Source organism: Emys orbicularis, chromosome 1, assembly GCF_028017835.1.
Source record: "Emys orbicularis isolate rEmyOrb1 chromosome 1, rEmyOrb1.hap1, whole genome shotgun sequence".
In the NCBI taxonomy this organism is placed as follows: domain Eukaryota; kingdom Metazoa; phylum Chordata; order Testudines; family Emydidae; genus Emys; species Emys orbicularis.
Genome location: NC_088683.1, coordinates 321,868,950 through 321,927,661, shown reverse-complemented (window position 1 = coordinate 321,927,661; position 58,712 = coordinate 321,868,950). Strand labels below are relative to the sequence as shown.

At 45.0% G+C, this 58,712-nt stretch overlaps 1 protein-coding gene across 1 annotated transcript; it reads left to right on the top strand.

The window, feature by feature from the left end:
* The first annotated feature begins 22,591 nt into the window (after window positions 1–22,591).
* On the top strand, window positions 22,592–44,979 carry MEDAG (mesenteric estrogen dependent adipogenesis). The gene is made up of 5 exons (XM_065423723.1): window positions 22,592–22,920; window positions 35,306–35,415; window positions 38,761–38,879; window positions 42,239–42,524; window positions 44,906–44,979. Exons 1-5 carry the CDS (start codon window positions 22,667–22,669, stop codon window positions 44,977–44,979), a joined length of 843 nt encoding a protein of 280 aa, XP_065279795.1. The 5' UTR covers window positions 22,592–22,666.
* Window positions 44,980–58,712: the final 13,733 nt, after the last annotated feature.

Sequence of the window (58,712 nt, the reverse complement as noted above, 5' to 3'; positions counted from 1 at the left end):
GTTCTGGGGAACCAGACATTTGAGTGGGGTGAGGCAAATGATGTCTTCCCCCATCCCAGGAACAGCTATGGTTGATGGCGATAAGTTTGTGAGGCAGTATGGGAGGGCACCAGTGATACATGCATACTTTGGTTACCAGCAGTATGTACTAGTATCACTGACAGTGAGAATTAGTTACATTATGTTAGTTTCGGGGTCCCACTGTGATTTATAGATTATAATTGCTTCTTCTTATAGTGCTTTTCATCCTAGATTTCCAAGCACTTTACAAAGGAGGATGAGTATCATTTCCATTTTCCAGATGCAGAAACTGAGGCACAGAGAGGTGAAGTGACTTGCCCAAGGTCACACTGCAAGCCAGTGCAGAACTGGCAAGAAAAATCTGGTTATCTGACTCTCCGTGCAGTGCCCTATCCAGTAAATCACGTTACTGCCCATACAAACTTGTGGGCTTTTTTAAATTGCAAGTTAAATGTTCTTGATCTGACTTCAAATTCTACAGCATTTGCACTAAAATTCTACGTGCTACAAATCAAGGGAAATGGAGTGATAAGTTGCGGAAAGAACGGAATTATTAACCTACTGCTTACTGATTAAAAATACTGTTATAAACCTGCCCTGCTTTTTAGGGCTTCTCATAGTCAGATACTTTACTCTAAAAAGGTTTGGATCACATTACACTGCTCTACAGCCAAAATGCTTCTGAAATAAATGTAGTCAAACTTTACTAATTCTGGGTCACTGAGAATGAAAATGATGCTTAAAATTGTTGATTGGCTCTAGTTTTCAAGATATGCTATTGGGTCAGTATATACGACCCTTGACTTGGGAATGGTGGAGGATAAGTGAGTTATAAAGGGAAGGGATCTCAATTTAAACCAGAAATGACTAAAATACATCTTTGACTGGATCTATGACTAAATCTATGACTGGGTTTGGACAGTACTTGCTTTTTAGGCAAAACAATGAATGATGCAATCTGAAGCTGGTATTGCGTCATACATGTTATGAATTGCATCATGTTATTCCTAGAAGTCATGGATGATGCAATCATAACGAAGCTTACATCACTCTGCTGAACAAATTGCCCTATATCAGCTCTAGAAATCATACAGTGTCGTGCTCTCTTATTTGTCAGTGTTTGATTTTGCAAAGGGACACATTTCTGTTTAGCCAAAGTGAGCAGAGATGCCTCGTACTTGTGTGAACAGTGCAGATAACTTCTGCTATGTTTGTGGTGAAGTGACTTTTGCATCACAAAAGCGCAGTCTAACCACTATGGTTAAGAAAGCCTATCACCTTTATTTTGGCTGCAAAATTGGAGATCAGGACAAGAGGTGGGCCCCACACATATGCTGCAACACTTGTGCAACAAACCTTCGCCAGTGGTTGAACAGGAAAAGGAAATCTATGCCTTTTGCAGTGCCAATGATTTGGAGAGAGCCAACAGATCATACCAGCAATTGTTACTTCTGCATGGTGCTCCAGTTGGGAAAGGTGTGTCAAAGAAGAAAAAGTGGACTGTGCATTATCCAAACATTCCATCAGCTATACGCCCAGTACCCCACGGAGAAGGACTGCCGGTTCCTGATGCACCAGAATCATTCTCACTTGAGTCAGACGAGGAAGAGGAAGAGGATGAAACTTCTGGTCCTGAACCATCAATGTCACAGGACCCACATTTTCTCCCATCCTCCTCCTCTGAACCACACCTCATAACTGTCATAAGAGTCAGTCATAAGATGAACTGAATGACCTTGTCAGGGATTTGGAACTACCCAAGAGTAAGGCAGAGCTGTTGGGCTCCAGACTACAGCAGTGGAATCTCCTGGCAGGTGATGTTAGGGTTTCCATGTTCCGTGACCGTCAAAAGGATCTTGTCCCATTCTTCTTCATGGAAGGTGATCTTGTAGCCTGCAACAACATCGATGGTGTGATGGCAGCCCTCAACATCGTTCACGATCCAGATGAGTGGAGACTGTTCATTGATTCATCGAAGACGAGTCTTAAAGCTGTTTTACTGCATAATGGCAATGTTTTGCCATCAATTCCAGTTGGTCATGCAGTCCACATGAAGGAAACCTATGACAACATGAAACAACTTTTGAGGTGCATAAACTATGACCAACATCAGTGGCAGCTTTGTGGCGATTTGAAGGTTGTTGCTCTCTTGCTTGGTCTGCAGACTGGATACACAAAGTACTGCTGTTTTCTCTGCGAATGGGATAGTCGTGCAAGAGATTCCCACTACATCAAGAAAGATTGGCCACTCCGACAGTCATTGGAGCCTGGGAGGAAACGTGTTCAGCATCCACCACTTGTTGAATCAAGGAAGATTTTGTTACCACCCTTACACATCAAGCTGGGTCTGATGAAGAACTTTGTCAAGGCCATTGACAAAACACAAGCAGCTTTCAAGTACCTCCGTGGAAAATTTCCAAGGTTAAATGAAGCTAAGATAAAGGAAGGTGTCTTTGTTGGTCCTCAGATTCGTGAACTTCTTTGAGATGATGCATTTGACCATGCACTGCGTGGCAAGGAAAAGACGGCATGGAAAGCCTTCCAGTTAGTGGCAATACATTTTCTCGGAAACAACAAGGCAGACAACTACAGGTTGTTGGTGGAAAACCTCCTCAAGGCATACAAAAGCCTTGGTTGCAACATGTCACTAAAGATAAATTTTTTGCACTCTCATCTAGATTTTTTTCCACCGAACTGCGGAGCAGTGAGCGACGAGCACGGCGAGCGATTTCACCAGGACATTGCAACAATGGAGAAACGCTATCAGGGCAAATGGAGCCCATCAATGCTTGCAAACTATTGCTGGACAGTGACAAGAGATGCTCCATTTAATGAATACAAGAGACAAGCCAAGAAGCGCCGAGTAGACTAAACAGGACTAAAATAGGACTAAACTATGTACAGAATAGTTTTTTGCCTTTTGTTTCATAATAAATTTTATTTATATAACCCTTTTGCTGATTTTTAAAGTGTTACATAAACAGGACAAGTGAAATATTATCATGTAAAGCAACCATAAACACATGAAAAGACCTAGGTTTACAATTTATGATTAAAACTCTTCTATCTACACAATATACATAGACATAAAATGTAAAAACTTAAATATCTTAGAAACAGTAGCCAATCAGTTGTTTTAATTGTCATATTTGAATTCAGCACATCAAAATACATAATAAATAGCACATTTTATCTCTGAAGCAGACGACTTCTCAAAAATTGTAGACCAGTGTAATGCTACTTTTCAATTAATACATGTAAACAGGTTTAAAGCTTATCACAGCAGAGAAACCATAAAAAAACCAAAAACCCTGGTTTGCTGTGTGTGATTGGGGAAACTGAGGCACGCTGCCTCATGGCCTTAATGGCTGGATGCCAAGAGAACTATAACAAACTGCCTTTGAGCTAGTCAGTGACTAACCCTCTTGCAGCAAACTAAGAGGGGAGGTGTGATGCTCTGTACCTCGGGGGAACACCCTACACCCCCATGTTCATCTTTATAAAATGATTGTGTGGTATCCAATGCAAAGTTTGTCATGTTGGGTGTCTTCAGAAGGCTCATAATGCACTGAGCATGGTTGTTATAGTAATTGTTACAGTAATGTTATAGTAAGGTTATAGGTTATAATTTCATGTATATAGTTATGAGGCTGAAAATGTATCCTCATGTCTTAAAGCAAGCCCATGCAAAAACTCGCCAAGAGCAGAGAGGCAGTTCACACCTTGTCAGGGCATGGATGGGACAAACCCAGCCCAGCCTCACAGGAACAATGGACACTGGCTTAGGCAGCAACAAAAGAATCTGTTAGACCCTCAAGGGAGTCACCCCCTTCCTTTTGGCAGTTTGGGACTCTGATGAGGTAATGCTCACCTGACTCTGAAGCAGGGGGGAGGGGGCAAAGCCAAGAGGAAAGAAAGGACATGATAAAAGGGAGAGACATTTTGCCATGCTCTCTCTCTTCCACCTACATCTACAGACACCACCGCCACCAAGCGACTGAAGCGCTGATCAAAGGGGAGAGCCTGACTGAAAAGTAACCAGCCAGCCTGTGGTGAGAAACACCTAAGATTGTAAGGACATTGAAAGTGTTAAGATCAGCTTAGAATGCCTTTTGCTTTTATTTCATTGACCAAATCTGACTTGTTATGCTTTGACTTATAATCACTTAAGATCTATCTTTATAGTTAATAAATTTGTTTGTTTATTCTACCTGAAGCAGTGCGTTTGGTTTGAAGTGTGTCAGAGGCTCCCCTTGGAATAACAAGCCTGGTACATATGACTTTCTTTGTTAAATTGACTAACTTATATAAGTTTGCAGCATCCAGTGGGCATAACCGGACACTGCAAGACGGAGGTTCCTAGGGTTGTTTCTGGGACCAGAGATATTGGCTAGTGTCATTCGCTTGCAAGTAGCTGGGAGCAGCTTACATGCCAGAGGCTGTGCATGAACAGCCTAGGAGTGGGGATTCTCACAGCAGAGCAGGGTAAGGCTGGCTCCCAGAGCCAAGGATTGGAGAGGCCTAGCAGATCACCGGTCCAGATAACACCAGAGGGGAACATCACAGACACAAATCAGACATCAAGAATTGTAACATTCAAAAACCAGTAGGAGAGCACTTCAATCTCCCTGGACACTCAATAACAGACTTAAAAGTCATCATTCTTCAACAAAAAAACCTTCAAAAACAGACTTCAACAAGAAACTGCAGAACTGGAATTAATTTGCAAACTTGACACCATCAAATTAAGCCTGAATAAAGACTGGGAGTGGCTGGGTCACTACAAAAAATAATTTTCCCTCTGTTGATATTCACCCCTTCTTGTCAACTGTTGGGAATGGGCCACTTCCACCCTAATTGAATTGGCCTCGTTAGCACTGACCCCCGACTTGGTAAGGCAACTCCTATCTTGTCATGTGCTGTATATTTATACCTGCTTACTATATTTTCCACTCCATGCACCTGATGAAGTGGATTATATCCCATGAAAGTTTATGCCCAAATAAATTTGTTAGCCTCTAATGTGCCACAAGGACTCCTCATTGTTTTTTCACAGAGAGATCACTATATCTGACCTATCAGTCCTCATCTTCAAAGGAAATTTACACAACGCTTTCAAAAGACGAGCCTGGGAGCTTAATATTACTCTGATAGACCCTAAAAATCATTCACTGAACAGAGACACTTAATTTATGGGTTATTACAACAATCTGTAATCCAATAAAAGGTATTACCTCATCCACCTTGTTTATCTCAATAGACATGTGGTAGCTGATCACATATGAATGAGGTGTTCCTGAATTTGCTATGATTTTTTTCTGTATTTTGTACCTTTTTATATGTTTAGTCACAATTGGTATCCATGAAGGACATTTAAAAAAAAGTAAAATGCTTACAGTAATAACAAATTCCTTTATAATTTGTATAGATTTGTAAGAAATAAGCATTATATAATGCTTTTCAGTAATTCTTTAAATTTGCAAATACCTTGCTTCAGTCATTGTATGACCATGTAGAAAATGTCCTTATTATATTAAATAGCTGTCCCTGAGGGTTGAAAAACTTTTTGTTAGGTTTTTTTATCCTAACTTTTTGTTAGGTTTTTTTAAACATGCTAAGAATTCAGATAGAACCTGCTGAACACTTCATTATTTAGATGCAAACATTAGGTCTTTTCATGTGTTTATGGTTGCTTTCCATGATAATATTTCATCTATCCTGTTTATGTAACACTTTAAAAATCAGTGAACCACCAATAGGAAGTGTTCCTAAAAGGATTCTGTGATAGGAGGCCTGGAGGCCTTGTGGCCCTGTATCACCCCCACCCCAGGAAAGAGCAATATAGACATCTCCAAGCTGCCCACAGCGGCTGTGTGGGACACAGCCAACGAGAGGGGTTGCAGGGACCAGCCAGTCAGGGCCCAGAAGGCAAACATTAGGATTTTTGTCGGCAAACATTAGGATTTTTGTATGCAAACATTAGGATTTTTGTCGGCATCCTCATGGTTTTTTCTTTTCTTAAAACAGGAGTCTGAAAAAAGTGGAAAATAAAATAAAATAAACATAGGTAAGTAAACAAATTCTTCTTAGTCAAAGCTATAGTAGTCCCATATTGAAACGTATATATCCTCATGTTCTGTCAGTGATCTTGTGTAATGCTTATTTTCTGTTTACTATAGCTGCTTTACTAGTAATGTTAAAGTAAAGTTATGCTTAGATTATGCTTAACCATGATAGTGAATCTGTAATGGGGTGGCACCCACCTCTCACAAGCGCCCCCGGTTGAGTGTGTGCGTGCCTGCAGTTGCTCAATTTCTAGGCTCACAGTGACCCCTGTCAGTTGCTGCGCTTGTCAGGCGGGTCTTTGGTGACTCAGCCCTCCCATTAAGTCACACACACAATCTGTTTGCAAACAAACAAACTCCTTCTGGGGTATAAGTCCAAAAAGTCCTACAGCCTCCCCGGGCTCAGTCCTTTAACAATCCGACTGGGCCCATCACGGTACCCCTCTGTTGGCAATGTCTCTTTAGCTCTCCCCGGGCTCTGGTCCTCAGTCTGACCAACAGGTCCTATCTCAATACCCTCGTTGGTCAGTTTGTGTGAAGGTGCCTGCTCTGGGATGGAACAGACCCCCTAGGGCTTCATCCCTGGAGGCTCTTCACCTGCCCTTTAGTTCTGTGACCCCAGCTCTCCAGCTGGGTCAGTCTCAGTTCAGCCCCCTTCCAGGGGGGCCGTAACAGGTCCACGTACAGTCCCTTCCCTGGGCCTGTCTAAACTCTCTTCTCTCAGGGCAAAGCCACTTCCCCAATGGCAGTTTGGAGTGGGGGGAGGGACCCTGGCCCACCCACTACTCCAGGTCCCAGCCCTCTAAGTAGCAGCCACATGCCATGTCCCTTTAACTAATTACATTTCCCTGGGCCACTTCCCCGTAGCCCATCTTAATTGAGTCTTGGTAGGCATCCAGAAACTATACCCTCGCTTTCCCGCTCCCTGCCAGCAACTACCTGCCTTAGCCCCTGCAGCCAGCCAGGAGCACCTCTAGCTCCCCTGGTCCCTGCAAGCAGACTGATCTATCCAGCCCTTTCAGCTCCTTTTTATATGAGCCTTCTGGGCCCTGACTGGCTGGTCCCTGCAACCCCTCTCGTTGGCTGTGTCCCACACAGCCGCTGTGGGCAGCTTGGAGATGTCTATATTGCTCTTTCCTGGGGTGGGGGTGATACAGGGCCACAAGGCTTCCAGGCCTCCTATCACAGAATCCTTTTAGGAACACTTCCTATTGGTGGTTCACTGATTTTTAAAGTGTTACATAAACAGGATAGATGAAATATTATCATGGAAAGCAACCATAAACACATGAAAAGACCTAGGTTAACAATTTATGATTAAAACTCTACTATCTACACAATATACATAGACATAAAATGTAAAAACTTAAATATCTTAGAAACAGTAGCCAATCAGTTGTTTTAATTGTCATATTTGAATTCAGCACATCAAAATACATAATAAATAGCACATTTTATCTCTGAAGCAGACCAGTGTTATCTTAAATGGAAAATTTTATATGGCTTCCTTGAACAACCCTTCCCCCGTTCTTTGTGTGCAATTAGATCATAGTTTGTAAATGTTTGATCCACAAATGGAACAGAGTCAGACAAGAAGAGGCCAGTCCTGCTGTCATCCTTAAAGTATTCATGCTCATTAAAGAGAATGGCAGGAGAAGAGTGCACAAATGTAGGCTGCCAGCCAATCAAAATAGAGTGGAGAATACTGAGAAGTTCAAAGTGGGGCATTACATTATAAATCACAGAATGTATGAAGCTGTACAATCAAGCCACCTCATTCCCATCTGAAAATTGCCCATCTTTACACAGCTTACTCAGACCTACCTAATATAAAAGAGCCCTCTCTCCTACACTGTACCCCACAGAGAATTTCTAAATTGTGTTGTTTACTTATTATTGTGCTGTTCTAATCTGAAAAGTGACTCTGCAAAAATAGCATTGGGGGTTCCATGTTTATTGTTTCCCAAAGACTTCGATATCAGTTGTGCTCTGTGTACTAGTGAAATGATTGTTTTTTCTAACTGCTGGCCCTGCACATTAAACCTGAGATCTGAGAGACCAATCAGGTTCTGTCCTTCTCCCACATCATCACCAGTGCAGAACAAAAGTTCTGCAAACCAAAGTACATCCAGTTACACCTGAGCAACCCCACTGTCTTCCAATTATGGTCATAGCAACATCTGTGCAGCCTCATGATCTTCAGTACAGTTGCATAAGTTAAGCTGATTGGAACTTCATAAACAATTCTGCTGATGATGCAGAACCAACTCTCTCTCTTTCTTATGTATTGGTTCTGCAGAACTAATTGAAATTAAAAAGCAACACAAACTTATTTTTGTCACTAGAGCAAGCTGTTATGACTGAATAAATACAGAATGAAGATCTGTTGATTGTACGGGTGCTATGTTTACAGTCTCTCTTTCAAAGCAGAACTGCACTTGCAGAGTGCATGTTACATAACTATTTTATATAGGAAGGACAAGGATGACCTTGGTCTCCTAGTTCAGTATACAAAACTCTGTTGAGATTTTCGTTTTAGAATATGCATGTTGCGTACTTCCTGTACAGAGAAGGTTGCAAGGCTGCTACTAGCAGGTCAGGCTTTTGTATCAGATATAGATTGAATACAGAGCTCACTTCTCAGAGAGATACACACCAGATATATTCACTGTAAGATCCATTAATGTAGGGTGACCATATTTCCCTATGCTGAATACGGGACACCTGGTAAAATTACTCGTATTCAAGCGAATTCCATGGCAATCAATCAGAACTATGCAGTACAAAGGTTCAAATTAACATCAAGTTGACTGAGCCCCTGTTAAAAAGAAATACAGCGTACTCGGATTCTTTTTATTTACCTTCTTATCTTTAAGGCTTTAAGGTTCACACGGGGAGAGGTGATACACACACACTCCCGTACACCTCTCTTACACAGTGGGGCGGGACACCAACCGACCCGACCCTCCCTGCCCAGTGCTCTCCGCCCTCCATGCCTGGCTGGGCCCCCAGGACAGACCCGCCTCTCCTGGTACCTGGCGCCACGTCTTCCCAAGGCAACACGTGGGGGGGCATGCAGGGTCACATGCCCCCCTCCACAGATTTCTGGCAGGATTCACACCAGAATGTTGCCAGCAGCAGCCTTTCCAAACTGTGTGGGAGGGACGGGACAGGAGCTGCTTCCACATGCAGGGGAGTGGGCAGAGGTGAAAGTAAGCCGGTATGCCCCGGTACGGCATACCGGCAAGAGCCGGTGCGCCGTACTGGGGCGGATTGACTTCCCCGGGCGGCAATTTAAAGGGCCTGGGGCTCCCAGCAGCGGCTGGAGCCCTGGGTCCTTTAAATTGCCACCAGAGCCCCGCTGCTGGAGCCCTGGGGTAGCGGCGGCGAGGCTCCGGGGGTTATTTAAAGAGCCGGGGCTCCCGCTGCCTCTACTGCCCTGGGCCCTTTAAATAGCTGCCGGAGCCCCGCTGCCACTACCCCAGGGCTCCGGGGGCTATTTAAAGGGCCGGGGTGGTAGAAGCAGGGGAGTCCTGGGCCCTTTAAATAGCCCCCAGAGCCCTGGAGTAGCGGCGGGACTCCGGGGGCTATTTAAAGGGCCCGGGGCTCCTGCTGCCTCTACGGCCCCGGCTTCCCTGTGCCAGTGCTGTGCAGGGCTTGGATTCTCCTGGCCAGCAACGGGCTGGAGGGTCTTGGGCTTTCCTGGGGCACCAGCCCAGCCAGAGGCAGTGGGGGAAGGAAGGAGCCTGCCAGCCAGATTGTTGGTAAGCTGAGCACTCCAAGCAGGGGCTGGTTCTCCGCACAGTGCTGGGAATGGGACATAGCCCACTGGGGGGGGGGAGGAATATCGGGGAGCAGTGGTGCAAAGGGGCAAAGCAGGGAGAGGACAGCAAGAGGGGGCGCACGTAAAGGGCCAGTGGGTGGGCAGCAGAGGCGACACGGAATCGGCTGCTGCCTGGCGCCTGCCCACACTCACGGGCCGCTGCAGCACGCAGCCAGTGCTGGCTGGAAACGGGATGGGGGCGAGGCCCTGCTGGCTGAGAGCTGGCCCGCAGCAGGAGCTGCGCTGACAGACCAGCAGGGGGACTGGCCGGCCCCGCATGCTGCAGCTTTGCCCCGCCACCAGCCTTGCACACCCATCCCCATCGTCGGCCACTGGACCCTCCCACTCACCACTGGTGGGCAGGCTGCTGGCAAGCAGGGATCCGGCCAGCAGCAGGACACAATGCGGGGGAGACAGAAAATATGGGACAATTTGCCCATTTTTAAGAAAAATTTGGGACACCTGCAGGAGGGCTTAAATATGGGACTGTCCCTTTAAAACCGGGACGTCTGGTCAGCCTACATTAATGCTCTTCCAGTTATGGCTAAGGTTAGCTTAAATAAGTTATTTTAAAGTGCTCCACCTAGTGGCTGAACACTATAATACAGTTTAGTTTCCATTATATCTCCCCCTTTAAGTTTTACATTTCTACCATTTACAACATGTAAGCTGTCGTGCTATCTTTGACGTTTGGTACATATCAGTCTATTAAATGTCTCTGAATTGAACTTTTTTACTAATTACATGACCCAAACACATAACAACTTGGTCATCTGGCTGTCCATTAGTTACAATGACTGGCTGTGGTCATTTCTGAATCTCTGAGTTCCCTTCTTCTTGTTCTGCACCCACCATCTGTAGCATTTGCCATGCTGATTGCTTTTGCTGAGGAACAAACTATAGATGTCGACAGTTTCTGCTGATCTCTCCACTGTTGGTTTCGATCATATATGATCTGGGCACTGAATTCCTTTTCTTTACAACAGCTGGAGTTGTCCATCCTTTTTCTCCATCCAATTTGACATGAACAATCAACAGTCTAGACCCGGCAGTTCCCTAACTGAGTGATATTGTTTAGCATTCCATTACAGTGCATTTCCATATAAATGTAAAATAATTTAGTTTTGTTTCATAATCATGCCACTATAGTACAGGATTATTACTCGCTGACTGACTCAAGTCTACGCCTAGTTACTTGGGCTGTCCAGTGGGAAAAGGGTTTAGCCATTAAACATGGGGTACATCCACACTACCCGCCGGATCGGTGGGTAGCGATCGATCTATCGGGGATCGATTTATCACGTCTCATCTAGACGCGATAAATCGATCCCCGAACGCGCTCCCCGTCGACTCCGGAACTCCACCAGAGTGAGCGGCGGAAGCGGAGTCAACGGGGGAGCTGCAGGCATCAATCCCGCACCGTGAGGACGAGAGGTAAGTCAATCTAAGATACGTCGACTTCAGCTACGCTATTCTCGTAGCTGAAGTTGCGTATCTTAGATCGATCCCCCCCCCGCAGTGTAGACCAGCCCATGATCTGTGAGGAAAGGTTGAAAGAACTGGGCATTTTTAGTATAGCGAAGAGAAGACTGAGGCAGGACATAAGTCTTCAAGTATGTAAAAGGGGGGGAGGGATAGCTCAGTGGTTTGAGCATTGGCCTGCTAAACCCAGGGTTGTAAGTTCACTCCTTGAGAGGGCCACTTAGGGATCTGGGGCAAAATCAGTATTTGGTCCTGCTAGTGAAGGCAGGGGGCTGGACTCCATGACCTTTTAGGGTCCCTTCCAGTTCTATGAGATAGGTATTTCTATATATTATAAAGAAGATAATGATCAATTGTTCTCCATGCCCACTGAGGGTAGAAAAAGAAATAGTTTGCAACAAGGGAGATTTAATTTAGATATTAGGAAAAACTTTCTAACTAGGCACTGGGACATATTACCTAGAAAGATCGTGGACTCCCCATCACTGGTGGTCTTTAAGAGAAGGTTAGACAAATCTGTCAGGGATGGTCTAGGTATACTTATTCCTGTATCTGCACATGAGCTCGGACTGGATGACCTCTTGAGGACCCTTCCCACCCTATGTTTCTTTGATTTCTATAATTAATAAGATGAATAGAAAATAGAGAACACTCCACTTGTGCCATTTGACAGAGTTAATGTTGTACAATCCTAAACTTTGGAAGTTGTTGACTTTTTTATTTTTAGTTGTTTGCATCCTTAACATTACATGAACATAGTTAGGTCCTCAGCTGGTGTAAAGCATCGTATCTCCACTGTATAGCACCGCTAAAAACAATGGAATTATAACAAATTACATTAGTTGAGGATCTGGCTCAGTGTTTTATCCATTTAATTTCCCATGTTTTTTTTTTTAATGGAAAGATATAGAGATGGATGAACAAACATTGCCTGCCTGCCTGTGGTGCCCCTGTGAAGTGCCCACTTTTTTATCTATACCATGAATACTCAAGGTATAAGTTACAAGTTGTGATACTGACAGACTGGTCAACTTGGCTATGGCCCCTAACAACCTAACAAGAGGCATTGAAATGTAATCATACAATCTACTTGTATGTGAATTTCAGAGAGCTGTCCTAGACCAGCAAACGTTAACTCATTTATTTGTAGGAATAGAAATCAAGGGTAGATGCTAAGTGAATTTGTCTGTGTTTACCTGTATCTTGTTAGAAGTTTAACAAAATTATCTAATAAGTTTGTCAATGCTAATGACAAATGCTGTTCCTGTCTCATAATGCTTCATTAATGTATTTTATTGATTCAGAGATCAAAAGGGGATATTATCATTTAGATGAGACTTGTGGTGTAATAATATTATTGTCCTGTTAGCTCCTCGCAACTTGTAATTCCAAATAGTAAATCTCTTGTGAACTGTCTTGATAGTTTGAATGGCTAATTGCCTTATGTAAATGGATGTAACTAGTTTACCTGTGTATGCATAGGAAATAGAAATTTAGCTTCAAAGCAACAATCTGCACTGCCTATTCTTTGTCAGGAGAAGGTCCTGATGTGACAACTGCTGTCGAGAGGCTTATCAGCTGGCTAGAAAACTATAAAGAAAGCTTCAGGCTTGATCCTTTTTCCCCCAGGTCTGCTTAAACTTTCACAGGGAAGGTCTAAGCCAGAAGACTGAGGTCTCCAGATTTACTCTGGAAGAACTTGAACAAACTCTACACCTTGGCTGCCTTTTAAATTGATTCCAGAAAGAGTTTTACAAATCAGCAGCCTCATCATCTCTGCTATGAAACTGACCTGAGGACTTTTCACATATCTGTATGTATATTGATCTTTTAACCACAGCAACTCTCTTCTTTCTTTTTTTTTCTTTTTCTTTTTCTTTTTCTTATTAAACCTTTAGTCTTTTAGTTACTAAAGACTGGCATCTAAGTATTGGGTAAGATCTGAGACTCATATTGTATCAGGCCATTTGGGACTGGTCAGCTCCACATATGGTGAATAACCTTTCACTATATTAGTCTTGGCTCTCTGGGGACTGTATTCAGCTTCTTGGTAACCAGTGTGGTATTACAGAAGCTGTTTTGTTACTGGCTTGGTGAATCTAATTATAGAATAAACCACCAGTTTGGGGATTGTCTGCCCTCTTCCTTGCAGTTTGCCCTGAGTATATCATTCTCAGCGAGGCCCATCCAGGCACCCGTCACACAAGGAGTGCACACTTAGTAAAGACCCAGATGCAGTGGTACCTTAAGGGATGCTTGGTGAGCCACTTCTCAAGCAGGGAATAGTTTGGGGAGCAACTTTCTCATCATGTATCTATTTCATAGTCATTGGACGCTTCAGTGCATTCTGGAATGCAAAGCAGACATCCCAGGAAATTTTAATTGAATGTGTGATCCAAAGATTATTTTTTTTAAAATACCTATTGTGAAGAAAGAGTAAGATGGCTGGACAGGGGCAAAGATATCCATCAGATGCCAGGGGAGCATGCTATGAAAGAATGTGGTTCCTTGGCTCCATCCCCTGTGCCTTGAAACACTCCATTCAAAAACCACAGAGCCCTGACCACATGGTTGTTAAAGTGGATAGAACTATCCAGTCTCAGAAGGAGAGGAGCACAACACCATGTTGTCTCTCCTCCCTCTGACATTATTATGCCATATCGGTGTATTTTCCCTTCCTTTCATCCCATTCATGCCATGTAGTGGAGGGGACAACGTGGCCTTTAATATTCTTTTTTTAGTAACCTTTCCTACTTTTTCCTTTTGCAAACACCTATTTTTCTTGGGCAAGTGTATTGAATTGAGCATTACTCCTTTTCATTTTATTATGGCCTTCTGGTGAGAATTATTCACAATTTCCATTCTCCTTTATATAAACAATCTATCTTGGCTTCTAAAACAGTAGAGAAACAACTACAATGAATGATTTTGAGAATCTTCTCTGTCAGCTGTACTTTTATATCTTCTTTTAGCAAACTGCACTCAATGGGAAAGAGGGAGAATACATTGATATTCACTCAGTTTTCCCTTTTCTTGAGTGGCTTCTCAGCCAAGCTTATGAACTTTATTTCAAGAGTGTAATTTCCAATTAAAAGGGAAAACAAAAGTAGTTATCAATCAGGGACCTGATTGATAGAGAATCATAGGTCATGGCCACTTTTTATGATTTCAATATACCCATGAAAATTACAAAAGGAGCTGGAACAAAGTCCAATTCTGCTGTAAAACACATTTGCTCAAATCCCATTAAAGTCAGTTGGAGTTGAATGTGCATGTATCTGAGGACAGAATTTGGCTCAAAATCACTGATTTTTCCTCTGCTATTTTCTTTCATCTTAAATTAATTTGAAGCCCTACTTGCTCTAGGACCCTGCAGAGTCTCTGCTGCAGGAGATTTCATTTTTCTTTCTGGTTACACTCATACAGCTGTCATTTTGCCAAAGGCTGTTTTGAAGTTGGTTACACCATACTTCATGCCCAGCCATGTCTAATAGCTCAATTAGTTTATCAGTCTGTAAAAGTTAAAGTGGCTGAGCATGAATAATTTGTAATTCCAATAACAACTGGCGCCACCATACCTGAATAAATGTAATCACAGCTTAATTTTCTTGGAGCTAAAAATCTCCAGTTGTTTTTATTACATATGAAAACACAGAGAAACATTCTGAGATTAAAAACAAATCTCAGGCTAGCAGACAAGTGTCTCATTAAGATTGTCAAGGTAAGCACAAGAGTTCCTATGTACAATATGGCGCGGAAGGGAGCAAACCAGGAATAAAGGAAATGTCCAAAAAGCAGAAGTATGGATGTTGTGAAAACAGTGACTCTGTAGCATGCTCCTCTTCTTCATGGGAGCCAAAGAAGCTCCTTTGATTCAACTTTGCATAGTGTCAAATGCGACAGAGAGATATGAGCATGAATGTTTTTCCTCTGTCCACGGCAAGGAGATCATTACTAGTGTTATTAGGGCAGTCTGTGTCCCATGTAATCTAACTCAGATTAGAAAATACAATAGAATAGGGGGACCAGATGTCCCATTTTCAAAGGGACAGTCCCGTATTTAAGCCCTCCTGCAGGTGCCCCCGGGTCCTGCTGCTAGCCGGATCCCTGCTCACCAGCCGCCCACCCACCAGCGGTGAGTGGAAGGGTCCAGTGGCTGATGATGGGGGTGGGTGTGCAAGGGAGGTGAGGGGGAAAGCTGCAGCGCTTCCCCTGCTGGTCTATCAGCGTAGCCCCCGCTGCATGTCAGCTCTCAGTCAGCAGGGTCTCACCCCCTGTCCCGTTTCTGGCCAGCACTGGCTGCACACTGCGAGATGTGGTGGCCAGTGAGTGTGGGCAGGCGCCAGGCAGCGGCCAGTTATGTGTCGCCTCTGCTGCCCACCCATTGGCCCTTTACGTGCTCCCCCTCTCGCTGTCCTCTCCCTGCTTTGCCCCTTCACACCCCGCTGCTCCCCCATATCCATCCCAGCAGGCTGCATCCCACTCCCAGTGCTGTGCGGAGAACCAGCCCCTGGTCAAAGTGCTCAGCTCACCAACAGACTAGCCAGCAGGCTCCTTCCTTCCCCCACTACCTCTGGCTGGGCCGGCACCCTGGGAAAGCCCAAGACCCTCCAGCTCGGGGACGCTGGCCAGGAGAAACCAAGTCCTGCATGTGCCAAAGCCCCACACAGCGCTGGCACGGGGAAGCCTCTCCGCCCCTCAGCAAAGCTCTGGAGTGGCGGGGTTGGGGGGGGGGGGGAGAAGTGATTTACAGCCTCTTTGTGTCCTGACCCTGCAGGCACCACAGCAGCCCCCCGGGCAGGGGCTTAGAACCTTCTTCACCTGCCTCCCCCCACCCTGGGTCCATCCCCAGAGAGCGTGGGGCTGCTCCGTCCCCTAGGCACCCTCCACTGCTGAGCCACCTCTCTGGCCAGGTTCATTGAAGCCACTGAAGTCTGGTTCCCTGGGCCCTGGTGCACAATGCGTCCTTCGTTAACCCCTTCCTGCCCACGCTGTAGCTGGGGGTCAGGAGGTGGCTGGGTTATGTCAGTGGCCAGCAGCAGCCTGGAGGTGTTAGCTGCGTTTGACACTGTATGGGCGGGAAGGGACAAGCTGCTTCCAGCCACCAGGATGGGTGGTGGGAGGGAAGAGATGAGCTCTGCAAAGACACGGGCCAGGTCATCCCTTCCCTCCCCTCCTCCCCTGTGTCTGGAAGTAGCTCCCGTCCCTTCCCTCCCACACAGTGCGGAAAGGCTGCTGCTGGTCACGTTCTGGTGTGAACCCTGGTAGAAATCTAGGGAGGGGAGGCATGTGACCCTGCATGCCCACCCCATGTGTTGCCTCAGGAAGCCGCGGTGCCAGGTACCAGAAGAGGTGGGTCCATCTTGGGGGCCCAGCCAGGCACGGAGGGCAGAGAGCGCCGGGCAGGGAGGGTCGGGTTGGTCGGTCACCCCCAGTGTGTGAGAGAGGTGTACGGGAGAGTGTGTGTCACCTCTCCCCGTGTGAACCCTAAAGCCTTAAAGATAAGAAGGTAAATAAAAAGAATCCGAGTACGCAATATTTCTTTTTAACAGGGGCCCAGTCAACTTGATGTTAATTGGAACATTTGTACTGCATAGTTCTGATTGATTGCCGTTGAACTCGCTTGAATACGTGTAATTTTACCAGGTGTTCTGTATTCAGCATAGGGAAATATGTTCAACCTACAGTAGAACCTCAGAGTTACAAACACCTCAGGAATGGAGGTTGTTCATAACTCAGAAATATCTGTAACTCTGAAAAAATGTTATGGTTGTTCTTTCAAAACTGAACATTGACTTAATACAGCTTTGAAACTTTACTATGCAGAAGAAAAATCCTGCTTTCCCTTTATTTTTTTAAAAGATTATGTTTAACACAGCCCTGTAATATATTTACTTTTGTTTGTTTGTTTCTGCTGCTGCCTGATTGAGTACTTCTGGTTCCAACGAGGTGTATGGTTGACTGGTCAGTTTGTAACTCTGGTGTTCGTAACTCTGAGGTTCTACTGTACATGAGATTATACACTTAGAGCTTGTCTACACTACCTGCCGGATCGGCGGGCAGCGATCAATCCAGCGGGGGTCGATTTATCGCGTCTATACGCAATAAATCGACCACTGAGCGCTCTCCCGTCGACTCCGGTACTTAGGGTTACCATATTAAAGGTTTTTAAAAAGAGGACATTCCGCGGGGCCCTGGCCCCGCCCCTTCCCCATCCCAACTCCGCCCCTCCCCAAAGTCCCCGCCCCAACTCCGTCCCTTCCCCTGAGCGCCCCGCATTCCCCCTCCTCCTCCCTCCCAGCCACGCGAAAAGGGCTGCCCGAGCGCTACCAGCTTCACGGTTTGCTGGGCAGCCCCCAGACCTCCAGACCCTGCGCCCCAGGCCAGGCGCTTCCCCAGCGCAGCCGGAGCCCGGGAGGGGAAGCGCCCGGCTGGGGGCGCAGGGTCTGGAGGTCTGGGGGCTGCCCGGCAAACCGTAATGCCGGTAGCGCTGGGGCAGCTCCGCTCTTCAGCTGCACAGCTGAGGTGTCTGGGGGGAGCTGCAGGCGGATTCCCCCACGGCGGTGGCTGCTGCTGCTCCCCCCAGACACCTCAGCTCTGTGTAGCTGAAGAGCGGAGCTGCGCCAGCGCTACCGGCTTCACGGTTTGCCAGGCAGACCCCAGACCTCCAGACCCTGCGCCCCCAGCCGGGCACTTCCCCTCCCGGGCTCCAGCTGCGCTGGGGAAGCGCCCAGCCCAGGGCGCAGGGTCTGGAGGCTGCCTGGCAAACCGTGAAGCCGGTAGCGCTTGGGCAGCTCTGCTCTTCAGCTACACAGAGCTGAGGTGTCTGGGGGGAGCAGCAGCAGCCGCCGCCACAGCGGGGAATCCACCTGCAGCTCGCAGCCTGCCGGAGCCGCTCAGGTAAGCAGGGGACTGAGGCAGGGATGCCGGCATTTTCCCGGACATGTTCGGCTTTTTGGCAATTCCCCCCGGATGGGGATTTGAGCACCAAAAAGCCGGACATGTCCGGGAAAATCCGGACGTATGGTAACCCTACGGTACTCCACCAGAACGAGACGCACAAGCGGAGTCGACGGGAGAGCATCAGCTGTCGACTTACCACAGTGAAGTTACCGCTTCAACAGTGAGGAGCTCAAGTGGAAAGGTGTAGGAGCACACCGGAGATTGCGGGGGGCCACACAGGAGTGCGGGCTGGGGGTGTGGAGTGCGGGAAGTTTCACAGGTGGTGCACAGGTCCCATTATGGTTCAGCTAAGCTGTTCCAGAGGAAGGGTTGCAGGAGGCAGGGGTGCCCAGCCCCAGAGGGTGGAGGGAGAGTTGCTAGGAGCAGATGGGAAGCAGCCCCTGAGTTAATCTCCTTTTACTCAGTTAGAATGTTTTTCTCCTAACTAGCCTAGATTCCCTTGTGCACTCTAGCTCCTATGCGACATCATGACAATGGAAAACCATTGTAAAGCTGGAGTCTGATCTGCAAGTTAAATTGGGTTATGGAGTGGCTCAAAAATAGCTGGCACATACCACCAAATTTGGCCCCATATGGAGTAGAATCAAACCCTATCTGAAATGTGTGTGTATCTAACAGTATGTCTACACTGCATTTTAAACCTGTGTTAGCAAGTCACAGAGCCCAGATCTAATGCAACAGTGCTAAAAACAGCTGTACAGATGTTCAGGCTGGTGCTGGGGCTCTGAACCCCGTGTCCCCCAGGCTTCATAGCCTGAGCTCTAGCCCAACCCTAATGTCTACACAGAAGTTTTTAGCACCATAGTGCGAGTTCCATGAGCCTGAGTCTGTAGACCCAAGCTCTGAGATTCGCTGCCATGGTTTTCCAAACACAATGTAGATGTACCCTTATAGGTACTTAGAAGATGCTACAGATGTTGGTCTTTTTATCTAGATCAAGTAACATTTCTATGGTATGGAAACAGACATATCATAAGTGATACCAGACACCTCTGTGTTCTTGGGGAACCAGGGTGCAGTATCCAGCCTGACTCATGAAAGACACCTCCCCCCCCCCCCCAGCCTCTGCTTAAACCAAAACCCATCAGAGGAAAAAAACTTGAAGAGAGCAGTGAAGGGCGTTGGGAGACACACCTAGGCCTTGGCTACACTGGCGCTGTACAGCGCTGCAACTTGCTGCGTTCAGGGGTATGAAAACGCCCCCCCCCAAGTGCAGCGAGTGCAGCGCTGTAAAGCGCCAGTGTAATCAGCGCCTGCAGTGCTGCACGCTCACTCACAGCGCTGCAAGCTATTCCCCTTGGAGAGGTGGAGTACTTGCAGTGCTGCGAGAGAGCTCTCGCAGCGCTGGCGGCACGACTACACTCGCGCTTCACAGCGCTGCCGTGAATTCTCAAGTGTAGCCAAGGCCCTAGACCCCTCCTGACAAGGGTGACAAGATTAAGACATCTCCATTAGCATACAGAATGGAGAGCAGAGACAACTCCCCTAGCCTCATCTGCTTGAAAGATGGGACAGGAAGACATCTCAATTTACATACAGAATGGAAAACAGAGAACCACACTGAATTCTGGGACCAGAAAAAGCAGGGAAGCACTGCATCATGGGAATCTCTGCTCCAGATGCTAATGAACCTATGTCTGCACACACCCAGCTCAGCAATTATCAGACCAATTCTAGTAATGAATCCTTAATTGATATCCAAATACTGAAGCAGCCTAGTTGCATTGTGAGCTCCCTGGAAGAAAACACCACCCATAGCCAAGAGTGATCAGCTCCTATTGTCTAGTCTAAAGAAAACCCTTGAGTCATCATCTTACCTATAAACAAATCTATTGTTCTCCCTTGAACAATTGTATTTTCTCTACAAAAATCCCTACTCATCCTCTAGTCAGGGTTCTGATGCTTAGATCCAAACTAGGCATCAGTTCCACTGGAACTCCACCGTCTCCTCACTGATCATGCTGGGGGCTCTGCCTGCCTCTTGCCCTCAGGACCCTCAGCTACCACCATCATCTGGGAACCCCGACCAGTTCAAGCTTCAGGGAGCGGTGAGACCCCCTTCTCTTTCTCTCTCTCTCTTCGTTTTCCTGTCTACCTTAGGTATTAGCCTTTAATCATGTATGTTATGTTGGTTTAGTCCTCTTGGTGTAGTTATCACTATTATTCAATAAATAACTTTTATGGTTAACTTGGTTGCTTCTCTTTCTCTTGCTGAACTTTACTAGTTTGTGTTTTTAGCTTCCCCCATTCACTCTACAGCAACGCTTCTTTTACCTAAGCTAAAGATCCCTGCAGCGCCCAAAATACTGTGGGGTTTGCTCATCAAGTAGGTTACTGCCAGTACAATTGTGTTGTGAGAGTGGGGATAGGGACGTGCTGAATCTGGGACGCATAAGGGTAACAGCTTGAGAGTGCTGCTTGACCCAGTCCATGGAGCCCAGGGGCATATAAGGAGAGTCAGCTTGAAAGTGCTGCTTCATCCAGCCCAGTGAGTCCAGAGACATATAAGGGGTCAGCTTGACAGTGCTGATTGACCCGGTCTGCTCAGACTTGCTCTGTTAACGTATGTGTGTGTGTGGGGGGGGGTGTTCATCCGGTTCTGGGGCTGGAGTAACCCAGCCCTAGGGAACCTAGGTCCTGCAGGATAGCTCCATTGGGAGGGGACTTGCAGAAGGGAGAAGTAGAGCTCCATATGAAAACACAAGTGACACAAGCAGTACATTGATAGGATTACAGAATCCCCTTCCCCAGAAAAGTAACCCGAATAAATGAGCATACTCCAAAGTAAGGGGCAAATCTGGTAACCTAAGGTCCTGACTTAGTAATGCAAAATGGACTAGTTATCATTATCTCCAAAAAGCACTGAGGATGTAGTTTGTTTTTAATTGCATGGCAGTATGGAACCTTTGTTTGGTTTCTGTGACACAGAGACCACATTTTCAAAAGTGGTCTGAATGTTTGTGACAACACTTGTTTGCATTTGATGCCCAGCCACATGATTGATGAATGCAAAGCAAATGAGCTTTGTGCTCAGATGGCAAGTTTTTTTCATAGGCAAAATTGTGGGTTCTTGAGCCCCATTGAATTACTCCCCTTTTATAGCTATGTAACTCCATGCATTTAGTTCCCGTAGTGTTGTACTAACTTGAAACTAGAGTCATACACTGGTGACTGAAAACCTTGGACTTTTTGACTAACTACATGCCTGCTTTGGATGTGCCCTGCTACTTATTTTAAAGTTTGGCATCCAAAAGCTGAGTTACAGATGTTTTATGTTGATACAATATATGTATTTATTACGAATATGTGAAGTCTCTTGTGCACACTTTCCATTAGATAAAATTTTGCTGGAAAACGGTTAGGTTTTCAATATGGGTGCTTTACCTTATGATATCTCATACAAAATTTTTGAGATTATCTCACTTGGGACAGAATTACCAATGTGAGGTAACTTCTGCAAGACTCCTGCACTGTAAAATTTAGCACTACATCACTGCCAGTGAGCATTCTGTATAAATGTGTAAACAGATTTCAGAGTAGCAGCCGTGTTAGTCTGTATCCGCAAAAAGAACAGGCGTACTTGTGGCACCTTAGAGACTAACAAATTTATTTGAGCATAAACTTTCGTGGGCTGTCGTGGGCTACATCCCACTTCTTCAGATGCAAGAAGTGGGCTGTAGCCCACGAAAGCTTATGCTCAAATAAATTTGTTAGTCTCTAAGGTGCCACAAGTACTCCTGTTCTTTTTGTGTAAACAGAACATTTCTGTGTGCAGATGAGTTACATCTTGTACAGATAAGAGGGGTATATGTTCTGATTTTCCACGATGGGAAAGGGAAACAAAATGTTAGATTTCATACTCATGAAGGGGCAGGGCAGGGATAACCTATTCTTGCACCAGGGCCCTCTGGGCCTGGCTGTGCCCCGCTGCTGGAGAGCATGTGAGGGGACGAACGCAGCTGCTGAGAGGGGGTGAGGAGAATGTGAGGAGCAGGGCACAGCTGAGGGCAATGGAGAGTGTAGGGGCAGGGCCCCGTTGGGGGCAATGGGGAAGTGCATAGGGCGAGCCGGGCCGAGGGAGTTAGGGGGTTGGGTTGTTTGTCATTGTGGCGCAGGCCGGGTGGACTGTGGAGCCAGGCGGGGCACTGCAGGAGAGAGCGGCACTTGCTGGCTGTTGTTTCCGGCCGGAGGCGGAGCCTGCAAGGGGATATATACAGCGGGAACAGCTCGGGGGCAGCACCTGGGGCCGTAGTCCGGCTCTCCAACCGTGCCCCGGCCAGTTTCCCGTCTCGCGTGCTGCCGCGTCCTCTCCATGGCCAAGCCCAGCCCGAGCCCCATCTCCTCGGGGGAGCTGCGCGGCCCGCGGACCTGCGACTGCGAGCTGGCCCTGCTGCCGCTGAGCCAGCTGCTGCCGCTGCAGCCCGACTGCTTCCAGCTGCGCGGGGACCAGCTGGCCGTGCTCCGCCCGCCGCGCTACCGGCCCGCCGGCGGCTTCACCGTGCTCAGCGATGGCGCCCTGCACCACAACGGGCAGCGCCACTGCCGCCTCACCGGCCACTTCAAGAGGTACTGAGCCCCGCCCGCTCCGGGAGCCCCATCCCGGATCCTCCCTCTGCAGCGCCCCTACATGTCCTGTTGGAGGCCCCGCCAACCTTCCCTCGCTGGGCTGGGGACCCTACCAGGGAGACTCCCTGCCCCAGACTTCATCTCCCTGGGACCCTTCCCCTGCCCTGTGCAATGGTGGGGCATTAGGGGACAGATGTGGGTGCTGCCTGTACCGTAAGAACCAATGGTCCAGGTAGACCAGTATCCTGTCTTCCAACAGCGCCAATGTCAGGTGCTTCAAAGGGAATGAACAGAGCAGGCAACCAGCTAGTGATCCCTCCCCTTCTCTCCCAGGTTCTGGCAGGCAGAGGCTAGGGCTATCCAGAGCAGGGGTTGCATCCCTCACTAGCTTGGATATAGCCATTGATGGATCTACTTCCATGAATTTATCTAATTCTTTTTTGAATCCAGTTATAATTTTGACCTTCACAAAATCCCCTGGCAACAAGTTCCACAGGTTGGTTGTGTTGTGTGACGAAATCCTTCCTTTTGTTTGTTTGTTTTTTTAAACCTGCTGCCTATTAATTTCATTGTGTGACCTAAGTCTTGTGTTATGTGAAGGAGTAAATAGCACTTCCTTATTTACAATCTTGACTGGTGTGGAGAAAGTATAGACCTCTATCATGTTGTCTCTTTTCCAAGTTGAACAGTCCCAGCCTTTTTAATTTCTCTTTGTACTCTCTGGGCATGTAGAGCATGTCCAGCACCGCAGCTTCAGAGTGCAGGGAGGATGGGGACAAAGGACATAAGGCGAGTGTAAATTCTACTCCTGTGGGAATTCTGCGCCACTGCACACATGCAGAATTCATGTCCCCTGCAGAGAAATGGTGGGGAAACAAAGGGAAGCTGCAAGAGCAGTCACACCTCTCCCCAGCAGCGCAGATGCATAGTTTCGGGTGCCTGGAGTAGCCGGCGGAGAGGTAAATGAGCATGGGGCTGGGGACGCCCCAGCCAATAGCACCTACCCTGCACCAGGCTCAGCTGCTAGTCCTGGGGAAGTGGGGGAAGAACGGGACTTCCTCTTCTCCTGCAAGGAGCAGCTGGGTCAGACCCACCTCCCAGAAACCTCACCCAGCTGCAGGAAGCTCTGCATATCCCCCCCTGCTTCCTGCCCCCATCACTACTCAGCCACGCAGTATGGGGAGTTGCTCACCCATCGGCCAACCCCTGTGCATGCTGAACCCTCCTGCTACACCCTAACCCCCACCCCCTGCACCCAGAGTCCCCTGCACCCAGACAGTCCCCTGCTGAGCCCCCCCACACTCAAACCCCCACTCGAATGCAGGGGTGCTGGAACAGTTTGTATAGTGGGGGTGCTGAGAGCCATTGAACCAAACTGTAAACGCTGTATATTATGGAAACCCCTTCAAACCAGGGGCTGTGGCAGCACCCCTAGTTCCAGCATCTGTGCCCCAAGGAGCCCTACAGCCCCTGCACCTGGAACACCCTGACCCCCACCCCACTGAGCCCCAACCAGCTGCACTCGGACCCACCAAGCCCCACTCCCCCAGTGCTCAACCCCCCCCCCGGCCAAGCCTCATCCCCCCCACATCCAGACCCACACCCCCACTGAGCCCCAACCAAGTTCACCTGGACCCCCCTGCAAAGTCCCATTCCCCTGCACATGGAACCCTGCAATGAGCCCCTGTGCATCCTGATCCCCCGTGCACCTGGACCCCTCACCAAGCTGTCTGCATCCAGATCATCCCACACAGAACCTTCTCACCCCACACCTGGATCCCTCCCTTGCTAAGCCCCTCCACACTCAGATCCCGCCAGGCTGAGCCTGCTTGTTCCACACCTGGACCAGGGCTGGGCGTACGAGACTCTGTCCTGCTCGCTCACTATTTTGGTGCACCTGGCATGGAGAGGCAGGGCCCCAGGGTGTTTCTGGGGCAGTCCCGACCCTCGTGCTGTGTCAGGGTCAGGTGTAGCCTCATTGCCGAGTTCGTGTCCCAGGGGTGCTGCAGGGTGATCTCCCACCTCTGTGCACCCAGTGGCTTGTGCTCCCTTCTGCCATGCTGGAGCCAGGGCTGGATTAAGGCCTAAAGTAGCTAAGTTACAGCTCAGGGCCTCACAATATGAGGGGCTTCTAAAAAAGAAAAAACTGACTCCACTTCAAATTTTATCAAAATCAGTTGATAAATAAAGGAGATATGGGGAAAAGAAGATTCTCTTTAAATATAGACACTTTTGTTCAAATATGACAAATACACAAATACCCTTACCCTTCACTAATTGTTTATTATTGATAGGCGGGAGGCCAGGGCTGAAAACCCTCCCGATAATTGCACTTGTAAAATTACTATTTCTAGGAGTAAGTCTGCTATCAGTCTTCTAGGGTAGTGTTTTGTTGGCCAGGTGCTGCTGGTGAAATTCTAACCATGCCTTCATAACTTATTTAAATATATATCACTGCTGATAAAATCTGGAAAAATGTGAGGTCAGAGACGGTAGTGTCGTGAAGCAATCCTGCCAAGCTCATACTCGTATGGGACTCGTCCTAGGAATGACGTCATGTTTAGCGTCCCCCTTGGCTGGTAATAGCCGGAAGGCTGCCATCTTTTGTTTACGGTCCAGCATGCTCAGTCATATAGTGCCTTCGCTCCTGTTTTCCTTCATTTGCTTAAGTGTTAGTGTGTGTTCTTCTTTTGATCTGTACATATGTACAATTGTGTATTTTAGTGTGCACGCCGTTTTCTGCTTCATGCGCTATCCATGCTTCACATGATTGAGTTTGCAGCTGACCATCTTATGGACTTGGGTCAAGTGGATCTTGAGGAGGATACATTTGTGTTGGCTTCCCTCCTTCAGTTTTGGGAACCTTCACAGTAAATATCAGAGTGCTGACGAAAGGATAAATAGAAGGTTTTGAGAGAAGTGAAGGAAGATATACATATATATCAAAATATTCTGAGTACTTGGTGAGCAAGTTATTTCAAACTATGTGCATATACAGTAACTCCCCACTTAACGTCCTAGTTATGTTCTTGAAAAATGCAACTTTAAGCGAAACGATGTGAAGCAAATCAAATTTCCCCATAAGAATTAATGTAAAGGGGGGGTTAGGTTCCAGGGAAAAATATTTTGCCAGGCAAAAGACACTCTATACATATACAGCATAAGTTTTAAATAATTTTAAACAATTTAATACTGTACTCACCAATGATTGTGAAGCTTGGTTGAGGCAGGCATGTAGCGGGGTCAGGGCACGGGGGCTTGCCCTGCTCCGCCCGCCGAGCATTCCAGCCGGGGAGTGGCGTCAGGGCACGGGGCCTTGCCCCGTTCTGCCTGCCCAGGGCTCCTGCTGGGGGTTGGGATAGGGGCATGGGGGCTTGCCCTCATGCCCCAACCCGGTCCCCGGCAGGAGCACCGGGCGGGCAGAGTCGGGGGAGCCAAACAATGTTATAAGGGAACATTGCAGAACTTTAAAGAAGTATGTTCTCTAATAGGTCTGCGACCTAATAGTGAAACAACATTAACCGGGAGGACGTTAAGTGAGGAGTTACTGTATGATTTATAGCGGTGGTTCTCAAACGTTTGTACTGGCGACCCCTTTCACATAGCAAGCCTCTGAGTGCGATCTCCCCGCCTCCCTTATAAACTAAAAACACTTTTTAAAATATATTTAACACCATTATAAATGCTGGAGGCAAAGCGGGGTTTGGGGTGGAGGCTGACAGCTCACAACTCCCCATGTAAGAACCTTGGGACCCCCTCTGTTTGAGAGCCCCTGATTTATAAGCTATTGAGGCCTATAATAGTCACAGCTAAATACAAGGTGGAACAAATTGTTTAGCATAGGTAGTTAGCACATATCCTAAAGGGGCCATTCAAGGTGGAGCGGTCCGTTAACACCTCTGCAGTCATAGGACAAAGAATAAGGTATTAGTGGGTTACAGATTGTTGTAATAAACCATAAATCCAGTGTCTCTGTGCAGTCCATGAATGTTAGTGTCTAACAACACTGCATACAAAGATAAGCAGGGCAGTTATGGATTGCAGTGGACTTTGAATGGTACTTTGAGTTCCTCATTCAATGTTAGAGTCTAACATTTCTCCCTCCCTTCCTATGTCCCGGTGGCCTCCCAGTTTGAATCTGCTCTCAAACTTTCTGCACCTTGCATGTAGGAATCTCTATGATCCTATTTCTGGGGAAGGAAACTAACCATGCAAAAATTACATGGTTCTTTCAAGTACAGAGGGAGAAGCACCTACTCAGTGATTTGTTAAATTGGTTTGTCTCTTCCCTCTTTGGGGAGGGATAGCTCAGTGGTTTGAGCATTGGCCTGCTAAACCCAGGGTTGTGAGTTCAATCCTTGAGGGGGCCACTTAGGGATCTGGGGCAAAATCAGTACTTGGTCCTGCTAGTGAAGGCAGGGGGCTGGACTCGATGACCTTTCAAGGTCCCTTCCAGTTCTAGGAGATAGGATATCTCCATTAATTTAAAAATTTAAAATTTAAAAATTTAAAACTTAGGTTGCACTTGCCTTTGGAAATTACCTGAGGCCAAAATTGTGAAAGCTGAGTGCCTAAAGTTAGTCTCAAATCCACATTCAGGCACTAAAGTACTAGTGGCTTAATTTTCAAAGGTGTTGAGCACCTCGTATTCTAACTTCAGTGGGATTTGTCAGTGCTCAGTATCCGTGAAAATCAGGCCACTGTCTAAACTTGGACTTAGGATCCCAAATGTAGGCACCCAAATTTCTTGCCTTAATGTGTTATGAATTACCTGAACTGTTTGTAGTTTTGATTTGGAGTTGATGCTTTTGTCTGTACTCACAATGGTATAAATGTCTAGTAGAGGCTCTTTATTTGTGTCTTGTAAGGTGCTGAGCACACTAGCACGTAACTGATAATAGATTACAAACTCCTAAGAGAAAAATAACTATCCCAACTCCACTGTAATACCCAATTCTCCACAAGAGGGATCTAAGCCAGAACTGTGACTCATGTCAGTGTGCAGCCTGTTCTGTTGCCTCCCAACCCAGCTTTCCTGTGTCTGTCCCGCATCCTGCAATGTATCCCTGCATGTTCCAAAAAGTGACTTCTTTAGTTCTGGTAGGAAAAAGAAGTTGGTAGTTTTCTCTCCCTCCCTCCCCCCCCATTTCCTAAAACCAGTAAGACCAGGTCTACACTTCAAAGTTTTGCTGGCATAATTATTTCGGTTGGGAGGGGTAATTTTTTGGGTATGACATAGCTATGCTGGCAAAAATCCTAGTGTAGATGCAGTTACACTGGTCAAAGAGTACTTCTGCTGGTACAGCTTTTTATTCACTGAACGGGAATAATCTTATACCACCTATTTAAAAAAAAGTGCTTTTCCTGTACCAGTGTGGCTGTTAAGTGTAGATAAGACCCAGAGATGCTGGAACAATTTGTATAGCGGGGGTACTGAGACCCATTGAACCAAACTGTGAACCCTGTATGTTATGGAAACCACTTCAAGCCAGGGGGTGCAGTAGCACCCTTAGTTCCAGCGCCTTTGATAAGGCCCAACTTAATTATTTGAAAATACCTCTGGTTCACATTGCTGTGTTGCTGCGGGTCTGTTAATGTTTCCATGTTAAGCTTCTATTTTCTGAGATTTATAACTTGGTTGTAACAATTTTCTTTGAGTCAATTGTACAAAGTTTAATTTGAAACATTTCTTGTATATTTGATTATAACTTGTACCGCTTTAAATGATTGCAAAAGCAGTTTGTTTACAATATAGTCAAATTTCCATACTGAAAATGAGAGAGTCTGAAAAGTTGTATAGTAGGTGTGATATTTTATTTTCCTTCGGTTGTGTTTTTGTAGACTTGCTGTATCAAACATGTAGTCAGGGCAGTCTGTATTTTCTTGACAAGGATTTTTCTTTTTCTTTTTTCATATAAACTGCACCGTGAGTATAAACATTGCTAATCAGATGTAAATCTCATGTTGAGGGCTGAAAAACTGGAGAAAAATAATACAGTACTTTAAATTACACATTGCCATATATTCCAAAAATCAGATGGCTAGAAAAGATATTTTAAAATCACACTTGCCACAAAGGCCCAAATACATTCTACAAAACAGACCACACCTTGTGCTCTAAGGCTATTACTTATTTATTTTTTTACAACAGTCTGTAGAAGACTGATAGTGAGAAATTATTATGAGCTGCTTTCAGAGTGGCTATGATCTGAGATTTAAATGAACCAGATCTGGATGTAATTATCGTTTTAGTCCCCAAACATTTTCCTTTTCCTGTTATCTCATGTAGCAACAGCTGTATTTACCCATTTTCCAGTCTGTTTTGAGGGAGGGGGATGAAGGAAAGTGTTCCTGTGCTTTTTATATTTTTAACTGTTTATTTCATGTTGTAGTTTTATTACAAAGAGAGGTGGAATTACATAAAAGCAATCCAGTATTGTCAGTCCTAAGTGTTCAAAAAAACAACCACCCATGAGTCAGTTTCCCCAAAAGCATGAGATTGGCTTCAAAATCATGTGATTTAAAAAAAAAAAGGGGGGGGGGGGTTATTATTTACCTTCTGTTTTTTGAGTATTTGGGGTTGTTTTCCAATCTTTCTCCAACTATGAAGGCTAGAAACTTACTTATTTTAATGAAAGTTGAGAATCATTCATAATCTCATAATTCCAGAAGCAGAGACATTAAGGAAAACACCTAATACCATGAGTTTTTTAAAATAAATCTACCGTATTGGCAACATTTTCAAACGGTGGTGCCTATAGGTGTGCATCTAAATTAAAATAGCCTGGTTTTTCAGATGTGGTTTACTTAGGGTATGTCTACACTACGAGAGTAGTTCGATTTTAGTTAAATCGAATATGTGGAATCGATATTACAAAGTCGAACGTGTGTGTCCACACTAAGGACAGTAATTCGACTTTGTCAGTCCACACTAACGGGGCAAGCGTCGACATTGGAAGCGGTGCACTGTGGGCAGCTATCCCACAGTTCCCGCAGTCCCCGCTGCCCATTGGAATTCTGGGTCGAGCCGCCATTGCCTTCTGGGTAAAAAAATGTGTCGAGGGTGCTTTTGGGTAACTGTCGTCATCCAACCGTCACTCCCGCCCTCCCTCCCTGAAAGCGCCGGCGGGAAATCAGTTCGCGCACTTTTCTGGTCAGTGACAGCGCGGACGCCACAGCACTGCGAGCATGGATCCCGCTGTGACCATCGCTGCAGTTGTGGCCGTTGTCAACGCATCGCAGCTCATCATCGACCTTTCACTGAGGCAGATAGAGAGAAATCAGGCGAGGAGGCTACGGCACCGGGGTCAGGACCTGAACTCCGAGAGTAGCACACGCCTGTCTGAAACCACGACACCCAGTGCCGAGGACATCACGGTGGCAATGGGTCTTGTGGATACTGTGGAACGGCGATTCTGGGCCCGTGAAACAAGCACGGACTGGTGGGACCGCATAGTGCTTCAGGTCTGGGATGAATCCCAGTGGCTGCGAAACTTTCGCATGCGGAAGGGGACTTTCCTCGAACTTTGTGAGTTGCTGTCCCCTGCCCTGAAGCGCAAGGACACCCGGATGCGAGCAGCCCTGACTGTCCAGAAGCGAGTGGCCATAGCCCTCTGGAAGCTTGCAACGCCGGACAGCTACCGGTCAGTCGCGAACCAGTTTGGCGTGGGCAAGTCTACCGTGGGGGTTGTTGTCATGCAAGTAGCCAAGGCAATCGTGAAGGTACTGCTGTCAAAGGTAGTGACCCTGGGAAACGCGCAGGCCATCATAGATGGCTTCGCCGCGATGGGATTCCCAAACTGCGGTGGGGCTATAGATGGGACTCACATCCCTATCCTGGGACCGGACCACCAGGCCAGCCAGTACATCAACCGAAAGGGCTACTTTTCAATGGTGCTGCAAGCACTGGTGGACCATAAGGGACGTTTTACTAACATCAACGTTGGATGGCCGGGCAAGGTTCATGACGCTCGCGTGTTCAGGAACTCTGGCCTGTTTAGAAGGCTGCAGGAAGGTATTTACTTCCCGGACCACAAAATAACTCTTGGGGATGTGGAGATGCCTACAGTGATCCTCGGGGACCCAGCATACCCGCTAATGCCCTGGCTCATGAAGCCCTATACTGGCGCCCTGGACACAGAAAAAGAACTGTTCAACTACCGGCTCAGCAAGTGCAGAATGGTGGTGGAGTGTGCTTTTGGCCGTCTCAAGGGGAGATGGAGAAGCTTACTGACTCGCTGTGATCTCAGCGAAACCAATATCCCCATTGTTATTGCAGCTTGCTGTGTGCTCCACAATCTCTGTGAGAGCAAGGGGGAGACCTTTATGGTGGGGTGGGAGGTTGAGGCAAATCGCCTGGCTGCTGATTACTCCCAGCCAGACAGCCGGGAGATTAGAAGAGCCCAGCGGGACGCACTGTGCATCCGGGAGGCTTTGAAAGACAGTTTCCAGACTGAGCAGGGTCACCAGTGAATTTTAAGTTTGTGGACTCAGAACCTGAACTTGCCACCGTTTCTTTACCCAGTTACCGTTGACTATCCTCTCCAGTTACATACCCCCTTCACCCCCTTCCCAAAAAATAAAATCTGTTCTGTTTTGTTAATGAACACCGTTGTCTTTATTACTGTTTTCGCGGGAATGTTTTAAACCTGGGACGCAGACTGTGGCGGGGTGCGGGTTTACTGTTGTGATGCAAATGATGCTTCTAAACTCCAGGAATGACGGGTTCCGCAGTGGTGGACTGGTTGTTTCAACAGAGCCTGCCAGCCCTCCTGGGCGGGACAGCGTGTATGTGTCGGCTATGTGACTGTCTGGCAGGGGGAGGAGGGTTACAGCTCCCCTGCTGCGGGGCTCTGTGATGCATTAGATCTGTAACTGCCCTCCCCCGCCACAAAGTCACAGAGCAACCCCCCCCCCCCCCCCCAGAACACGAAAACCACCTCCCAGATTGAACAGGGTCACTAGTCACTGCACTGGGTATGTGTCCTGATCCTGGACCTGACCCCGCCTCTGTACCCTGGTAAAGGTGACTGTCCTGTCCAATTACCATGCCCCTTCCCCTCGTTCAGACAGACTCTCCTCCAAAATAAAATCATGGAAACAGTAATTAACAGAAACGAATATTTTATTATGAACCAGACATGAAACGTGGGGGTTGAAACTTGCACGGGGGCTTCTGTGAGGTGTGTAGGAAAGGACTTTTAAAATTTTGGGGAATGAGAGCCTTCTAGTGCTAGAGCAGTCTGCAGGGGTTGACTGAAAGTTTTAACGGCCCTTGCCGCCCCTCCTTCTTTGTACTTTGGGTGAGGGGGGTGTGGGACTTGGTGGCGGGGGAGGGCGGTTAGAGATAGACTGCAGCGGGGCTCTGTCCTCCTGCCTCCGGTCTTGCAGAACATCCACAAGGCGCCGGAGCGTGTCCGTTTGCTCCCTCAGAAGTCCAAGCAGCTTTTCAGTAGCCTGCTGGTCCTCCTGACGCCACCTCTCCTCCCGTTCCATGACTGCTCGGTGCATTTGGGACAAGTTCTCCCTCCACTGTGTCTGCTGGGCTGCCTGGGCTCGGGAGCAGCTCATTAGTTCAGAGAACATGTCCTCCCGCGTCTTCTTCTTCCTCCTCCTAATCTGCGCTAGCCTCTGGGAGTGTGCTGACAGGCTGGGTTGGGAGACAGTCGCAGATGTGTCTGTGTGAATGGGAAAAATGGAGTGAATTCCTGAGACAGATAAATGAAGTTGTGTACAAAGAACCTAGTCTTTCTCTGTGAACAAGACCATGCACTGCACCTCTCACATGCGCACTCAGGACAAGGTCGAATTTTCGGCCATCGCCTTCAGTGCCTGGGGTCCTGCAGTGGTCTTGCAGTTATCTGAGAAGCGTGGCAGGACACCTGAACTTCTGTAGCGTGCAATCATGGTAAGCCGTAGACTTCTGGCTGCTTAAAACTGTACTAGTAGCACTGGCCTCCTTTCACATTGAAAGCAATGCCAGTCTCTGCTGCCAGCAATCAGGACAGCATGAACTATGCCCCTGTCCCACCCCCTCGCGGCTGTTCCAGGGAAAGATCCCTGTATGCTGCCCCTCTCCCTCCACCGCGTGGCTGTAAAGCAGTCCCAATACTAACATTCCCCTCCCTAATTCAAAGCAGGGCGTAATGAGCGACATCACCCTGCTGAGGATCTCGGAGTCCCAGAGGGAAAGGATGTTTCGAGAAAGCCTTCAGAAACCAGGGCCGTTTGCCGCTATGCTCTGCAGGGCGATGATACCAGAGTATCTGATGGTGTCGTGGCGCGGTAACGTGTCCTACCACGGAGGGCCCACTAAGATCGCCCTACCCAGGAACCTGATGAACAGGCTGGAAATGTACCTTCATGAGACCTACGAGGAGTTCTCCTATGAGGATTTCGCCTCCATCCCCGGCCATATTGACCGGATTTTCGCGTAGGTGCACTGGGACTAAAGAGTGGAGCGTCTTGGGCAGCATAATCATGACTTACCGGACATTGTAAAAAAATTTTTAAATACTTGGGACTAAATTGTGAAGAGCCTAAGGCAGACAAATCATGAAAAACCCTTTGTTACGATTGTAAATATTCCAGTTTTTTTGCAGATAATTGTTTACATGTTTAAGCACTTTAATAAACAGCCATTGTTAATATTATAAATATTCCAGTTCTTGTAAAAATAAATGTTTAGATATTTAAAGCACTCACTGCTTGATCCTTCCCCTGATTCTGTCTCCGGGGTAAGGGATGGGGACGGTTGGTAGGGGATCTCGGTAAGGGTGATGAAGAGCTCCTGGCTGTCGGGGAAATCAGCGGTGCCAGCGCTGTCGACTGCCTCGTCCTCCTCATCTCCTTCTTCATCTTCCCCGTCCGCTAACATGTCCGACGAGGAACCTGCCGCGGACAATATCCCATCCTCAGAGTCCACGGTCAGTGGTGGGGTAGTGGTGGCGGCCGCACCTAGGATGGAATGCAGTGCCTCGTAGAAACGGGATGTGTGGGGATGGGATCCGGAGCGTCCGTTTGCCTCTTTGGTTTTTTGGTAGCCTTGTCTCAGCTCCTTGATTTTCACGCGGCACTGCGTTGCATCCCGGCTGTATCCTCTCTCTGCCATGGCTTTAGAGATCTTCTCGTAGATCTTTGCATTCCGTCTTTTGGAGCGCAGCTCTGAAAGCACGGACTCATCGCCCCACACAGCGATGAGATCCAAGACTTCCCGATCAGTCCATGCTGGGGCCCTCCTTCTATTAGATTGCATGGCCATCTCTGCTGGAGAGCTCTGCATCGTTGCCAGTGCTGCTGAGCTCGCCACGCTGTCCAAACAGGGAATGAGATTCAAAGTGCTCAGACAGGAAAAGGAATTCAAATTTTCCCGGGGCTTTTCCTGTGTGGCTGATCAGAGCATCCGAGCTCGGACTGCTGTCCAGAGCGTCAACAGAGTGGTGCACTGTGGGATAGCTCCCGGAGCTATTACCGTCGATTTCCATCCACACCTAGCCTAATTCGATATGGCCATTTCGAATTTAGCGCTACTCCTCTCGTTTTGGAGGAGTACAGAAGTCGAATTTAAGAGAGCTCTATGTCGAACTAAATAGCTTCGTGGTGTGGACGGGTGCAGGGTTAATTCGATGTAACGGCGCTAAATTCGACATAAAAGCCTAGTGTAGACCAGGCCTTAGATGCCTAGCTTTAGCCACTAGAGCAGGAGCGGGCAAACTTTTTGGCCTGAGGGCCACATCAGGTTTCCAAAACTGTATGGCGGGCTGGTTAGGGGAGGCTGTGCCTCCCCAAACAGCCAGGCGTGGCCCAGCCCCTGCCCCCTATCCAATCCCCCCTGCTTCTCGCCCCCTGAAAGCCCCCCCGGAATTCCTGCCCCATCCACACCCCCACTCCCTGTCCTCTTACCGCCTCCGGACCTCCCGCCCCGACTGCCCCCCGCCGCCCTATCCAACTTCTCCTCTCATTCCTGACTGCCCCCTGGGACCTCTGCCCCATCCAACCACTCCTTCTCCCTAACTGCCCCCTGCCGCCCCATCCAACCCCCAGGAGCTCGCAGCCCCACCACCCAGAGCATTGCGCCAGCCGCACAGCGAGCTACGGCTGTGGGGGAGGGGCCCAGGGTAGCCTACTGGGCCAGGAGCTCAGGGGCTGGGAAGGAGGGTCCCGCAGGCCTTAGTTTGCCCACCTCTGCACTACAGTTTGAAAATGCTGGTCTCCATCCTTAATGAAGTAACTGAATCATGTTCAAGCCCCTGCATTTCTCCATGGTTTTATGTGAAAGGAAACTTGAATAGTAGAAATCAAATTAGATTTTTTTTAAATAAAATTATACTTAAGAATGTACTCTACAAAGAGAGTAGCTAATAATGTTGTAATTGATTTTTAACAGGGATGTAGAACTCACCAGCCATCGTGATTATAAAGACTACAGAGAAACTATACTAACCAGACCACTAGTATTCTTCACAAATGTCAGAACAAAAAATTATTCCTCAAAAGGTATGTATGTATGTTATATAGTTCCTTTTCATTATTCGTGTTTAGACTTGCTTGATTAAAAATACAGGGTGAGACAGATCCTCCAGCTGATGTAGATTGGCATAGGATCTGGCCCATTGTGTTGATCTTTTGGGATACGACAGCTTCCATTCTAATACTGTTTTCAATTGCTTATAATTTTCAGTTGGGCTAAAATGTTTTACACCCTTCTTACAAGGCGTTGTTCCCCAGAAAATCCACAAAATAGCCAGAAGCATTTAATGCTGACAGTTTGAGTTTTAATACTTTTACCCCCCTGTGGTAGTGGATTATTTACTTCTGGGAGAATTCTGCACCACTATGCGTGCACAAAATTCATGCCTCACAGATTTCTTTGCTTCCCCGCACAAAAATTACTCTCTGTCAGGGAAGTAAAGGGAATCTGCAAGAGTGGTCACACACCCCTCCCCAGCAGCATGGGCGCATGGTTTCAGGCACCCACAGTAGCCAGCGGAGAGGTAAATCACCATGTTGGGGGAGAGGGGGTGTTTGGGGACATCTATGGACATAGTTTGGAAGGCAGAGGGGGTGTTGCCCCCCAAACAGAGGCAGGACATGGGGGGGAGGGGCACTCTGGCTCGCTGATTGCAGTTGGACGCAACCCCCTGGGTCCTAGTACCAGTCATCTTCCCCTTCTATGTATGCTGGGCATGCCCTGCGTGGCCATCGTCCTGTTTTATGTACAAGAGTGAGCAGGGGTGGCAGGTTTGTAGAAATTTTGGTGGTGCCCAAACTCTGCCCCTCACCTGCCTAAGGCTCTAGGAGAAAGTTTGGGTTGGGGGAAGAGGTCTAGGGTGCAGACCCTGGGCTGGGGCAGGGGATTGGGGTGCAGGACGGGTGAGAGGTTGGGTTCTGGGAGGGAGTTTGGGTGGGGGAGGGGGCCTGGGGTGCAGGCTCTGGGATGGAGTTTGGGTGTAGGCTCTGGGGGTGTAGGAGGGGGCCTGGGGTTCAGACTCTGGGATGGAGTTTGGGTGTAGGCTCTGGGCTTGGACAAGAAGTGGGGGTGCAGGAGGGGGTGAGGGGTGCAGGCTCTGGGACAGAGTTTGGGTGCTGGCTCTGGGCTGGGGGTGGAGGTGCAGGCTCTGGGAGGGAGCTTGGGGATGGGAGGGGAACTGAAGGGGGGGGTGCAGGCTCTGGGAGGGGGTGGGGGTATGCAGCGCTTTCTTGGGGCTCCTAGGCAGGGCAGGCCAGGAGTCTCCATGTGCTGCCACCCCTAGGCACTGCTCCCGCAGCTTCCCATTGGCTGCAGGGGCACTTGGGGCAGGACACAGACCCACCCCGCCCAGGGGCTGCAGGGAGGGGCTGGCAGCCATGTGGAGCGAGCAGGGAGGAAGCTGCTTAGCTCTGCTGCGCTGCCAGTGGTGAGTGGGGCCCCCGAGCTGTTTTAAATGGCCCAGGGGATGCGCAGGGGCGGAAGGCGGGGCCAAGGGAGAGACCCAGCCCCAAACATTGCTGGAGCTGGGCCCTGGGCCAAGAATATTCCTGGTGCTTGCTCCTGCTGCCCCCCTCCCCCCATTCCTCTATCCACTTCTCTTCCCCATCCCATGCCCCTTCCCCTCCCCACTGCCCTCTATGCTTATGCACAACATGCCCTGCTGTCAGTCAGTGGGCACTCATCAAGGATATGCGACAGTCTGAAGTTGATTGTCAACTTCAGACTGTCGCATATCCCCAGCCTCCGCAGCATTGGCAGCCCAGATACCACTCCAGGTGGGGGTGAAGAGAGCCAGTGAACCAAGCGATCTTGTGCCACCTCCACCCCACCAAAATAGCTATCAAACTATGCCTATGGGGATGCCCCAGCTGGTGGCTCCTACCTGCTCCAGGCTCAACTGCTAGTCCCGGCTGGATTGGAGGTGGGGGAAGGGGGGACTTCCTCTTCCTCTGCAAAGAACAGTTGGGTCTGGGTCAGACCCAGCCCCAGAAACCTCCCCCCCTTCTGTAGGAAGCTCCACATCCCTCTCCCCTCCTGCTTCCTGCCCCTTCACTCTTCAGCCATGGGGGAGGGGTCACTGTATGGGGAGCTGCTCCCCCATGCATCCAGACACCCTCCCCCCCTCCCCAAAAAAGCCTCACCTCCTGCACCCAGAAGCCCCCCATGAGCCCCTGTGCATTCAGATCTGCCCCCATCCGCCTGAAGCTGGACCCCCGCTGAGCTGCCCGCACCCAGATTGCTCCTCACAGAACCCTCTCATCCCACACCTGGATCCCCAGCACACTTGGATCCTGCTGGGCTGACCCTGCCTGCCCACACCTGGTGCACCTGGCGTGGAGGGGCAGCACCGGTCCTTGTGCTGGGTCAGGGTCTGGGAGGAGATGAGTGGGGGGGAGCAGGCTGCAGGGTGATTTCCCACCTCTGTGCAGCCAGTGACCTGTGCTCCCCACTGCCATGTTGGAGTCTTAACTTTTATTTATTGACAAATAAAATTTGCAGAATTTTTAATTTTTTGGCACGTAATTCCCTCAGGAGTAGTTATTATATAGGTGTGGATCCAATGGGAGCATGATTCCCTAAAGAGCAACTGCAGACATAAATATATCGGTCATTGGAGAGGATCAAATCTGGTACCTTTGACACCAAAACCACAGGCTTCTAACATGAAGCTAAAGGAGTTCTCCAGTATCTGCTCCAAATAGCTGTTCAAGCTTTACCAGTTGCTGGGGCTTGCTACTACAGGGAGATGTGATCAAACCATTTATCCAGTTGTTTTACATGCATTAACAGAGCTATATGGGGATTTTGCACAAGGCCTGCCTGAACTTCTTTATTAGATGAAAATTCAGCCAATAATATTTGGGATATGGGTAGAGAATGGTCTAAAGCAGTGGTTCTCAACCAGGGATATACATACTCCTGGGGGTATGTAGAGATCTTCCAGGGGGTACATAAACTCATTTAAATATTTGCCTAGTTTTATAACAGGCTACGTAATAAGTACTAGCGAAGTCAGTACAAACTAAAATTTCATACAATGACTTGTTTATACTGCTCTATATACTATACATTGAAATGTAAGTAGAGTATTTATATTCTAATTGATTTATTTTATAATTGTATGGTAAAGATTAGAAAGTAACCAATTTTTCAGTAATAGTGTGGCCGTGACACTTTAGTATTTTGTCTGATTTTTATAAGCAAGTAGCTTTTAAGTGAGGTGAAACTTGGGGTATGCAGACAAATCAGACTCTTGAAAGGGGTACAATAGGCTGGAAAGGTTGAGAGCCACTGATCTAAAGACTTTAATACATGTGAATGAATATTGCTGATGTCAGATGTAGGAATTAGTAACATTTTAACTGTATCAGTTTCAGAAAAAACATACGCACTTATCGTGAACACGCGACATCCTAAGATGAGAAGACAGATAGAGCATGGTATGAACACAGTAATATCCTCAGTGTTCGGAGAAAGTTACAAACTGCGGGTGAGTCCTGGATATGTGCTGTTAATAAGATACTCAAGGCTGTTTGTGCTGAACATTAACTTTCCTTTTGGCTTGTGTGAGGCACAAACAGAAGTGGTTTCTGGAGGAAACTTGCAAATAAACAGATTTATAATGCATGTTTTGGTATAGCCTATTCTCTTTAAAGATAAACTATACAACATATATTAAAATAATAATAAAAAAAACCCAATATGGGTTCAAAGTTTAGGCACCTGCTTTGTCCTTAGCAGTGAACTGAGATGTTCTTTAGTTGCCAAACTCAAAGTTCTGTGTTTCAGATTTGTGGGTTTTTTTGTTTGTTTGTTTTTTACATTGCTAGCAAGTAAGGGTCAAATTTTGCCCTCATTTGTTTTTAATCTGATTAAACTTAAAGCATTCAATGCATCCTATTGAGCAGAGGACATAAAATATTGTTGCTCTTGTGAGAGTACCCAAAAGGGTAACAGCTTCATTTGCAGGAATGAATTCTAACTTATAAAATACTGTGAACTATAACATTATACCCATCTATTTTAGTGCGGTACATAACGTGCATTGTAAGAGACCATTCAAGATGAAATGGCCAGTTATCACCTCTGCAGTCCTAGGACAAGAAAGGCGTGGTTAGTGGGTTACAGATTGTTGTAATAAACCATAAATCCAGTATCTGATTACCGTTGATTGTGACAGTCTGTAACCCACTAACCTCCCCTTTCTTGTGCTATGACTGCAGAGATGCTAACTGGTCATTTTACCTTGAATGGGCTCTTACATCTTGTGTTAACAACTTATGCTAAACCATCTGTTCCACCTTGTATTTAGCTGTGACTCTCTTGAGTCCCTTTCCCAAACACAGAGGAACAGCTTTGTGTAGCTCAGAAGCTTGTCTCTTTCATCAACAGAAGTTAGTCCAATAAAAGATATTCCCTCACCCATCTTGTCTCTCTAATATCTTGGGACCAACACGGCTACAACAACACTGCAAACAATATGTGAGCATTTAGATAGCCTACTCAGTTTAGTACTGAATTTCAGCTACATGATGTTCTCCTGCAAAGCGTCGATTTCCATCCCCACCAGGCCCTCTCCATCCCAAAAAAGGAATACGGTCTGACTAAAAGTGAGTGGACGTATAAAGTAGCACTAGTCCATTACAGTGTAACAGAAAAAGCTGACTCAAAGGAATACATTTTGTGTAAATTACATGTCAGCTTTAGTTGGAATCATTTATGCCCTTCACCTCCAGATGTGTAGTCACTAAAGCCCAGATCCTAAGGTATGTAAGTGCCTAATGTCCTTTTATTTAAATGTACTTCACTTTGCAGATGGCCATGGGAGAGATTTTCAGATCTGCACTTCGGAAACACATGATCAATTAGCTAACTGCTAATAAAGGCAGTTAAGTGTCTAAATTCTTTTGAGGATCCAGGCCTAGCTAACTATATATCAGGTTACATGTTTCTTCATATCTGCAAGATAAATCAGAGATGCAGAATTATTATAAGGGGTGTTATGTGGATTGCAACATTCTCCAGAGGACTTAGAGGTCATAAAGCAATAAATGAATTACATTGAAACCTGACTGTAGCATTTTCATCTGTGACTTGTTGGGTGTTACTCTAGTATTGCTTAACATTCTGTAAAGGAAATCATTACTCATTTTATTCAGACCAACATTCTGAAATTTCAAACGGGGGGGGGGGGGGGGGAAGCATATCTAATGATGAATGAACTGAAAAGTATATATCTTTTAAAAATTTCCTCTGGGATGAAAACATTGGCATAGTGTTCTACTAAGTGTTTTATACCATCATGTGTGAGCAGCACTTCACAAAGCAAATTGTGTATGCAAAATGTGTGATGCTAGGTCATGCATATCAGACACTTATGCCAGGTTTACATTTTAAAAAAAAGATTTGTTGCTATAGTTATACTGGCAAACTCCTCTATTATAGAGGCAGTTGATACCGGCAAAAAATGCTTTTGCCAGTGCAGCTTAGACTGGTTTGGCACACTAAATAACCTATACTGGCAGAACACTTTTGTGCTGATCTAATTGTATCTATACTGGCAAAAGCCCTAGTGTAGAAATGTCACAAAAAAATCCCATACCCAACCAACATTGCTATACTGGTAAAAGTTTCTAATGTAGGCCTGGCCTTAAACATTATTCCTAGAATTTAAGAAATATGTGCTCTGCGTGCATGAATAAATTATGTGTACATGTGACTATTTAGATGTCTAACAGCTATTTGTGCATGTCATTTTTGCAGTTGCATGTACAATCACTGTAATTGCACGTGCAAGTTTTTCATGCACACTTCTGTATATGCAATTCAGAAAATGTAGGCTCCGATAATTAGGTTTACACTCAAATATACTTGTGATAATGCTGTCCTTTGGTAGGAAGACCATTAATATCCTTTCAGGTAAGAGAATTTCTAAGAAGTACCTGGTATATTTTGTGCTGTAAAGCCAGAATGAGGCACTAGGAAATAATCTATCCCCCAAAATAGGATTAGCTATTTTATTAGCAATTAGCTAATTAATCATGTGTTTCTGAAGTACAGATCTGAAAATCTCTCCCATGGCCATCTGCAACGTGAAGTACATATTTATGAAAGGGTAAAATCTGGTTGGTAATAGGCAATCTTCATGTTATACAGAAGTCTGCTGAAATGTGTAGTTTCAGCACATTTTTTACTGAGAAGACCATGATATAGCCGTGAGCATGGACTTTGAGCTTTAACTTGAATTTTTTTGCTTCTGTAAGATTAGACCCTTGTCAGGCTAATGTAGTTTTCACCCTTCAGTCTCGTCTTCATGGCACAAAAAATCTAGGACAATTGTAGTTTGTCAGGTTAACATTTTAAGGATGAGGAAATTATGACAATACAGGTATAGGCCATCTCTGGGGGGCAAAAAAGAACTATAATCATAGGAGTTTAGTATTCAAACATCTCTTCATTGAAGTCCCTTGCCCATTATATAAAGTTTATTTGAAAGCATCACTGCACCTGCTAATATCACTAGGATCACTGCTTTGACACTTCTCCCTCTTTTCTTCCCCCCCCCCCCCATCACAAGGAAAGGAGGGGGAAAGTGAGTCAAATGTCAAAGCAGTGATGCTAGTGCTAGACAGCTGTGTGGTATGGGGATTAGAATGCTGCAGGTCTCCATGTCTGCAACTGCAGATTCAAATTCTGTCGGTAAGTTTTGTTTGGTTGTTTGTTTTTTGTTTTTTTTAAATAGGATGTCACATCTAAAGTATAAGTTGTAAGCTCTTTGAGGCAGAGATCATGCCTTACATGATTTAAACATTTAACTATATATAACTTTTTTTTTTTTTTTCCCCCCAGTTTGATTTCCAAGAAGTTGTCAAGAATTTTTTCCCTCCAGGAAGCCATTTAGTTACCGGAGAAGACTTGAGCTTTTCCTATGAGTTCAAATCTGATGCCCTGTTTGATTTCTTCTATTGGTTTGGGATCAGCAAAAACACAGTTGCAGTGACTGGGAAAGTTTTGAATTTGTCCAATACCACTCCAGAAAAGAAAGAAATAAGCACTATGTTTCTAGAAAAAATGGGTGAACCTTATGTCCGTTTGAACAGTTTTTCAGACAGAAAATTCAGTGCTACCTCAAGAGGTAGGTTGATATCATACAAGATAAAAACCTACTGTTACTGCTTTTTAATGTACTATAACTCAACTCCAATTATTTGAACTCTGATTATCTAAAATCAGGATTATACAAAATTCAGAAATGTCCCCTGAAACACATTCTGGGTTTCCGAAATTCCATTTTTTTTTAAACCAGCAATTTTAAATGTCTCCTAAATCATTTCAATAATTAGTGTGTACCTTCAGTTATAGGTGAAGCTGTGCAGTGAGCAATGTAAAACCATCTTCATTTAGCATATCTTTATGACATAGAGAATGATTTTGTCATATACAACACGGGGCTTTGAAAAATCAAGCTCAGATAATATTTACTCAACACTTTTCCTGCTTTAACCCATGCACATATCATTAAAATCACTTGTATCACAGCCAGAATTAGAGTGCAAGTTCTTTGGCGGGGAGGGGGGAAATCATGTCGTGAATTATTTGGGCTGTAAAGGAATTTGCACTTTTTTGGTGTTGCATAAATAATTATCTAAATCCAATAACCAAATGCCTCATAACCAATTGTCAACTAGTTTGTAAAAAAAATCTCATTGCTGTAAGACTAAATTTGTAAAAATGTTCGCCCAAGTTGAGTGCATACAGTAGTTAATTGTCCATGCTATTGGCAGGTTCTTTGCCCCCTCTGCAATTTTTTTTAAAATGTCCTGCTTTTTCACATGATGGCATGACTTGTGCACCCACAAATATGCAACCCACAATGTCAGCTGTAGACAGCTGAAATAAAACTTTTTTTGTTGTTGTTGTTGTTAATTACAGCAACTGGAGCTGTCTATGAGCTTTGATGGTGCTTTCCTGTGGTTTTTTTTTTTTTTTTTTTTGTAGGTTATTATGATTAAGATTTTTAAAACATGATACTTAAGAATACTCTGTGGTTTTTAAAAGAAAAATAGAAATGGATGGGAGCTTCTGCCCTAGGTTATTTTGAGGGACTGGCTGTCCCCATCTCCTCTCCTCTTGCTTCCTCTATCTCCTCTCCACCTTTTTCTTTTTTCTTGTACCTTATTTTCCTCTCATCTGTTCTTTACTACTTTTCCCAATTTCATCTTTCCCTCCTGTTCTCTCCCCCTTCTTTATACTCTTCTCAGCCTCCCCCACTTTTCTTTAAAAATAAGCTCTTTAACTCTACAGTGGTTATAATATGTCTCCAAAACCAACAGGAGGATAAGGAAGAGGAGATGGAAGAGAAGCAGCTCCACTTTTTTGCCAATTTATAACTAACACTGTGACAAACTAATGCTCCTGCTCATAATACACAAATAAAACTACGCCCCCATCTTCCTGGATTGTCCAGTGCTCTAGCCTTGGTTACATCCCAACTATGCTAAACCTTCTAACCTTGTTGTAAATGTGTCCCGAGCTTGGTTACAACTGAAAAGTGAACAGGGCCTAAAGTCTCCTCTGTATTATCCCCACGGCACAGTTAAAACATTCCATTTTGTGGCGTACATGGGAATTTAACCATACCCCTAAACTGTGCTAAAGTCAAAGGTCCCATCTATGACAGAGAAACAGTTTTAACAGTTGTAATTAAATTCATTAGCATATTGACTTGTCTTTTCTAACACATTTTGGAGCTTGGCCTGTGAACATTGTGCTGAACCATATTCTAATCAGGCTAAAATTATATTATCTAGAGAATTTTGCCTAATTCCCTCGAACAGTTTTTGAATCTGGCTAGAACATGGCCCAGATATAGCCACAGTTCAGCCTGGTCTATTAGAACGTGGGCTGAGATGCAACAGAGCTTAATAACCATTGTCAAACTTGTGTGTTTTCTTTGAGGACCTCTGGATATTCCCACTTGTGGGATCTGGCACCTCTGGCACTGAACTACCTTGAAAAGCTGTACACTCTTGTATGTAGAGTAGGGTGACGGCATCACCATTTCACAGGAACACTCAGGGAATCCCCAACAGATGTGGCTTTTCAAGGCAGTTGTGCAGCTCAGCAATTCAGTGGTGCCAAATCCCAGAAGTTGTGAATACACAGAGGCAACTCTTGAACAATTACTGGTAAGCAACCTTTCTTTATAGCGGAGATGAGCCTTTAAATATGTGAAATACTGCTAATTGTCCTGCAAAGGCTCTTTATCCCAAGAAGGGAAAAATTTTCCCTTCCTCTTAACTTTCAGTGGGAGTTGGGTGTCTAGCTGCCCTGTGTGCCTCTGAAAATCTCCCTTAATCTCCTTTTTGGTCCTCTAGACTCTAGAGCACTCCGCTTCTTTACTCTTCAAACTTGTAACTAAACCACTTCTTGCTCATGCTTTGGTGGTGGGCATTACTATTTTGTTTATTTCCTAGTAGGCCTGTTGTAAACCATGCTCTTCTTACTATTTTTCAGATTCAATAGATGGTTTTAACTGCAGTCTGACACCACAGCCATCTTTAACAAATCCTCCTGTGAGAGTATGTTGAACCCCAAGAGTTCAAGAATCAGAAGGAAGACCAACAAAATTCATGAAATTGGTATAAAAATCCTAAGACTTTCAAGTGAGAATGCAAATGCACATTAATGCATTGCAGGAGTGAGAAGTTTGAGAAGGGAGGAGTGAGGCAGCTGTTCCTTGTTTGTGTCTAGGATACCAGGAAGGGATTCTGCTCTATTCTTTACTCTTCCATCCCCCAACATCATCCTGTTTCTTTTGAAATGGGCATCTCCAGGGGAAGCAGAGTAGTCAGTGGGTATTGTGTAGCTCCTCTTTTCCTCTTTCCGTAACACCAAGTCTGGTTGCTTACCACTGCAACACACTGAGGCCTTGGCTACGCTGGCGCTGTACAGCACTGCAACTTGCTGCGCTCAGGGGTGTGAAAACGCCCCCCTCCCCGAGTGCAGCACTGTAAAGCGCCAGTGTGATCAGAGCCTGCAGCGCTGCACGCTCACTCGCAGCGCTGCAAGCTACTCCCCTCAGAGAGGTGGAGTACTTACAGCGCTGCGAGAGAGCTCTCGCAGTGCTGGCGGCGTGACTACACTCGCGCTTCACAGCGCTGCCACGGCAGCGCTATGAATTCCTGAGTGTAGCCAAGGCCTCAGTACAGAACTCTTCTGTGATTGCTACTTCACTTGCTTTGCCTAAACCCAGATTGTGAGGTGATTAGCATGGTTCTCCTGAAGACTTGGCAATGTGAGAATAGGTCTCAAATTGTTGGTTAGGAAACGGTTATCAGTGTGTTCCAATAAAGATCCAAGTTAGGCTCTGTTATCACTGGCTGTGGAATCATGTTTAAACACCTTCTTGCTGCAACTTCTGAACTTTCTTACAACACTGGCCAAACTATGTTAAGCCAAAGAATCTTCATTAAAAAATGTTTAAAACTATTCCTTGATCCCTGTCCACACAAGTAAGCCTAGCAGAGTTATAAACTAGTTTTGCTACAATCTGTTTTGATCTATGTTTAAATGTATTTTTAAACACATTTCTGAGGCCAGTGAGGACTTGAGGACCGACAAGGCTGTTGTGAATCTAGAAGCTGGGTATAGTATCCAAGATTGTTTTCTAACTGTTGATCTAGAAATTTTTTGGGGGAAAAAAATAGAATCTTGTGGTTAAGGCAGAGGACAGGGAATCAGAAGATCTAAATTCTGTTCCCACCTCAGTCACATGCTGTTTAACCTCCTCTGTGCATCTATTTCCAAAAATATGTAAAATGGGGGGAAAACATTTAATCTATCTCTCAGGTGTGTTGAGGCTTCATTGATGTTTGTAAAGCCCTTTCAGAGCCTCCTACGGGAGGTGCTAAATGAGTCCAATGTTGCTATACTTGTACTTTTTTAAAGTGGTCTGGGTATGCTGCTATCTCACTTGGAGATGACTGAAATCTGAGACTACAAGTTATGCCTTGAAGCAAGTACACTATCATCTTCTGGCACACTAAATCAGTTAGTAAAAATCTTAAACTTCAATACTGTTACTTAAATCACAGTGTGTTTTGTTACTTAAAATGTTTTCCACTTACTGCCATTCTTTTAGAGGTTAAAAAAAAAATTCAGTATAAAACCCATCAGTAGTAATGAATCTCTTTCCAAAGGAGGCTTTAACACAAAACAAGGCTGTACATTCACTTTATCTCTTAGTTTGAGATTTTTAGCTGTAATTTGTTTGTTTGATGTCTTCATTTATCATGTGCATTTTACTGATAGTATTTAAAGTGTCAGATGGGTCATGACTTTCAAAACTTTTAAAAATCAGCCACTGTTAATGGTTGAGCCATACATCGTCTCCCCCATTGAATAATTGATCATGGAAGAACTTCTTGAGAAACAGATGCATACAGTACACATGGCTCCTGAGGTTAAAATGACTGACATTCTTGATGACTTGGTGGAAGACTAAATTTCACAGTATTTTGTACACATTTCCAGATATTGGTGAGAATCCACATTGTCATAGACACTGGAAGCACCCTGGTAATTACTTTGATTCATAAAGAAAGACTTATGGTAGCTGAGAACTTGCCACAAAATTCTTCTTTCTTTCCAGAATACCTGTAAAGCAGGCCTTGGAGACTATATTAATAGCAATCTTACATCTTGCAAAGTTTAGACTGAATAACTTATGAAAAATGGGATTTTGAAGATGCTTTTAATAAGTTTTCAATTATGCAATTTGACAGAGTGGCAGCTGGCCTGGTGACTATTTTTTTTCTATATGTATGATGTCTGAGTAAAACTGACTTCAGTAATAAACCTAATATACCATATCCTTTATAATCAACATTGTAATGAAGTTCTTCTGTATTTTACTGCTGGCCTTTGTGTACTTTTATTAAGCTCATGTATACTGTACAGTAGTCTTTTTTTTTTTTTTTTTTTACTCTGTTTGAAGCTGTCTACTGTATATACTTGCTCAAACACCTTAATTTTGCTTGTTCAGAAAAAATCCTATGAGGAGTGGAATAATACTCATATTGTTAGAATATAGCATTAAATTTTGCTGGAATCTGCCTATAAAGGGACTAGTCAAACTTTAAATATCTTGTAAACTTATTTTAGACATTTTCTAATATTGCATTGTATAGGACCACACAACTATTTTGTACATTTTTTTGTACTTCTGTTTAAAATAGGTTATTCCCAGTTCTAAAGATTTGTTTTCAATGTATGATTCTACCTGTGCAGGCATGTGCCAAAACTGGGGCTGTCAAGCGATTAAAAAATTAATTGAACTGTTTAAATAGTATTCTATTGTTGTTTTTTGATTTTTTACATTTTCAAATATTGATTTGAATTACAACACAAGTGTACAGTACTCACTTTATTATAATTTGCACTGTAAAAAAACATTTTTCAATTCACCCAATACAAGCACTGTAGGGCAATCGCTTTATCATGAAAGTTGAACTTACAAATGTAGAATTATGTACAAATAAAACTGCATTCAAAAATAAAACTAAAGTTTTAGAGCCCACAAGTCCACTTAGTCCTAATTGTTCAGCCAATCGCTAAGACAAACAAGTTTGTTTACATTTACAGGAGATAATGGTGCCGGCTTCTAGTTTACATCACCTGAAAGCTAGAACAGGCGTTCTAATGGTATTGTTGTAGCCAGCGTTGCAAGATATGAATCTTTAGCACATCTGGCACATAAATATCTCCCTTCATGCTTCAACCACCATTCCAGGGGACATGCGTTTATGCTGATGACGGGTTCTGTTCGATAACAATCCAAAGCAGTGTGGACCAATGCATGTTCATTTTCATTATCTGAGTCAGATGCCACCAGCAGGTTGATTTTCTTTTTTGGTGGTTCGGGGTTCTGTAGTTTCCACATTAGAGTGTTGCTCTTAAGACTTCTGAAGGCATTCTTCACACCTCATCCCTCTCAGATTTTGGAAGGCACTTCAGATTCTTAAACCTTAGGTCAAGTGCTGTAGAAATCTCACATTGGTACCTTCTTTGCGTTTTGTCAAATCTGCAGTGAAAGTGTTTTTTTTTTTTTTTTTTTTTTTTTTTTTTTTTAAATGAACATGTGGTGTGGATCATCATCTGAGACTCCTATAACATGAAATATATGGCAGAATGTGGATAAAATAGAGTGGGGGACATACAAATCTCCCCCAAGGAACTCAGTCACAACTTAAAAAATAATGTGTTAATTAAACAAGTGTCATCAGCATGAAAGAATGTCCTCTGGAGTGGTGACTAAAGCATGAAGGGGCATACAAATGCTTAGCATATGTGGCACATAAATACCTTGCAACACCAGCTACAAAAGTGCCATGCAAATGCCTGTTCTCACTTTTCTGGTGATCTTGTAAATAAGAGGGCAGCATTTTTAAATCGGTGTTTGCAACCTTATTTTCTGTACTTGATAGCTAATGGATGGCAGTGGTTAACTTGCTGTATTGGTTCCATTATATGACAGACACAAGGCGGGTAAGGTAATAATAATTTTTTTTTTTTTTTTTTTTAATTGGACCAACTGTTGTCAATGAAAGAGACAAGCTTTCGAGCTACATAGAGCTCTTCAGGAATTTGTCAAGGGTGAGGAACAAGAGGGTTGAGTCCTAACAAATAGGAAGTAGGAGTATTTATCATTAGTTGGCTGAAGGATTTAATTACTAATTCTGCCAGTGCCAGCAGTAGGTGTACTTTCAGTTCCCAAATCCTAACAAATGGTCTGAAGTTAAAAGCAGCCATGCACAAATCTATTAAAAGAGCAGGAAACTGACAGTTCTAATGACTGTCCTAACTAGTTCTAGAAAACAAGGACATAGTACTAGAATATCTTCCTCTACCACATTCAAAAATGTTTTTATTTTTAAAACTTTTGATAAGTACTGCACCAAAATGTTTTATCCAACAGTACTAGCTCTCATGTTGTAGTGCAACTAATGGGGATAGATAGCACCTTTAATGTCTAATTAAAAAAAAAAAAGTCAACTTGGGCTTAAGTTGTCCCTTCAAAGGTTATAAGAAAGAAGGGCACATTTGAAGTTTTTCTGCCCCTTTTCACAGGAGAGAGAAGCTCAGACAGCAGTTTTGCTGCTGGCAAAAAATTGAAAGTTTAGTACATAAGCCAATCAGAAAAGAGGAATTGTAGTTGCTAAATTGAGTAAATCAGTTGCAGTACAGTTAAAACAAGCATCCAGGGACATAAGAACATAAGAAAGGCCGTACTGGGTCAGACCAAAGGTCCATCTAGCCCAGTATCTGTCTACCGACAGTGGCCAATGCCAGGTGCCCCAGAGGGAGTGAACCTAACAGGCAATGATCAAGTGATCTCTCTCCTGCCATCCATCTCCATCCTCTGACGAACAGAGGCTAGGGACACCATTCTTACCCATCCTGGCTAATAGCCATTTATGGACTTAGCCACCATGAATTTATCCAGTCCCCTTTTAAACATTGTTATAGTCCTAGCCTTCACAACCTCCTCAGGTAAGGAGTTCCACAAGTTGACTGTGCGCTGCGTGAAGAAGAACTTCCTTTTATTTGTTTTAAACCTGCTGCCTATTAATTTCTTTTGGTGACCCCTAGTTCTTGTATTATGGGAATAAGTAAATAACTTTTCCTTATCCACTTTCTCAACATCACTCATGATTTTATATACCTCTATCATGTCCCCCCTTAGTCTTCTCTTTTCCAAACTGAAGAGTCCTAGCCTCTTTAATCTTTCCTCATATGGGACCCTCTCTAAACCCTTAATCATTTTAGTTGCTCTTTTCTGAACCTTTTCTAGTGCTAGAATATCTTTTTTGAGGTGAGGAGACCACATCTGTACACAGTATTCGAGATGTGGGCGAACCATGGATTTATATAAGGGCAATAATATATTCTCAGTCTTATTCTCTATCCCCTTTTTAATGATTCCTAACATCCTGTTTGCTTTTTTGACCGCCTCTGCACACTGCGTGGACATCTTTAGAGAACTATCCACGATGACGCCAAGATCTTTTTCCTGACTCGTTGTAGCTAAATTAGCCCCCATCATGTTGTATGTATAGTCGGGGTTATTTTTTCCAATGTGCATTACTTTACATTTATCCACATTAAATTTCATTTGCCATTTTGTTGCCCAATCACTTAGTTTTGTGAGATCTTTTTGAAGTTCTTCACAATCTGCTTTGGTCTTAACTATCTTGAGTAGTTTAGTATCATCTGCAAACTTTGCCACCTCACTGTTTACCCCTTTCTCCAGATCATTTATGAATAAATTGAATAGGATAGGTCCTAGGACTGACCCTTGGGGAACACCACTAGTTACCCCTCTCCATTGTGAGAATTTACCATTAATTCCTACCCTTTGTTCCCTGTCCTTTAACCAGTTCTCAATCCATGAAAGGACCTTCCCTTTTATCCCATGACAGCTTAATTTACGTAAGAGCCTTTGGTGAGGGACCTTGTCAAAGGCTTTCTGGAAATCTAAGTACACTATGTCCACCGTATCCCCCTTGTCCACATGTTTGTTGACCCCTTCAAAGAACTCTAATAGATTAGTAAGACACGATTTCCCTTTACAGAAACCATGTTGACTATTGCTCAAGAGTTTATGTTTTTCTATGTGTCTGACAATTTTGTTCTTTACTATTGTTTCAACTAATTTGCCCGGTACCGACGTTAGCCTTACCGGTCTGTAATTGCCGGGATCACCCCTAGAGCCCTTTTTAAATATTGGCGTTACATTAGCTAACTTCCAGTCATTGGGTACCGAAGCCGATTTAAAGGACAGGTTACAAACCTTAGTTAATAGTTCCGCAACTTCACATTTGAGTTCTTTCAGAACTCTTGGGTGAATGCCATCTGGTCCCGGTGACTTGTTAATGTTGAGTTTATCAATTAATTCCAAAACCTCCTCTAGTGATACTTCAATCTGTGACAGTTCCTCAGATTTGTCACCTACAAAAGCCAGCTCAGGTTTGGGAATCTCCCTAACATCCTCAGCCGTGAAGACTGAAGCAAAGAATCCATTTAGTTTCTCCGCAATGACTTTATCATCTTTAAGCGCTCCTTTTGTATTTTCATCGTCAAGGGGCCCCACTGGTTGTTTAGCAGGCTTCCTGCTTCTGATGTACTTAAAAAACATTTTGTTATTACCTTTGGAGTTTTTGGCTAGCCTTTCTTCAAACTCCTCTTTGGCTTTTCTTATTACACTCTTGCACTTAAGTTGGCAGTGTTTGTGCTCCTTTCTATTTGCCTCACTGGGATTTGACTTCCACTTTTTAAAGGAAGTCTTTTTATCTCTCACTGCTTCTTTTACATGGTTGTTAAGCCACGGTGGCTCTTTTTTAGTTCTTTTACTGTTTTTCTTAATTTGGGGTATACATTGAAGTTGAGCCTCTAGTATGGTGTCTTTAAAAAGGGCCCACGCAACTTGCAGGGATTTCACTTTAGTCACTGAACCTTTTAACTTTTGTCTAACTAACCCCCTCATTTTTGTATAGTTCCCCCTTTTGAAATTAAAGGCCACAGTGTTGGGCAGTTGAGGTGTTCTTCCCACCACAGGGATGTTGAATGCTATTGTATTATGGTCACTATTTCCAAGCGGTCCCGCTATAGTTACCTCTTGGACCAGCTCCTGTGCTCCACTCAGGATTAAATCTAGAGTCGCCTCTCCCCTTGTGGGTTCCCGTACCAGCTGCTCCATGAAGCAGTCATTTAAAGTATCGAGAAATTTTATCTCTGCATTTCGTCCTGAAGTGAAATGTTCCCAGTCAATATGGGGATAATTGAAATCCCCCACTATTATTGGGTTCTTAATTTTGATAGCCTCTCTAATTTCCCTTAGCATTTCATCATCACTATTACTGTCCTGGTCAGGTGGTTGATAATAGATCCCTAATGTTATATTTTTACTAGAGCATGAAATTTCTATCCATAGAGACTCTATGGAACCTGTGGATTCGCTTAAGATTTTTACTTCATTTGAATCTACACTTTCTTTAACATATAGTGCCACTCCTCCCCCTGCACGGCCTGTTCTGTCCTTCCGATATATTTTGTACCCCGGAATGATTGTGTCCCATTGATTGCTCTCAGTCCACCAGGTTTCTGTGATGCCTATTATATCTATATCCTCCTTTATCACAAGGCACTCTAGTTCACCCATCTTATTATTTAGACTTCTGGCATTTGTGTACAAGCACTTTAAAAACTTGTCCCTGTTTATTAGCCTGCCTTTTTCTGATGTGCCAGATTCTTTTTTATGTGGCTGTTTATCATCTGATCCGGCCCTTACATTATACTTTTCAGTCCTCTGCTCCTGACTATAACCTGGAGATTCTCTATCATCAGACTCTCCCCTAAGAGAAGTCTGTGTCCGATCCACACGCTCCTCTGCAGCAGTCGGCTTTCCCCCATCTCCTAGTTTAAAAACTGCTGTACAACCTTTTTAATGTTTAGTGCCAGCAGTCTGGTTCCACTTTGGTTTAGGTGGAGCCCATCTCTCCTGTATAGGCTCCTCCCATCCCAGAAGTTTCCCCAGTTCCTAATGAACGTGAACCCCTCCTCTCTACACCATCGTCTCATCCACGCATTGAGACTCTGAAGCTCTGCCTGCCTACCTGGCCCTGCGCGTGGAACTGGGAGCATTTCTGAAAATACCACCATAGAGGTCCTGGATTTCAGTCTCTTCCCTAGCAGCCTAAATTTGGCTTCCAGGACATCTCTCCTACCCTTCCCTATGTCATTGGTACCTACATGTACCACGACCACCGGCTCCTCCCCAGCACTACACATAAGTCTATCTAGATGCCTCGAGAGATCCACAACCTTCGCACCAGGCAGGCAAGTCACCATACGGTTCTCCCGGTCATCACAGACCCAGCTATCTACATTTCTAATAATCGAATCTCCCATTACTAACACCTGCCTTTTCCTAGAAACTGGAGTTCCCTCCCCCGGAGAGGCAACCTCAGTGCGAGAGGCAACCCCAGAACCATCTGGAAGGAGGGTCCCAACTATGGGAAAGTTTCCCTCTGCTCCCATTGACTGCTCTACTTCCCTGGGCCCTTCTTCCTCCTTAACAGCACAGGTGCTGTCTAAGCGGAGGTGGGACAATTCTACAGTGTCCCGGAAAGCCTCATCAACATACCTCTCTGCCTCTCTCAGCTCCTCCAGTTCCGCCACCCTGGCCTCCAAAGTCCGTACATGGTCTCTGAGGGCCAGGAGCTCCTTGCACCGACTGCACACATACGCCACCCGCCCACAGGGCAGGTAATCATACATGCAACAGTCGGTGCAATAAACTGGATAGCCCCCACTCTGCTGCTGGGCTTCTGCCTGCATTGTATCCTAGTTAGTGAAAGGGTGGTTTACAGAAGGGAGTTTTGGAATGTGGTTTGGTTTATAGGTTTTAGGGGGGGGCCACGGGGATGGGGTTACGGCTGGCGAGGGACTCCCACTCCCTTCCCACTCCCCTTCTAAACTCCCTTGCGAAACTCCCTGTTAGCAGCCCCTGGTCGCTTGTGCGCGGCTTTATAAAGCCCTGGCCTGAGTGAATGCCCCGCCCACTGATTAAGGCTCAGCCAATTACCAGAGGCTTCGAGCTTTCAAACCTGCCTCCAACTGCCAGCCAGAGCACACGGTCCCTCAAACAACCAAACAAACAGTTTGATACCTTTTACTCACAATGCTTAATACCTTAACGTTTGGCTAGTTCCAATTGCACTGGGACACTAGTGGCAAAGAATTCAAGAGTAAGAATACCACAATCAAACCCTCAGTGATTATGTAACACTTACACACTGAATAACAATCATCATTAGCTAGAGCACTGAGATTTGGATACTGTATGGCTACTGAGAAATAATTCTATGAATATGCAAATCAGAGAGCCAGAAACAGAGTGCAAGACACTGTGATGGAATAATGTCACATGTAATTAGTCTGTCACTAAAACAGATCTAAATTAAATGTTATATTGTTTACTGGAGCTGTACTTAACAAAAAATACACACAACCAAGGACAAGCCCTCTGCTTCATATTTGCAGAGCCGCATTATTAAGTGTTAAACTGCACTTGTATTGCTCTGGGCAGTTTTCTGAAAACTGGCATTTCTGATCCCACTACCTTGGTCATGTAATATTGGTGACATTGGCATTGGTGGCAATGTAAGAGATCATAAGGTAGTTTCCTTGGTCCTGTATTACTCTTTACCTTAAAAGATAATTAAAATGTTTACAATAATTTCAATATTTAAGTAGGATATTTTTATAATCTTAGATTCCCATACCACTTTTATCACAGATTTAACTATACATCAGAAAAGTTGCTGCCAACAGTAGTCACATGAATGCCATCTTTGCTTAAATTTTATTTTCATGTGAATTTTTTCTTTCATAAACTTTCATAAAAGTAGACAGTGTAAAAGTGTTTTCTATTCAAGAAAGGGTGATTAGCAAGAATATTATTTGTAATTGTACTGCATAGAGTAGTGGGTTATGAAACAGTAACAGATAAAGAGACATTAAACAGAAGCTGTCTTCTTTTTTCTTGTATAGTATCTCCTTCATATACTATGGTGATTAAACTAGTATAAGAACCTGAACAGAATACAAAACCTAAACTTAATTTCCCCATTACTAATTTCTCCCTACTGTTACTCACACCTTCTTGTCAACTGTCTGTAATAGGCCACTCTCTTACCACTTCAAAAGTTATTTTTCCTCCCTTGGTATCTTGCTGTTAGTTGATTTATCTCCTTAGACCAGGGGTAGGCAACCTGTGGCACACGAACTGATTTTCAGTGGCACTCACACGGCCCGGGTCCTGGCCACCGGTCCGGGGGACTCTGCATTTTAATTTAATTTTAAATGAAGCTTCTTAAACATTTTAAAAACCTTATTTACTTTACATACAAAATAGTTTAGTTGTATATTATAGACTTATAGAGACCTTCTAAAAACATTAAAATGTATTACTGGCACGCAAAACCTTAAATTAGAGTGAATAAATGAAGACTCGGCACACCACTTCTGAAAGGTTGCCAACCCCTGCCTTAGACTGACCTCACACTTGGTAAAGCAACCCCCATCCTTTCATGTATTTATACCTGCTCCTGTATTTTTCACTTCATGCATCTGATGAAGTGGGTCTAGCCCATGAAAGCTTATGCCCAAATAAATGTTAGTCTCTAAGGTGCCACAAGGACTCCTTGTTTGTTTTTGGGTTTTTTTTTTTTTTTTTTTTTTGAGAATACCATTAGTTACCACATCCCACCCACTGAGCTGCAGGAATGTGAGTAGTAAAGATTGCCAGGATGATGGGCATGAGAATGCAAATGCCTACAAGATAAGAGCAAAGGATCTTTTCATAGATTCCAATGCCAGAAGGGCTGTGTTATCTAGTCTGATCTGTATAACACACACACCTTTCCCAAAATAATTCCCACAGCATTCTTTTAGAAAAACACCCAGTCTTGCTTTAAAAATTGCTTGTGACAGAGAATCCACCAACACCTTTGGTCAGAAATGTGTGCACTAGATCTGGTCACTGTATCATAGCACTGGCTACATAAGGGCCAAATACAGAGGTAAAATAACCTCTCTGCTCCTACTTGAGTTTCCTGTGTTAACACATCCAAGAATCACATTAGCCCATTTGTCTGCTGAGCCGCACTGGGAGCTTATGTTCAGCTGATCATCCACTATGATCCCCAAAATCTTTCTCAGTCATTGCTTCCCAGGATAGAGTCCCCCATCCTCTAAGTTTGTCCTGCTTTCTCTGTTCCTGGATGTTTTAGCCATACTAAAATTCATATTGTTTACTTAAGACCAGTTTACCAAGCAATCCAGACCACTCTGCATAAGTGGCCTGTCCTCTTCATTATTTACCACTCCCCCAATTTTTAATCTCATCTGCAACTTATATCAGTGATGATTTTATATTTTCTTCCAGTTCATCAATAAAATAATGAAATAGCATAGGGCCAGGAACTGATCCTTGTGGGACCCCACTAGAAACACACCCACTCAATGATGATTACCTGTTTACAAATACTTTGAGACCTATCAGTTAGCCATCTTTTAATCTATTTAATTTGTGCCATGCTGATTTTATAACCTTATTTTAATCAAAATGTTGTGCAGTAACAAGTCAAATGCCTTACAAATGTCTATTACAACATCACTATTGCCTTTAGCAACCAAGCATGTAATATAAAAAAATATCAAATTAGTTTGACAGGATCTATTTTCCATAAACTCATGTTAATTGGCATTAATTATGTAACCCTCCTTGAATTCTTTATTAATCAAGTCCCAAATTAGCCACTCCATTACCTTGCCCAAATCAAAGTCAGACTAACAGACCTATAATTACCCAGGTAATCCCATTTACCCTTTTTAAAAATTGATATATTAGTTTTCTGCCAGTCACCTAGAACTTCGCCATTGACTTATTGAAAATCAACATTAATAGTCCAGTCAGTTCTTCAATCCACTCTTTTAAAACTCTTGGATGCAAGTCATCCAAGAGTGTTATCACATGATATGACATCATCTGTTTTCCCCCAAATACAGAACAGAAATATTTATTGAACACATCTTTTATACATTATCATCGACGGGTCTTAAATTCTTTTATTTCTCAGAGCCCCCCTCCCCCCCCCACACACACATCCCTCAACATGTTATAAAAACTCCAGGGGGGTTGAAAATATTTACCAGAGCTCCTCTCTGGACAGCACTGGCTGCTAGCTGAATTTAAGCTCTGATTATTAATAATTCTACCATTTCCATCTAGTAATGAACCAATACTATTGTTATAATTCTTTTAACAAAATATATTAGGAACAAACTCCTTATTGTCCTTAACTCTGCTAGTTATAGGCATCTCCTTGCTTCCCTTATCAATTTTCTACAATGCCTAGCTTCTGATTTATATTAATTACGATCAACTTCCCCCTTCTTCCATTTGTTTATTTTTATTATATATAATAGCTGTGTTCCCTTCCTCTCTAAAACAGTTTATTTTAAAACCAGCTCAGACCTTCCTTGATTGTAGGACTGCAACTTTTTGGACATCTAATAAAGTGTTCTTAAACAATTCCCAATTATAACTCTGTGATGGGTTCCATGGGGTACAACCTGGAACTGTGAGAACACTTTGCCCCCTTAACTCTCCAGCCTACACTGTCTCAATGTTTTGCCAATGACAAGCAGCAAACCTCTCTTGGTGCTAAGGTCACTCAGCCACCAGCATGCAGAGGCACACCCAGCTAAGTGGCATGAATACTTTACAAGCCACTCGTGAACTATACAAATGGAAACACCAGCCCCAAATCTTGCTGATTTGTTTTTAAATATGTCAAGTCAACTTAAACAAATCTGCAATGAACAATATCAAAACAAGTAGATAAGCACTTTAGTCAGCAATTCATTTTCAGCCCTTTCCACATTTCCTTTGAAATAAGTAATATTTAAATATAACAATTTTATTTCCATTTCATTTTCCTTAACTACTTGCTGTGTAATACAACTGCAGGTAGTAACAAGTAAAGCTTATTGGGCAGTAAAACAACTGAAGTCTGCTCCACAATGGAGTCCATTAGACTATATCAGTTAACAGCTTCACATAAGCTGACCTTTTAATGTTCAAGCTACTGAAAGACATTTGTCTCTAATACAGTAAAATCTGCACTGAAAGTATTTTCTCCTATGTTTCTTGTAGTCCCCAACTATCCTACAAAAAACCTGTCAGTTCAGGGCATCCATCTCCTACAGAATTTACAGAGGTGGCCACTTTAATCAGACATATTAACAAAGCAGAACCAATAAGGAAACACTGTGAAGTAAGGGATTCAGGCCTCCTGGCCTTGGCTACACTTGCAGCTGTACAGCGCTGTGAGTTAAAGCTGCCTTCGTACAGCTGAGTAGGGAAAGCGCTGCAGTCTGTCCACATTGACAGCTGCCAGTGCACTGTCGTGGCCACATTTGCGGCAATTGCAGCGCCATTGGGAGCGGTGCATTATGGGCAGCTATCCCACAGAGCACCTCTTCCCATTCTGGCACCGTGGGTTGTGGGAAGGGGGCGTGGCTGCGGGGGATTCTGGGTCCTGTCCCAACGCCCCGTGATGCATCGCTTCGCATCCCAGAAATCCCTTTCTTTCCGTCCACCTTTGGCGCCATCTTTCAATGGTTTCTGTGCAGCGTGATCTGTCTGCGGGAAATGGAGCCCGAACTGCTAAGGCGTATGCTGACGAGTCTCGCC

Coding starts and splice junctions, on each gene's coding strand:
- MEDAG (XM_065423723.1), top strand. CDS start 22,667: ATGGCCAAGCCCAGCCCGAGCCCCATCTCCTCGGGGGAGCTGCGCGGC. Junction 38,880..42,238: donor GAGAAAGTTACAAACTGCGG/GTGAGTCCTGGA, acceptor TTTTCCCCCCAG/TTTGATTTCCAAGAAGTTGT. Junction 42,525..44,905: donor ATTCAGTGCTACCTCAAGAG/GTAGGTTGATAT, acceptor ACTATTTTTCAG/ATTCAATAGATGGTTTTAAC.